Genomic DNA, 71373 nt, shown 5'->3' on the forward strand with positions numbered 1-71373 from the left:
ATATCTTCCTGGAATTTAGATCTGGTTGGTGACATGATATTCTAGACTCAGCATGTCTGAAGGAGAAAGGTTGCAACACAAGTCGTTGAGATAATGTTGCGAGATTCTCAGGAAATGAGCTACAGAAGCAAGCTCCAAAACATGAGCCGGTTTGCAAGATACATGTGAACAGAATGTCCAAGACAATTGTGGCCACATAGAAATCTTATAACAAAATTATTACCGAGTTTAGGTGGAGAACCATCATCGCGAATAACAAAGTCCTTGCATAAGTTATATGATTAGCTCTTATGAAGGAACTTCTTCTTCTTGAGTAAGTCAATCAGTGGCTTGGTGTGCTAGGGATACATATAGAATGGAGGTTGCAAGTCTCCAGACTACATAATACTTCACACATATGCATGACTGACTTGGGATGATTCCAGAGGGAGAAAAAACAAGCTTTCTCGAGTTCACGGCGGCAACTTGCATCAAGTGCACATGAACCTAGAGAAAGTCACTTCTTTCATCAAACATATACTTCATGAGACAACACGAAGAAGATGCTTTCAAAAGTTTCCAACACTAACTTAGGTGGACAAGATAAAAATGTTGTTAATGGGCTCAACAACAATTTATCGAGATTTCCATTATGGAAAGAATTCCATAACTATGTGAACAAAGTGATAGCATCGGTCAGACCCAAAGATATAATGATGCATGCTTGAGGGAATAACCATGAGTAAGACAACATTACGGACATCGTTGGTTCTGATTTGATTTGACGATAGCCCATACTCAAACCAAAGATTTGATAAGGCAACAACTCCAATAATTGATCACGAGGATCAATCGATGAAGATATCATCTTTCTTCAGCACACACACACACAAAGACATTTCTTAGTAATGAACTAAGTTAGGCAAAGGTTTTATCTTCCAACTCTCCAAGTTGTTATTTAGCTTAACCAACTAGTTCAGGGTATCCAACACAGATTCTTGGAGAAGGGGTGGTTTATGCAAATCAAACTTGATCACGGGCCCAACGTAATGATCAGGGAACAACCTGGTAATACTTCTAAGAAGACATTCGGAAAATCACGAACCACCGATATGATATTAAGCTCGAGAACAATCTTGCTTTTCAGGGCAAGATGATATGATCAAATAAGCAAGGGATTGACACAATCCTAACTCATTGATCAAGAGTGCGCCAGGAAATATGGACTAGGTAGCACAATCAATCCTAGAATGATGATTCAGTAACCAACACTCTAAGAATGAAATTTATCGTCCATTAACTATCAGGCAATGGGGTTGCTAGGAGTATTGATTTCACACATCACAGTTTACTTGTCGACATTCCAGTTACAATAACACGAAAACTGAGGAATGAACAATGATGGTAAGAGGTAAAACTATATCAAGAATTCATAAGAGGTGGTGCAATTCTCATGACATTCCTGACATGAAGGGGTGACACTCCAAGGTAGAACAGACAAAAGTTGGATTGGCATTTTGATCTGCGGAATACAACTGCTTTGACCCAATCCTAGAAATGGATGAGGTGCTAGAGTCTGTTTCTCCTAGTCATTCTAGGATAGAATGGCTTGACGAACCACAAGAATAGTAGGCACCGATGAGCATGAATGTACAACTATTCTCGACTAGCAATTGATAGACGATGGTCGGAATACAACTGAAGAGGGACAACTCAAAGGAAAATATAACTTTCTAAGTTGTGGATGCATAGATTAGTATGTCGAGAAAAGCTCAACATTTCTTCCAGATAACCCATGTAGAAAAGTAGGATTGGCAGAGTCAAAATATCAAATGGAGAACTCATCAAGAGCACTATTATTGTGATCTTTTGGTTCAGATAAATTTTTGCCAAGGATGGTTCATGGTATTTGGAAGAATGATATACCATGGACCTCGAGGACTATCACAAAGGTCACTAATATCCTAAAGGAACGAGCAAACACTATCAGCACGAGGTAAGTAGAGTGAATATTGGGTTCAAGAACCCATAAATAGAATGCCTACTAACTAAATGGCATCACAGGATGCTTTTGAGAATGATGGCCAGAATCATCACACTGGGAACACAAAACATGGCTAGATTACTAGCTGGTTCTCTAAGATACCCTAGTGTCATAATAATAGCTTCAACATATATGTCGAGGCAATGGAGTACCTTAGCACACCGATTAGTGTGCTTAATCTGGTCCAAAAGGGCATAGGGAACAGGGAGGAAAGATTTGCAAATGCATTAGATTGTTTAGAAACCTGGGTCAACTCGAACAACATAATAGCTGTAGATGCTCAAAAAGATTTTGAGACATCCTGCAAAATGGCGACATAACCACTCAATATCACAATATCAAGGTTTCGAGACCAACTGTTAACACACGGAAGTACTAGAAACTGAACTGAGACTTGAATCCATCAATCCTATAAGTCTACGGATTATTAGTAATACGTGATCCTGGAAGAAAAATGAGAAGCCTAGTTCTTAATCCCCGTAGGACAGAAGAGGGTGACTCAGATCAGAAGGACATAAGGTAAAGGAGTAAAAAGAGCCTTACGTTCCCTTCCACAATCAATTCCCTTATATAACTAAAGCATTTCTAGACTCGACTTCGACCAGTTTGGCTTGGTAATCCTATAGGCGGTCAAGCTCTGATACCAAAGCTGTCAGGACCCCGATCCTAATTCACACTGATCTAGCATGTAACACATTGTATCACTTTGCGGCCTTACGCATAGTATTCCCATGGCTGCAGCCTTACCTTGGCCGGGACCGTTTGCGCCTTTTGGCTCATGTATACGATTGTGTCGCTAGCGTCCATATGACAGAGAACCTGGGATGACATGACTAGTCATAAACCCAAGGTGGCACAAACTTACAGGGACAGACATACGTAACCCAGCAATGAACATGTCGGTCATCAACGTATGAACCCAAGTCGTAGCAAGCTACAAGGACTTAAAGGAACAACACCTGACATTTCCTCGAAGGGACAGACACAGGATCAAAGAAAGATACATGCCGACCAACCTAAGTGTTTCGGAGTAGTAGCGAACTACCATGGCTCAGTGTAAGCACTAGGAGACATTTCCCCATACGGAAGGCTACCAAGAATAAACAACTAGGTGTCGGATCCCACACATACCAAGCATTTCAATAACATACACACAATATGCTCGATATGTGTAAATACAACATTACATCACAACAAAACTCTACGACTCAAAGTATTTATTCAATAGGCTCCAAGGAGCCAGATATTATTGTTGGGGATCATAGCAGAAATTTAAAATTTTCTACGCATCACCAAGATCAATCTATGGAGTAATATAGCAACGAGGGGAAGGAGAGTGCATCTACATACCCTTGTAGATCGCTAAGCGGAAGCGTTCAAGTGAACGGGGTTGATGGAGTCGTACTCGTCGTGATCCAAATCACCGATGATCCTAGTGCTGAACGGACGGCACCTCCGTGTTCAACACACGTACAGCCCGGTGACGTCTCCTACGCCTTGATCCAGCAAGGGGAGAAGGAGAGGTTGGGAAGACTCCATCCAGCAGCAGCACGACGGCATGGTGGTGGTGGAGGAGCGTGGGACTCCAGCAGGGCTTCGCCAAGCACTACGAGAGATGAGGAAGGAGAGGGGTAGGGCTGCGCCAACAGGGGAGGAACTTCATGTGTTGGGCTGCCCCTTTGCCTCCACTATATATAGGGAGAGAGGGAGGGCTGCGCCCCCACCTAGGGTTTCCACCCTAGGGGTGGCGGCCGCCCCAATCCCCATCTGGGGTGGCGGCCAAGTGGAGGGGGAGAGGGAGGCGCACCAGGCATGGGCCTTAGGGCCCATCTGCCCTTAGGGTTTGCCCCCTCTTCCCCTTAGGCGCATGGGCCTTGGTGGGGAGGCGCCCCAGCCCACTTAGGGGCTGGTCCCTTCTCACACTTGGCCATTGTATGCCTCCGGGGCTGGTGGCCCCTCCCGGTGGACCCCCGGACCCCTCCGGTGGTCCCGGTACACTACCGGTGATGCCCGGAACACTTCCGGTGGCCAAAACCATACTTCCTATATATCAATCTTTACCTCCGGACCATTCCGGAACTCCTCATGACGTCCGGGATCTCATACGGGACTCCGAACAACATTCGGTAACCGCGTACATACTTTCCCTATAACCCTAGCGTCATCGAACCTTAAGTGTGTAGACCCTACGGGCTCGGGAGTCATGCAGACATGGCCGAGACAACTCTCCGGTCAATAACCAACAGCGGGATCTGGATACCCATGTTGGCTCCCACATGCTCCATGATGATCTCATCGGATGAACCACGATGACAAGGATTCAATCAATCATGTATACAATTCTCTTTGTCTATCGGTATGATACTTGCCCGAGATTCGATCATCGGTATCCCGATACCTTGTTCAATCTCGTTACCGGCAAGTCTCTTTACTCGTTCTGTAACACATCATCCCGTGATCAACTCCTCGATCACATTGTGCACATTATGATGATGTCCTACCGAGTGGGCCCAGAGATACCTCTCCGTTTACACGGAGTGACAAATCCCAGTCTCGATTCGTGCCAACCCAACAGACACTTTCGGAGATACCTGTAGTGTACCTTTATAGCCACCCAGTTACGTTGTGACGTTTGGCACACCCAAAGCACTCCTACGGTATCCGGGAGTTGCACAATCTCATGGTCTAAGGAAATGATACTTGACATTAGAAAAGCTTTAGCAAACGAACTACGCGATCTTGTGCTAGGCTTAGTATTGGGTCTTGTCCATCACATCATTCTCCTAATGATGTGATTCCGTTATCAACGACATCCAATGTCCATGGTCAGGAAACTGTAACCATCTATTGATCAACGAGCTAGTCAACTAGAGGCTTACTAGGGACATGGTGTTGTCTATGTATCCACACATGTATCTGAGTTTCCTATCAATACAATTCTAGCATGGATAATAAACGATTATCATGAACAATGAAATATAATAATAATAACTAATTTATTATTGCCTCTAGGGCATACTTCCAACAGTCTCCCACTTGCACTAGAGTCAATAATCTAGTTCACATCGCCATGTGATTAACACTCACAGGTCACATCACCATGTGACCAACATCCAAGAGTCTACTAGACTCAATGATCTAGTTCACATCACTATGTGATAAACACTCAAAGAGTTCTGAGTTTGATCATGTTATGTTTGCGAGAGAGGTTGTAGTCAACGGGTCTTGCCATATTCAGATCCCTATGTATTTCGCAAAACTTTATGTCATATCGTAGATGCTGCTACCATGTTCCACTTGGAGCTATTCCAAATTATTGCTCCATTATACATATCCGGTATCGCCACTCAGAGCTATCCGGATAGGTGTTAAGCTTGCATCGACGTAACTCTTTATGTCGAACTCTTTATCACCTCCATAACCGAGAAACATTTCCTTATTCCTCTAAGGATAATTTTGACCGCTATCTGGTGATCCACTCCTAGATCACCTTTGTACCCTCTTGCCAGACATGTGGCAAGGCACACATCTAGTGCGGTACTCAGCATGGCATACCGTTTAGAGCCTATGACAAAAGCATAGGGGACGACCTTCGTCCTTTCTCTTTCTTCTGCCGTGGTCAAGCTTTGAGTCTTACTCAACTTCACACCTTACAACTCAGGTAAGAACCCCTTCTTTGACTGATCTATTTTCAACTCCTTCAAAAACATGTTAAGGTGTGCGTTCTTTGAAAGTACCATCAGGCGTCTTGATCTATCTCTATAGATCTTGATGCCCAATATGTAAGCAGCTTTATCCAGGTCTTCCTTTGAAAAACACTCTTCAAACAACCGTTTATGCTTTCCAGAAATTTTACATTATTTTGGATCAACAATATGTCATCCACATATACTTATCAGAAATGTTGTAGTGCTCCCACTCACTTTCTTGTAAATACAAGTTTCTAGCAAACATTGTATAAACCTAAAAGCTTTGATCACTCCATCAAAACATATATTCCGATTTTGAGATGCTTGCTCTAGTCCATAGAAGGATTGTTGGAGCCAGCATACATTTTAGCATCCTTAGGATCGACAAAACCTTTTATTGTATCACATACAACTTTTCTTACGAAAACTGGTAAGAAAACTTGTTTTGACATCCATCTGTAAGATTTCATAATCGAAAAATACAGCTAATGCTATCATGATTCCGACGGACTTAAGCATCGCTACGGGTGAGAAATTCTCATCGTAGTCAACTCCTTGAACTTGTGAAAAGATTCTTTCCCACAAGTCAAGCTTCATAGACGGTAACATTACCGCCCACGTCCGTCTTCTTCTTAAAGATCCATTTATCTCTATGGCTTGCCGATCATCGGGCAAGTCCACCAAAGTCCATACTTTGTTCTGATATATGGATCCTATCTCAGATTTCATGGCTTCTAACCATTTGTTGGAATACGGGCCCACCATCGCTTCTCCATAGATCGTAGGTTCATTGTTGTCTAACAACATGATATCTAAGACAGGATTACCGTACCACTTAGGAGTAGTACATATCCTTGTCGACCTACGAGGTTCGATAGCAACTTGATCCGAAGCTTCATGATCACTATCATTAACTTCCTATTCAACAGACGTAGGCGCCACAGAAAACATCTTTCTGTGTTGCGTCACTCTCTGGTTGAAGTAAAGGTTTGACAACCTCATCAAGTTCTATCTTCCTCCCACTCAATTCTTTCGAGAGAAACTCCTTCTCGAGAAAGGACCCGTTCTTAGCGACAAACAATTTGCCCTCGGATCTGAGATAGAAGGTATACCCAACTGTCACCCTTGGGTATCCTATGAAGATGTGTTTGTCCGCTTTGGGTTCGAGCTTCTCCGGCTGAAGCATTAAGCATCGCAGCCCCAAACATTAAGAAATGACAACTTTGGTTTCTTGCCAAACCATATTCTTATGACGTCGTCTCAACAGACTTAGATGGTGTCCTATCTAAAGTGAATGCAACTGTCTCTAACGCATAACCTCAAAATGAAAATGGTAGATTGGTAAGAGACATCATAGATCACACCATATCTCATAGGGTTCGATTACGACGTCCGGACACACCATTACCTTGTGGTGTTCCAGGTGGCTTCAACTGTGAAACAATTCCACAATGTCTTAAGTGATTGCCAAACTCATAACTCAGAAAATCCCCTTTTGATCAGATCGTAGGAACATGATCTTCTTTGTTATGATGATTCTTAACTTCACTCTGAAATCGCTTGAACTTTTCAAACGTTTCAGACTTGTGCTTCATTAAGTAAATATACCTATATCTACTCAAATCGTCAGTGAAGATGAGAAAATAGCGATATCCACCGCACGCTTCAGTTCTCATTGGATCACACGCATCGGCATGTATGATTTCCAACAAGTCACTTGCCCGTTTCATTGTACCTGAAAACGGGGTCTTAGTCATCCTTCCCATGAGGCATGGCTCGCATGTGTCAAGCGATTCAAAATCAAGTGACTCCAAACATCCATCAATATGGAGTTTCTTCATGCATCTTACGCCAATATGACCTAAGCGGCAGTGCCACAAGAAAATGGTACTATCATTATTAACTCTACATCTTTTGGCGTGAACATGTGTATCACCACGACCGAGATTCAATGAACCATTCACATAGGGTGCATGACCATGAAAGGTATCATTCATGTAAACAGAATAACCATTATTCTCTAACTTAAATGAATGACCGTATTGCAATGAACATGATCAAATCATATTCATGCTCAACGTAGACACCTGATAACATTTATCTAGGTTCAATACTAATCCCGAAGGCAGATGGAGCGTGCGATGGTGATCTCATCAACTTTGGAAACACTTCCAACACACATCGTCACCTCACCCTCAGCCAGTCTCCGTTTAGTCGTAGCTTTTGCTTCAAGTCACCAATAATAGTAACTGAACCGGTATCCAATACCCAGGTGCTACCGTACTAGTGAGGTACACATTAATAACACGTATATACTTTGTTGAAGTTTCCAGCCTTCTTATCTACCATGCATTTGGGGTAATTCCGCTACCAGTGACCGTTCCCCTTACAATAGAAGCACTTAGTCTCGGGTTTGGGTTCAACCTCGGGTTCCTTCACTTGAGCGGCAACTGGTTTGCCATCCATATGAAGTTTCCCTTCTAGCCCTTGCCCTTCTTGAAACCAGTGGTCTTGTTAAACCATCAACACTTGATGCTCCTGCTTGATTTCTACCTTTTTCGGTCTCAAGCACCGCGAACAGCTCTGGGATCAACTCCATCCCTTGCATGTCATAGTTCATCACGAAGACCTAGTAGCTTAGTGATAGTGTCTAGAGAACTCTATCAATCACTATCTTATCTGGAAGTTTAACTCCCACTTGATTTAAGTGATTGTAGCACCCAGACATTCTGAGCACATGCTCACTAGCTGAGCTATTCTCCTCCATCTTGTTGGCAAAAGAACTTGTCAGAGGTCTCACACCTCTCAACACGGGCATGAGCCTGAAATCCCAATTTCAGCTCTTGGAACATCTCATATGTTCTATGGCGTTCAAAACGTCATTGGAATCCCGATTCTAAGCCGTAAAGTATGGTGCACTAAACTATCAAGTAGTCATCAGGATGTGTCTGTCAGGTGTTCACAACATCCACAGACAATGTTGTAGGGGTTTGCACATCGAGCGGTGCATCAAAGACGTAAGCCTTCTGTGTAGCAGTGAGGACACTCCTCGGACTACAGACCTAGTCCGCATCATTGCTTACAATATCTTTCAACTTAATCTTTCTCTAGGAACGTATTGAAACAGGGAGCTACAACGTGAGCTATTTATCTACAACATATTTGCAAAGACAATTCAGACTATGTTCATGATAATTGAGTTCATCTAATGAACTCCCACTCAGATAGACATCCCTCTAGTCATCTAAGTGAAACATGATCCGAGTCAACTAGGCCGTGTCCGATCATCACGTGAGACGGACTAGTCAACATTGGTGAACATCTTCATGTTGATCGTATCTTCTATATGACTCATGCTCGACCTTTCGGTCTTCCGTGTTCCGAGGCCATGTCTGTACATGCTAGGCTCGTCAAGTTAACCTAAGTGTATTGCGTGTGTAAATCTGGCTTACACCCGTTGTATTCGAACGTTAGAATCTATCACACCCGATCATCACGTGGTGCTTCGAAACAACGAACCTTCGCAACGGTGCACAGTTAGGGGGAACACTTTCTTGAAATTATTACGAGGGATCATCTTATCTAAGCTACCGTCGTTCTAAGCAAATAAGATGTAAAACATGATAAACATCACATGCAATCAAATAGTGACATGATATGGCCAATATCATTTGCTCCTTTTGATCTCCATCTTTGGGGCTCCATGATCATCGTTGTCACCGGCATGACACCATGATCTCCATCATCATGATCTCCATCATCGTGTCTTCTTGAAGTTGTCTCGTCATCTATTACTTCTACTACTATGGCTAACGCTTTAGCAATAAAGTAAAGTAATTACATGACGTTTAAGTTGACACGCAGGTCATAAATAAATTAAGACAACTCCTATGGCTCCTACCGGTTGTCATACTCATCGACATGCAAGTCGTGATTCCTATTACAAGAACATGATCAATCTCATACATCACATATATCATTCATCACATCCTTTTGGCCATATCACATCACAAGGCATATGCTGCAAAACAAGTTAGACGTCCTCTAATTGTTGTTGCAAATTTTTACGTGGCTGCTATAGGTTTCTAGCAAGAACGTTTCTTACCTATGCCAAAACCACAACGTGAATTGCCAATTTCTATTTACCCTTCATAAGGACCCTGTTCATCGAATCCGATCCGACTAAAGTGGGAGAGACAGACACCCGCTAGCCACCTTATGCAACTAGTGCATGTCAGTCGGTGGAACCAGTCCCACGTAAGAGTACGTGTAAGGTTGGTCCGGGCCGCTTCATCCCACGATGCCGCCGAATCAAGATAAGACTAGTAACGGCAAGTAAATTGACAAAATCGACACCCACAACTGCTTTGTGTTCTACTCGTGCATAGAAACTACGCATAGACCTAGCTCATGATGCCACTGTTGGGGAACGTAGCAGAATTTAAAATTTTCTACGCATCACCAAGATCAATCTATGGAGTAATCTAGCAATGAGGGGAAGGATAGTGCATCTACATACCCTTGTAGATCGCTAAGCAAAAGCGTTCAAGTGAACGGGGTTGATGGAGTCGTACTCGTCGTGATCCAAATCACCGATGATCCTAGTGCCGAACGGACGACACCTCCGCGTTCAACACACGTACGGCCCGGTGACATCTCCTACGCCTTGATCCAGCAAGGGGAGAAGGAGAGGTTGGGGAAGACTCCATCCAGTAGCAGCACGACGGCGTGGTGGTGGTGGAGGAGCGCGGGACTCCAGCAGGGCTTCACCAAGAACTACGAGAGACGAGGAGGAAGAGGGGTAAGGGCTGCGCCAACAGGGGAAGGAACTTTATCTGTTGGGCTGCCCCTTTGCCTCCACTATATATAGGGGGAGAGGGAGGGTTGCGCCCCCACCTAGGGTTTCCACCCTAGTGGTGGCGGCAACCCCAATCCCCATCTGGGGTGGCGGCCAAGTGGGGGGGAGAGGGAGGCGCACCAGGCATGGGCCTTAGGGCCCATCTGCCCTTAGGGTTTGCCCCCTCTCCTCTCTAGGCGCATGGGCCTTGGTGGGGAGGCGCCCCAGCCCACTTAGGGGCTGGTCCCTTCTCACACTTGGCCCATGTATGCCTCCGGGGCTGGTGGCCCCTCCCGGTGGACCCCCGGACCCCTCCGGTGGTCCCGGTACACTACCAGTGATGCCCGGAACACTTCCGGTGCCCAAAATGATACTTCCTATATATCAATCTTTACCTCCGGACCATTCCGGAACTCCTCGTGACGTCCGGGATCTCATCTGGGACTCCGAACAACATTCGGTAACCACGTACATACTTTCCCTATAACCCTAGCGTCATCGAACCTTAAGTGTGTAGACCCTACGGGCTCGGGAGTCATGCAGACATGACCGAGACAACTCTCCGGTCAATAACCAACAGTGGGTTCTGGATACCCATGTTGGCTCCCACATGCTCCACGATGATCTCATCGGATGAACCACGATGTCAAGGATTCAATCAATCCCGTATACAATTCCCTTTGTCTATCGGTACGATACTTGCCTGAGATTCGATCGTCGGTATCCCAATACCTTGTTCAATCTCGTTACCGACAAGTCTCTTTACTTGTTCCGTAACACATCATCCCGTGATCAACTCCTTGATCACATTGTGCACATTATGATGATGTCCTATCGAGTGGGCCCAGAGATACCTCTCCGTTTACACGGAGTGACAAATCCCAGTCTCGATTCGTGCCAACCCAACAGACACTTTCGGAGATACCTGTAGTGTACCTTTATAGCCACCCATTTACGTTGTGACATTTGGCATACCCAAAGCACTCCTACGGTATCCGGGAGTTGCACAATCTCATGGTCTAAGGAAATGATACTTGACATTAGAAAAGCTTTAGCAAATGAACTACACAATCTTGTGCTAGGATTAGGATTGGGTCTTGTCCATCACATCATTCTCCTAATGATGTGATCCCGTTATCAACGACATCCAATGTCCATGGTCAAGAAACTGTAACCATCTATTGATCAACGAGCTAGTCAACTAGAGGCTTACTAGGGACATGGTGTTGTCTATGTATCCACACATGTATCTGAGTTTCCTATCAATACAATTCTAGCATGGATAATAAACGATTATCATGAACAATGAAATATAATAATAATAACTAATTTATTATTGCCTCTAGGGCATATTTCCAACAATTATAAACATGGGTCTCATGACCCAGCATTCAAGTCATACAAGCAACAAGCACAGGCGGAAGCATAAACATTTCTGAGTACAGACATCTGAAAAGAAAGAAGGCTAGGAAGCCTGTCTATCTATAAGACCCTCCAAAGGAGCAAGACCTCTGTCTGGGATTCCCAAGCTAATTGTCGAAGCTCACTTTTCATCGGGTTTGGCAATTCTAGCAGCTTCATCACAGAAGTAAATAATATGCCCATCAATATGTTGTACCAAGAGATCTTTAACCATAGCAACACTAGGTTCTACTTTAATTAGTTCAGCAGGTTTAGGTGCTCTAATATTACTTTTGCGAACCACAGTTGAAACCTTAGCATGTTCCTTTATCTTAACAGAGAAAGGTGGGTTTTCAATATAAGTAGTAGGCACAACTGGATCAACATTGTAAATATTAGTTTCATCCTTAGCTATGTCGGGTTCTTTAATTTGTTCTTTGATAGGTGGGTGATATTTAAACCACTTATCCTTAGGGAGATCAACATGAGTAGCAAATGATTCACAAAAGGAGGCTACTATCTCAGAGTCAAGTCCATATTTAGCGCTAAACTTGTGACAAGCATCGGTATTCATAAAAGATTTAACACAATCAAATTCAAGCTTAATACCTGACTCTTTACCTTCGTTGAGTTCCCAATCTTTAGAGTTGCATTTAATTCTTTCTAAAAAAATCCCACCTGAATTCAATAGTATTTTTCATAAAAGAACCGATACAAGAAGTATCGAGCATGGATCAATCATCATGAGAAAGCCGAGCATAAAAATTCTGAATAATAATTTTTCTTGAGAGCTCATGATTGAGGCATGAATATAACATTGACTTAAGCCTCCCCCAAGCTAGAGTGATACTTTCTCCTTCACGAGGCCAAAAATTATATATATAATTTCGGTCACGATGAACTAGATGCATAGGATAATTTTTTTGGTGAAATTCCAATTTCAATCGATTCCAATTCCAAGATCCAATATCATCGCATAGCCTATACCATGCCAATGCTTTTCCCTTAAAAGATAAAGGGAAAACCTTCTTCTTAGCTTCATCTCCGGGCAAACCTGCAAGCTTAAATAATCCACAAATTTCACCCACATATATTAAGTGCGTATCAGGATGTTCAGTTCCATCTCCTGCATAAGGATTAGCTAGCAGTTGTTCAATCATACCCGAAGTAATTTCATAACCAATATTTTTAGTAGGTGCAGTAGGTTGAGGGTAGCTAATTGTGGTTCCGGTCGAGGTGAAGATACCCCGAACAAACCCCTCAAAGGATGATTCTCCATAGTAACAAGTGGTAATAAATTTCAGCATGTAGTAATAATTTCCCCTTACCAATTTCCACTTACCAAGAGCACTTCACTCCCCGACAACGGCGACAGAAAAGAGCCTTGATGACCCACAAGTATAGGGGATCAATCACAGTCCTTTCGATAAGTAAGAGTGTCGAACCCAACGAGGAGCAGAAGGAAATGACAAGTGGTTTTCAGCAAGGTAATCTCTACAAGCACTAAAATTGTCGGTAATGAGTAGTTTGATAGCAAGATAATTTGTAACAAGCAAGTAACGATAAATAAAGTGCAGAAAGGTAGCCCAATCCTTTTGAGGCAAAGGACAGGCCAAAACGGTCTCTTATGATAAGCAAAGTGTTCTTGAGGGTACACGGGAATTTCATCATATCACTTTCATCATGTTGGTTTGATTTGTGTTCGCTACTTTGATAATTTGATATGTGAGTGGACTGGTGCTTAGGTGTTGTCCTTACTTGAATAAACCTCCTACTTATGATTAACCCCCTCGCAAGCATCCGTAACTACGAGAAAAGTATTAAGATAAAATCTAACCATAGCATTAAACTTTTGGATCCAAATCAGTCCCTTACGAAGTAGCGCATAAACTAGGGTTTAAGTTTCTATCACGCTAGCAACCCATCATCTAATAACTACTCCACAATGCATTCCCTTAGGCCCAAATATGGTGAAGTGTCATGTAGTCGACGTTCACATGACACCACTAAGGGAATCACAACATACATATCATCAAAATATCGAACACATATCAAGTTCACATGATTACTTGCAACATGACTTCTCCCGCGACCTCAAGAACAAAAGTAACTACTCACAAATAATAACCATGCTCAAGATTAGAGGGGTATTAAATAACACAATGGATCTAAACATATAATCTTCCACCAAATAAACCATATAGTAATCAACTACAAGATGTAATCAACACTACTAGTCACCCACAAGTACCAATCTAAGGTTCCAGTACAAATATTGAACACAAGAGATGAACTAGGGTTTGAGAGAAGATGGTGCTCTTGAGGATGTTGATGGAGATGGCCCTCCCAAATATGGGAGAGTTGTTGGTGATGACGATGACGATGATTTCCCCCTCCTGGAAGGAAGTTCTCCCGACGGAATCGCTCCGCCGGAGGGTAAAAGTGCTCCTGCCCAAGTTCCGCCTCGAGATGGTGGTGCTTCGTCCGAAAGTCCTCCTGTTATTTTTTTTCTGGGTCAAAATGACTTGTCTACCAGAAGAAGGGCACCGGAGGTGGGCCGAGGAGGCACAACCCACCAGGGCGCACCTAGGGGCCCTAGCGCGCCCAGGAGGGTTGTGTCCACCTGGTGGGCCCCCTTTGGTAGTTATTTGCTCCAATAATTCTTAAATATTCCATAAAAAATCTTCGTGAAGTTTCAGCTTATTTGGAGATGTGCAGAATAGGTAACTTTGACGTAGCTTTTTTAGGTCTAGAATCCAGCTGTCGGTATTCTCCCTCTTTGTGTAAAACTTGCATAACATGAGAGAAAAGGCATTATAAATACTCCAAAACATATTATTATGCATAAAAACATTATAAAATAACAGTAGGAAAATATGATGCAAAATGGACGTATCACACGCCATCCTTTTTTATTGGTAATGGCAGTTGGCGGGCGTTAGTTGTAAAACAAGATCAAATGACAACAGTTTTTAAACGAAAATTTCCTTCTCACAGAGAAGCTACCATGTCACCCTAAGAAACTACCACATTTTCCCTCTCCCTCTCAACTAAAACTATGAGGCGGACGTTCGCAAATGCCACCCTCCTTGGCAAACGCTTACCAGTTATGGACTGCTGGGGAACGTAGTATTTCAAAATTTTTGCCTACGATCACGCAAGATCTATCTAGGAGAAGCATAGAAACGAGCAGGGAGAGTGTGTCTACGTACCCTCATAGACCAAAAGCGGAAGCGTTTAGTAACGCAGTTGATGTAGTCGAACGTCTTCGCGATCCAACCGATCCAAGTACCGAACGTACGGCACATCCGCGATCAGCACACGTTCAGCTCGGTGACGTCCCTCGAACTCTTGATCCAATTGAGGCCGAGGAAGAGTTCCTTCAGCATGACGGCGTGGCGACGGTGATGATGAAGTTACTGGCGCAGAGCTTCGCCTAAGCACTACGACGATATGACCAGGGTGTGTAACTATGGAGGGGGGCACCGCACACGGCTAAAAGATCAACTTGTGTGTTCTAGGGTGCCCCCTTGCCCCCGTATATAAAGGAGGGAGGGGGAGGCCGGCCGGCCCTAGGGGCGCGCCCAAGGAGAGAGAGTCCTACTAGACTTACCAATCCTAGTAGGATTCCTCCACAAGGAAGAGGGGGGGAAGGAAGGAGAGGGAGAGGGAGTAGGGAAGGGGGGCCCCGCCCCCTTCCCTTGTCAAATTCGGACTACAAGGGGGGGGCTGCCCTGGCTGCCCTCCTCTCTCTCCAACAAGGCCCATGGTGGCCAATTAGTTCCCGGGGGGGGGGGATTTCCGGTAACCCCTCCGGCAATTCGGTTTTACCCGAAACTATCCGGAACACTTCTGGTGTCTGAATAACATGGTACAATATATCAATCTTTATGTCTCGACCATTTTGAGACTCCTCTTCATGTTCGTGATCTCATCGGGGACTCCGAACAACCTTCGGTTATCAAATCACATAAACTCATAATACAAATCATCATCGAACGTTAAGCGTGCGGACCCTACGGGTTCGACAACTATGTAGACATGGCCTAGACACATCTCCGGTCAATAACCAATAGTGGAACCTGGATGCTCATATTGGCTCGATTCTACAAAGATCTTTATCGGTCAAACCGCATAACAACATACGTTGTTCCCTTTGTCATCGGTATGTTACTTGCCCGAGATTCAATCGTCGGTATCATCATACCTAGTTCAATCTCGTTACCGGCAAGTCTCTTTACTCGTTCCATAATGCATCATCCTGTAACTAACTCATTAGTCACATTGCTTGCGAGGCTTATAGTGATGAGCATTACCGAGAGGGCCCAGAGATACCTCTCCGACATTCGGAGTGACAAATCGCAATCTCGATCTATGCCAACTCAACAAACATCATCGGAGACACCTGTAGAGCATCTTTATAATCACCCAGTTACGTTGTGACTTTTGATAGCACACTAAGTGTTCCTTCGGTATTCGGGAGTTGCATAATCTCATAGTCATAGGAATATGTATAAGTCATGAAGAAAGCAATAACAATAAACTAAACGATCATAGTGCTAAGCTAACAGATGGGTCTTATTCATCACATCTTTCTCTAATGATGTGATCCCGTTTATCAAATGACAACACATTTCTATGGCTAGGAAACTTAACCATCTTTGATTAACGAGCTAATCAAGTAGAGGCATACTAGGGACACTTTGTTTGTCTATGTATTCACACATGTACTAAGTTTCCGGTTAATACAATTCTAGCATGAATAATAAACATTTATCATGATATAAGGAAATATAAATAACAACTTTATTACTGCGTCTAGGGCATATTTCCTTCATGGACGTCTTTTTTAAGGAAACGCCATCACGGCTTACTTTATTGAAAGTCAAATAAGGCTTACATCGTTCATGAGAAGTTTGAGAATAAAGTCTGGAGGTTCATTGACCCAATTACAAGAAAAAATGTTCTCAAAACTATGCATAGCAATCTCGCGAGCGACAAAATTTGCCTCCCATAAGCAATGACAAAATTGGACGTTCCCAATAAAAGCGATCAAGTCCATGCAATCAACAAAGATTGGGGCACTTTCATTCCACTATGTAGTGTTTGTGCAAGCTTCAATAACCTCAGAAGAATCAGATTCCGCAATAAGGTTGATACCCAGAGAAGAAACGAAGGACAAACCATGCTTCATGACCAATGCTTCCAATGTAAAGGCTTCAGACGCATAAGGGATAAAAGAGCAAGCCACAACCACAAATTTACCACGAGAATCCATAATCACCGCTGCAGTAGCGCCCATACCTATGTCACTATGGTATGAAGCATCAACGTTTAGTTTGAGTGGATCCATACCTGGTTTCTTTCACTTCTCAACCTCTCTCATTGTACACCTTTGATTAGCTTTCACATAAGCATTGCACAACGCCAAGATAAACATCATCCAACTAGCAGCAGCTGGAACCTTTTCTGAATGTGTTGTTTCACGACGAATCCACCACAAGTATCAACATGTTGTAGCTATGACCTCAACCACCCCCACATTTCGGAGACCACAATACTGATCTGATGATGATTCAAGTAATTCTTCCATCATTTCTGAACCTGATCTATCTACAGCAAAAGATGCCATAATCCGCTCTTCAAGCTTCAGTTCTTTCCAAAGGTGTTGAGCCGACGAACACTCAAAGAGAAGATGTGAAATATCATCGAGATAATTATGGCACATGGGGCATAAAGGATTTGTCCCTATGTGGCGATTTATAATTATAGCTTTCACTTGGAGTGTCGCATGAAGAGCCCTCCAGCAAAATATTTTTATTTTACCACGAACCACAAGCTTCCAGATTTTACCATATAGGATTTGAACCTGCAGATGAAGATGCAAACTGTTGTGAAATATTTTCAAATTGGTGTCTGCACTCCACGTGATATGCCGACTTGACAAAAAAAGTTCCTGATTTATTAAAGTGCCACGCCACGAAGTCCTTGAACCCGTTTGGGCTGAGTGGTATCCTTAGAATTCGTGTTGCATCTACCACAAAAAAAATGTCCCGAATCAAGTTCTCATCCCATTTACCCGTCCCTGGATCGATTAGGTCTGACACCCTATCAATCAGGACAACCCCCCTCTGAGAGATAATCCTTCTATTTGGTCTGGTTGGAATCCATGGGTCTCTCCACATGTTGATGGACTTGTCGTTTTCCGCACGCAAGATGTAACCTCTTTTAGAAGTTTGAATACCCGCAACTATACTTTGCCATGTGAAAGACGAACCCTTCTTGGGGCCAGCTTTAAGGATATCTTGGTTTGGGTAATACTTTGCCTTAAAAATCCTAGCACATAGAGAATCAGAATTGACTATCAACCGCCGCACCTGTGATGGACGTCCTTTTTAATATTGTTACATCATGTAGGGACGCATAGTTATTTAGGGACTTCCTTTGTTTTAAATTAAATGTTGTTGACTTGGTAACTTTATACTACTACATTTTTATTAATATATATATGGAACAAAGGTGCTTTAAAAAAATGGAACAGAGGGAGTAAAATAGGGACTATCTATATTGAATGTGGGCGGGCCGGCACGCGGCAGTCTTCCCCAATAAAGTCCTCTCTCCTCCTCCGCCGGAATCCTTCGCCTCTTCTCTTCGTCAGCCTCCTTCTCCCATCTTCTGGTGACGTGGTTCCCTCTGCTGGAAAGCAAGGGTTGTTCGCTATAGTTTGCTTGTATTGTTTGTTCGTCTTTGCTCTCGTCTTTTTCTTTGTTTTCAAGAATCGAATCAAACTAAAATTTTCCCTCCTCTTGAAGACCAATCTCGGTTGACCCTATCCAAGCTGCCCTCAACTAATACTACCAGCACCAGTTTATTTTTCGAATAAACCGGGGATTCCGCCATGCCCCGCGGCAAGTCCTCCTCCGGCGGCAGCTTGTTCTACCGGAGGAAGCACTCATGGCGCCGCGATGAGTTAGTGAGCAGGAGCACCCTGCATCTGGTGAGGACCTTCTTCATCATCTCCCATCAATTGCTATCAGTTGCCACTTGCCAGTCAGAATCGGCCTGCAGACATTGTTTCTTTGTGCGTATTGGGGAGGTGGCAAAATTGTAATATTGCGCCATTCGACATTCTCCAAGTCAACAGCATTTTGCTGATATATTTTAGTCTGCTATGTTGCTGATTATTATGGCCGCTTTGAATATCCAGAGTCCTTCTATTTTTGTGTATTTTTTTATGGCATGTTTATTGCTGTCAATATTCAGAAGTTGTACCTGTACTAAAACAGTTTATCAGGCTTTATGCAGTCAAGAGATCAAATTTCATGACTAAGGCATCACAGACTCATGTCAGACTTCTTTTTATTCGGAAAGGAGTTATTGTTAGTTTTTGGTAAAACATGTGGCATCATTCCCAGAATATGCTAGGGATTTGTTAGATCATATAGTTGCAACAGGCTGTTGTTGTTACTGTCCTCATTATTCTGATGTTTCTTGTTGATTTTTATGGCAACACCTGCAGCTGGACTTCGATGACGGCACACCACCAGAACATGCTTGGAGAAGGAAATTAAGTAGTCACGCTAATAGACTGAAGGAGTTCAATGTTACGTTCAGAGAAGCATTTAAAATGGTATGAAAAATGCAATTGTCAAACAGATGTACTAACTGTCCGTGTTGTCATTCTTCTGAAGTCTTGAGGAAGATGTCCAAATTATGTTTTCCCCTTGACCATCAGATGAAGCTTGGTCTCCGGCTTTGGTCATATGTTCGAGAAGAAGCTTCTCATGGAAGGGTAATGCATTGGCATGCTGATTTTTTTTCTTAAGCATGCATCTAATTTCACGTAATTTTGTATTAGAATTTAGAAGAAAGGCACCGAGAAGCCTCAGAATACAAACCCAAACCAAAAACCAATTCCAAACAAATGAAAGAAAATTATACAAAAGAAGAACATTGAAACAAAAAACATAAATTTCTGATCACGGCAAAACTGTAGCAGTAGCTGCTGACACAGGTCCCTGGTCTTGGGGGCTGATGTATCAAGAGCCTGCTTATTGTGCATTTCATATTACTAAATGTTCTATGTAAGGAAAACCTTGTTACATTCAAGTGTACCTTTATTTATTGACTCCTTTTAACATGGATATTTATCAATTTTCAGAAAGCACCGATTGATCCATTCACGAGGGAGAGCAGCAAACCATCAGCCTCACAAGGAGTACCCCTTGGTGGGATGGGGTGTGTGTACCTCATGATGATAAACTTCACAAACATGCTTCCATTATTTCTGTTGCCAACAATTGCTCCCTATTTATAATTTATTCCCCTTTTCAGGACTGGTAGCATATCAAGAGGTTTTAGAGGGGAGTTCAAGCATTGGCAGATAACTCCTGGTTCATGTGATATGTCACCAGTGATGGAAAACCAATTTTCGGTGACTGACCTTTTACCCTGCTAAAACATGCTATATCCTCAAATATTTACCTTTTTTCTCAGTTTCATGTACATGTTGATACACTATTCTATAGAAGTGGTCAAACATAAAGAAAGATTGACTTAGGACAAAGCTAGAACTTCTAATAATTTGGAACAAAGGGAGTAGTTTATATTATTTTTCTTCCCCTCATATTATCCTTTGGAATAGTTGTTTGGAATATGATACTTCATGGTGTTCTCAGCCAACAAAGAGTAGATCATTATTGAGAACCCTCTGTTGTGTTAGCCACCAGGTAGATAGATCATTGATGCACTGCTAGTTAAGCAAAAATATACTAATGTCCTAATTGTTTGTTACATATTGAAAATGGCATCATGATTTTGGATTGTTGAGGTTTGATGAAAACTCACTTGTTCCATACTAAAAACAAATGCCCTTGAAGATTATTCTGCCTCATGTGTTAAGTAAGTTTTCTTTTTCGTGATCATGCGTGTTACATAAGCTTTGTGATGTATCTTTATCTACACTCTTAAGTTCTCTACAAGTGTAAACCAAGCAGTGCATGATTTTGCTAGAAGTACAATTTCTTACCTAAAAGGCTAAAACACACCTCTCATTTTTTTACTCATTCTGTTCTTAATTTACCACAGATCTTTATAACTAGAGAAGGAGGAAGCAAAAAGTACTCCTCAGTTTTAGCTCCTGGTCAGCATGACGGTTTAAAGTATGATTCGTTTTGCCCTGTCAGACAGTACATTCTTAATTTCCTGAAATTTTCTCTATGGATGTTCTGTCTAATGGATGCAAGTCTGGAATCTTCTCTTCGGTCTTCGTATGTAAGAATATATATAGCAGTCATGACACAGTACAACAACAACAACGCCTTTCAGTCCCAAACAAGTTGGGGTAGGCTAGAGTTGAAACCCATAAGATCTCGAAATCTAGTCATGATTCTGGCACATGGATAGCTAACTTCCATGCACCCCCTACCCTGATCTCTCTTGACATTATTGACACACTTTATCCCCCACTATGCACCGGCTCTTCTGGAGGCCTGTGTTGTATATCCCCAAACCATCTCAGACAATATTGGACAAGCTTCTATTCACTTGGTGCTATCCCAACTCTATCACGTATATCACCATTCCAGACCCGATCCTTTCTTGTGTGGCCACATATCCATCTCAGCATGCGCATCTCCGCTACACCTAACTATTGGACATGTCGCCTTTTAGTTGGCCAACATTCTGCGGGATACAACATCGCAGGTTGAACCGCTGTACTATAGATACTGCCTTTTAGCTTTTGTGGCATTCTCTTGTCACAGAGGACGCTAGAAGCTTGGCGCCACTTCATCCATCCGACTTTGATTCGATGACTGACATCTTCATCGTTATCACCATCCTTCTACAATATTGACCCCAAATATCGAAAGGTGTCCTGCTGAGTTACCATCTGCCCATCAAGGCTAACCTCCTCCTCCTTGTGCCTAGTAAGCAGTTTTAGTTCTACTAAGCCTAAAAGCGTTAGATTCCAACGTCTGTCTCCACAACTCTTAACTTTATATTAAGCCCCGTCCAACCATCGTCAACTAGCACCACATCATCTGGAAAGAGCATACACCATGGGATATTTCTTCATATATCTCTTGTGACCTCATCCACCACCGAAGCAAAAAAGATAAGGGCTCAAAGTTGACCCTTGGTGCGGTCCTATTTTAATTGGAAAGTCATCAATGTCGCCATCACTTGTTCGAACACTTGTCACAACATTGTTTTACATGTCCTTGATGAGAGTAATGTACCTTGTTGGGACTTGTGTTTCTCCAAGGCACACCATATGACATTCTGCGGTATCTTATCGTAGGTCTTCCAAGTCAATGAACACAATATGTAGGTCCTTCTTTTGCTCCCTGTATCTCCATAAATTGTCGTACGAAGAGAATAGCTTTCGTGGTCGACCTCCGAGGCATGAAACCTAACTATTTTTTTTGTCATGCTTGTCATTCTTCTAAAGCTGTGCTCAATGACTCTCCCATAGCTTCATTGTATGGCTCGTCAACTTAATTCCACAGTAATTAGTACAATTTTGAACACCCCCCTTATTCTTGAAGATTGGTACTAATATACTCCGCCTCCATTCTTCGGGCATCTTGTTTGATCGAAAAATGAGGTTGAAAAGCTTAATTAGGCATACTATCGCTATGTCTCCAAGGCATCTCCACACCTCAACAACAACAACAAAGCCTCTAGTCCAAAAACAAGTTGGGGTAGGCTAGAGGTGAAACCCATAAGATCTCGCGACCAACTCATGGCTCTGGCACATGGATAGCACGCTTCCACGCACCCCTGTCCATAGCTAGTTCATTTTGTTATACTCCAATCCTTCAGGTATCTCTTAACGGACTCCTCCCATGTCAAATTCGGTCTAGCCCGACCTCTCTTGACATTCTCCGCACGCTTTAGCCGTCCGCTATGCACTGGAGCTTCTGGAGGCCTGTGCTGAATATGCCCAAACCATCTCAGACGATGTTGGACAAGCTTCTCTTCAATTGGTGCTACCCCAACTCTATCTTGTATATCATCATTCCGGACTCTATCCTTCCTCGTGTGGCCACACATCCATCTCAACATACGCATCTCCGCCACACCTAACTGTTGAACATGTCGCCTTTTAGTCGGCCAACACTTAACGCCATACAACATTGCGGGGCGAACAATTGTCCTGTAGAACTTGCCTTTTAGCTTTTGTGGCACTCTCTTGTCACAGAGAATGCCAGAAGCTTGGCGCCACTTCATCCATCCGGCTTTGATTCGATGGTTCACATCTTAATCAATACCCCCATCCTCCTGCAGCATTGACCCCAAATATCGAAAGGTGTCCTAAGGTACCACCTGCCCATCAAGGCTAACCTCCTCCTCCTCACACCTAGTAGTACTGAAACCGCACATCATGTACTCGGTTTTAGTTCTACTAAGCCTAAACCCTTTCGATTCCAAGGTTTGTCTCCATAACTCTAACTTACTATTTACCCCCGTCCGACTATCGTCAACTAGCACCACATCATCCGCAAAGAGCATACACTATGGGATATCTCCTTGTATATCCCTTGTGACCTCATCCATCACCAAGGCAAAAAGATAAGGGCTCAAAGCTGACCCCTAATGCAATCCTATCTTAATCGGGAAGTCATCAGTGTCGACATCACTTGTTCGAACACTTGTCACAACATTATCGTACATGTCCTTGATGAGGGTAATGTACTTTGATGGGACTTTGTGTTTCTCCAAGGCCCACCACATGACATTCCGCGGTATCTTACCATATGCCTTCTCCAAGTCAATGAACACCATATGCAAGTCCTTCTTTTGCTCCCTGTATCTCTCCATAAGTTGTCGTACCAAGAAAATGGCTTCCATGGTCGACGTCCCAGGCATGAAACCAAACTGATTTTTGGTCATGCTTGTCATTCTTCTTAAGCGGTGCTTAATGACTCTCCCATAGCTTCATTGTATGGCTCATCAGCTTAATTCCACGGTAATTAGTACAACTCTGAACATACCCCTTGTTCTTGAAGATTGGTACTAATATACTTCGTCTCCATTCTTCTGGCATCTTGTTTCCCCAAAAAATGAGGTTGAAAAGCTTGGTTAGCCATACTATCGCTATCTCCCCGAGGCCTTTCCACACCTCAATGGGGATACAATCAGGGCCCATCGCCTTGCCTCCTTTCATCCTTTTTAAAGCCTCCTTGACCTCAGACTCCTGGATTCGCCGCACGAAACGCATGCTGGTCTCATCAAAGAAGTTGTCCAGTTCAATGGTAGAACTCTCATTCTCCCCATTGAACAACTTGTCGAAGTACCCCCGCCATGCTTAATCTCCTCGTCCTTCACCAAGAGTTGGTCTGCTCCGTCCTTGATGCATTTGACTTGGCCAATATCCCTCGTCTTCCTCTCTCGGATCTCGGCCATCTTATAGATGTCCCTTTCACCTTCCTTTGTGCCTAACCGTTGGTAGAGATCCTCATATGCCCGACCCCTCGCTTCACTGACAGCTCGCTTTGCGGCCTTCTTCGCCATCTTGTACTTCTCTATGTTGTCCTCATTCCTATCCAGGTATAGGCGTCTGAAGCAATCTTTCTTCTCTTTAATCGCCTTCTGGACAACATCATTCCACCACCAGGTATCCTTATCTTCGCTTCTCCTCCCCTTGGACACTCCAAACTCCTCCGAGGCCACCTTACGAATGCAAGTCGCCATCTTCATCCACACATTGTCCGCATCCCCTCCTTCCTCCCATGGGCCCTCCTTAATGACCCTCTCCTTGAACGCCTGAGCTACCTCCCCCTTGAGCTTCCACCACTTCGTTCTAGCGACTTTGGCACGCTTATCCTGCTGGACACGAATCCGAAAGCGGAAGTCAGCAACCACCAGCTTATGCTGAGGTACAACACTCTCTCCAGGTATCACCTTACAGTCTAGGCACGCACGCCTATCTTCTCTTCTCGAGAGGATGAAATCAATCTGGCTAGAGTGTTGGCCACTACTAGAAGTCACCAGATGTGATTCTCTCTTTCTAAAGAGGGTGTTAGCTACAATCATGTCGTAGGCTAGAGCAAAGCTTAAGACATCTTCTCCTTCTTGATTCCTGATGCCACAGCCAACGCCCCCATGCGCCCCTTCAAAACCTGTGTTAGATGTACCCATGTGGCCATTGAGGTCTCCTATGAAGAGCTTCTCGCCTATCGGTACACTCCTAACCATGTCTTCCAGGCCTTCCCAGAACTCCCTCTTGGTGTTCTCATTGTGGCCTACTTGCGGGGCATACACGCTAATAACATTGAGAACTAAGTCCCCAACTACCAGCTTGACCAGGATAATCCGGTCCCCACGTCTCTTGACGTCTACCACTCCATACTTGAGGCTCTTGTTGATCAGGATGCCTACGCCATTTCTGTTTGCAGCCGTCCCCGTGTACAATAGTTTGAAGCCGGTATCCTCCACCTCCTTCGCCTTTTGTCCCCTCCATTTGGTTTCTTGGACATAAAGGATATCAGCACCTCTCCTCACCGCTGCATCAACTAGCTCCCGAAGCTTCCCTGTCAGAGACCCTACGTTCCAGCTACCTAAGCGAATCCTCCTAGGCTCGGCTAGCTTCCTTACCCTTCGCACTCGTCGAGTCAAATGCGAAGACCCTTGCTCATTTTCCACTGCATTCAGGTGCCGATGTAGCGCGCCACTAAGGATGCAACGACCCGATCCTCGCTCACTAGCCACCGTATCCGGATCAAGATACGGCACGCCACCAGGGGGTGACGGCCCGGCCCTTGCCCATTTGACACCACGCCCGGGTTCCGATGTGGTGCGTCGCTGAGAGGGTTATGCCCCAACGAAAATCTTTTGGGTTTCATCTCCATAAGAGTAGCTGAGTTTTTACTTTGGCTCGCCAAGCCTATCACAACCCTCCTCCTTTACCCAGGCTTGGGACTGACTATGTTGAGACAACATAGGCGGAGTTGCATCCCCACACCTCAATGGGGATATAATCAGGGCCCATGGCCTTGCCTCCTTTCATCATTTTTGAAGCCTCCCTGATCTCAAGACTCTTGGATTGGTCACACAAAAAATCGACTAGTATCATCAAAGGAGTCATCCAGCTCGATGGTAGAGCTCTCATTCTCTCCATTCAACAGTCTGTCGAAGTACTCTCGCAATCTATTCTTGATCTACTTGTCCTTCACCAAAAGCCGATATGCTCCATCGTTGATGCATTTGAATTGGTTGACATCCCTCGTCTTCCTCTCTCGGATCTTGGCCATCTTATAGATGGCCCTTTCGCCTTACCTTGTGTTTAAACACTAGTAGAGGTCATCATACGTCCGACCCCTTTCTTCACTCACCGCTCGCTTTGCGGTCTTCTTTGTCACCTTGTACTTCTATGTTGTCTGCACTCCTATCCAGGTGTAGGTGTCTGAAACAAACTTTCTTTTCCTTAATAGCCTTCTGGACATCTTCGTTCCACCACCACGTATCTTTAGCTTCGCTTCTACTTTCCCTGGTCACCCCAAATTCCTCTGAAGCCACCTTCCGAGCGCAAGTCGTAATCTTCATCCACATATTGTTTGCATCACCTCCTTCCTCCCAAGAGCCCTCCTTAATAACCCTCTTCTTCAAAGCTTGAACTGCCTCCTCCACCCTTGAGCTTCCACCACTTGGTTGTGGCGACTTTGGCGCTTATCCCTCTAGACACGTATCCTAAAGCGGAAGTCATCCACACCAAGCTTATGTTGAGGGACAACACTCTTTCCAGGTACCACCTTACAATCTAGGCAAGCACACGTGTCTTCTCTTCTCTCGAGGATGAAATAAATCTGCTAGAGTGTTGGCCCCTATTAAAAGCCACCTAATGGGATTCTCTCTTCTTAAAAAGGGTGTTAGCTACTATCATGTTGTAGGCTAAATCAAAGCTTAAGACATCCTCTCCTTGATTCCTGTTGCCATAACCAAAGCCCCCATGCACCCCTTCAAAACCTGTGTTAGATGTACACACGTGGCCATTAAGGTCTCCCCCCGTGAGGAGCTTCTCACCAATAGGTTCACTCCTAACCATGCCCTCCAGGCCTTCCCAAAACTCCATCTCAATGCTCTCATTGCGGCCTACTTGCGGGGCATATGCGCTGATAACATTGAGAACTAAGTCCCAAACTACCACCTTGACCAGGATAATCCGGCCTCTTGACATCTACAACTCCATACTTGAGGCTCTTGTTGATCAAAATGCCTACCCCATTTTTGTTTGTAGTTGTCCCCGTGAACCACAGCTTGACGCCACTATCCTCCACCTTCGTCGCCTTTTGTCCCTTCCATTTGGTTTCTTGTACGCATAGGATCTCAACATCTCTGCTCGTTGTTGTATCAACTAACTCCTGCAACTTGCCCGTCAGGGACCCTACAATCTACATTCCAACTACCTAAGAGGATCCTACTTGGCTCGGCTAGCTTCCTTACCCTTCGCACTAGTCGAGTCAAATGCGAGGATCCTTGCTCACTTTTCGCTACACCCGGACGTCGATGTAGCGCGCCACTAAGGATGCGACGACCCGATCCTTGCTCACTTTTCACTACACTCGGGCGTCGATGCAGCGTGGATGCGACGATCCGATGCTTGCTCACTTGTCACCGTATCCAGATCAAGATACGGCGCACCACCAAGGGGGTGACGGCCCGGCCCTTACCCATTTAAAACCACACCCGCGTTCAGACATGTCGCGTCGCAAAGAGGGTTACGCCCCAACGAAGTCCTTTTGGGTTTCATCTCCATAAGAGTGGCTTTGTTTTGACGTTCGCTCACCAAGCCTATCACAACCCTCCTCCTTTGCACGGGCTTGGGACTGGCTATGTTGAGACAACATAGGCGGAGTTAGTCATGACACAGTCTATTATAAAAAATAATTATTTAATTATTTAACGGATTTGCGCCATTCTTTAGACTATTTTTGTTCAATTATGTGGACCATATAGACAAGCATGATCCGCCTTTCTTGTGGGTTCTTCTTTCTATAGCTTCTAATATCAGTTGTATCGTAAATACTTGACTGATCATTTTATGTTTCTTCATTCAGAAAATCTAGCGATGATGGCATATCATCCTGGGATTGGAAATTAAGGGGTGATCGTTCAACATACCATGCTTTGTTTCCTCGAGCATGGACTGTTTATGATGGTAATGCTACTCATTTATTTTAGTAAGAAATCACTCCAAGCAGTAAGATGGACATCATGATAAAAATATCGCTCCAGTTTCCTTATCTTATGACTCATAGGCCATAGTTTTTAGTTGGGCGTGCACAATACCTGTATATGATGTTTGAGCTTTCCACATCTGTCTATTATATATTATATATATACACTAAAAGAACAATATGGTAGAAAATAGAGAAGTATGCTAGAAATTTCTGCAAAAAAGCAAAACAACTAATCTTTGATCTGGTAGACCGTCTCTTTATTAGTAGATCACAACCGTTCGATCTATATAATGGTACCTAAACAGATCATACCCATTAGATCAACATAAATGTACCTAAATGATCGTACCCATTAGATCTAGTACATAAGCATGCCTAAACCGATCCCATCTGTTAGATCTGTATAAACGAACCTATGATTCTTCATAATTGTGCCTAAACATATCACACCTATTAGATCTTCATAATTGTACCTACGCAAGATCATTAATGCTAGATTGCGTAACTATAGCTACATTGTACCTACCTATGTTTTAAAGGCGTCCCTAAGGCGACGCCTAGGCGACGCCTAGGCGTCAAAGCGCTCCCCCTCCGCTTTGGAAAATCGACCGCTTTGGGCGCCTAGGCGTCCAAAGCGCCCGCCTAGGCGTCGCCTAGGCGCCAAAGCGCCCCCCCTCCCTAAGGCGGTAAGGCGTCGCCTTAAAAACATAGGTACCTACAGTCCTACACAGATCATAGCAAGTATATTTTGTAACTATAGCTACATAAATCACAAATGATAGATCATCATAGTTGCATTTAGAAAAATCTCACATGCAAAAGTATTTTTAAGCGCACATGTTAATTATTATTATTTGAACTATAAACGATAGTACATGCATGCTACATGTTATTTAAATAACTTAGACCCACCACATACATTAATGATGTGCAATGGATACATGACTCCTATAAAAATATAGTAAAAAATTTCCTTTTACCATCTTATGCTCTGTAAATATTAGACTACCGACAACATATTCTTTAGGACGATACGCTAAAAAAGTGGTTGGAAAGTTATTAGGCTCAAGCATGAGCATTGGCGAAGGAGTGCATAAGCATTGATTATTACCCCCTTCGTTCCTTTATATAAGGTGCGTTTGTTTTTCCAAAAGTTAAACGAGTGCATGTTTGACCAAGTTTTTAGAAAAATATATCAATATCCACAATACAAAATTCATATCATTTGATCCATCATGAAGAGTAGTTTCATATTTTATCTACTAGGCATTGCAGATGTTGTTATTTTATTCTATAATCTTGGTCAAACATTCAAATGGTTGACTTGCACAGAAATCAATACACCTTATATTCTGGAACAGGGGGAGTAGAACCTAAGGATTGAAGGCTGAGGGTGCTGGCCATTGATTTTTTAAATTTTTTGTTTTAATTATAAGGGAAGGATCCAACTGTATAAGCAAAATCTCAGTGCAAGCATAATTCGAGGAGGATATGAACAGAAGCAGATAAAATGACATATGGCAAATAACACGTCGTTTTAGACATGGATACCGGCCTGCGCTAGCAACCATATGAGAATTGATCTAGCCGGTCTGCATATTGCGGGTTAGTTTGATTGGAGTCATCCACACCTACGGTATAAACAGGTTATTGAGAAACAAAAACTGTATCATTAGATTTTTCTAAATATTTTATAATTCTTTTGTTATTTCTTAGCAACATAATCATATATTCATATACAAGATGAAGGTTGAAGTTACTGCTTAGGACTGTATCCGTGTCTAAAACGACGTGTTATTTGCAGTGAAGGGGGTAAATGCAGGGATTTTTTGTATAAGATAAAAAATAAATACTAAACACTTCCGCCACTAAAATATAAACCACTAAGTTCTTTTAGTATGAATTATGAGGCACATCATTAAAGGTAGGTGCTAATGAGACTCACAAGTTCTTATCCATTTGATTTAAAAGGTGAACCTGATCCTGAATTGAAATTATCTTGCCGTCAAATATCTCCATTTATTCCCCACAACTACGAAGAGAGTAGTCTCCCAGTCTCCATTTTTGTCTACACTGTAAGTTCTTCATTACTTGTAGGAGCAATGTTTATTATGGCACAATATCGACTTAATGTTTCACATGTCTGAAATTTGAACTCCTCGTTTTATAAGCTTGTATGCAGAGCTCGTGTATGTTTATGGAGAGTGTATATGCTGTTAACACACTGAGAGTATTACTGTACATTTGACTACTGTGGCATGACCACCAATTTTACTAGAGAATTTTGATTTCGCATCATGCCTTTTCTTATTAATAACTGCTGCCTTATGTAGTATCTGTAATCTTATGTTTGTATGGGTATGAAAATTGTGCAGCTAGTGAATACCGGAAAGGAAAGGGCAAAAGTCAGCCTAGTAATGACCTGGGCGGTAGTAACTGCTACTCTTTTACTCCAATGTTCTTATGTAATATTGTCTTCTGTTTCTTTGATTTAATCATGTTCTGTTCTTGATGCAAACCCAGAATTCTATTGGTGGACTTTCACATCAGTCTGGCGGTCATGTAAATGAACCATTCATGTCAGTTGGGGCTTTGCTTAACGTTTACAGTTTATGATATAACTAAAAATATAGTGAAATGATTTGCAATCTGTTTCGTATGTAGTGGAGAAAATGGAATTTCTGGTGTTCTCCTACATCACAAGTAAGTCATCAACTGTCCATAATTGTCTTTTCTATGGTCATTTGGCAGATTTCCTTAAGCATTTCTGTGAAGTGTCAACTGCAAAGTAAGAGCTTCTAGCTGATCATTGTTTGCAACAGTATCTCCACACTGGCTTGTTCTGATCGATTTGGGGACTGATTTTTTTCAGTGACATAACGTATTCTCATCCATATATTTGTATTAGAAGCACCCACAATCTCTGTCTAAAGAAGCAATAAGTTTTTGCCAGATACATGATGTTCTCTGCATGTTTCTTCTAATCTACTGTTTTGCTTGTCTAGCAATAATTATCAATTAAAAACGTTGCAGGACTGCCAACAATAATCCTCCAGTAACATTTGCTGTTGCTGCACGTGAAAACCAAAATGTTGATGTCACAGTGTTGCCAATTTTTGGGCTTTCTGGAGAAAGTTCAGTCACTGCTAAGGAGATGTGGGGCACAATGGTCCAGGTGATTTTTCCTTTTGTCCTACAGTCATTTAGTAGACTGCACCTATTTTTTGTAGCCTTGGTATTTGGATACTCATGCAAAGAAGTGAAATCATACATTGAAGATTGAACTGATTTGTCTATTTGAAATAAACAAATACTGGCAAAAATATTTGATTGTACTATGTCTTATCATATGATTTTTGAAAGGGTGGTTGCTTTGACCAAGATAATTTCAATGCTGGCCCCAGCATGCCTTCTTCAGTGGGTGATACAGTTTGTGCAGCAGTTTCTGCTTCAACCTGGGTTGAACCACATGGAAGATGTACGGTCGTATTTGCGTTGGCTTGGTCTTCTCCCGAGGTTAAATTTAAGAAGGGAAGTAGGTACCATAGGTAAATTCTATTTTCCAAACTTCTTATGTTTGGTGATAATAATGCTAAATCCAAATGAGTATGTTGATTCATCTCTTCTGAACTTCAAAGCTCTTGTGAACAATGTAGGTGATAACTTGTATCTTCTGCACATCTCATTAGTTTATCCTCCATCCTTACTGTAGCATTATACTTCACAGAACAGTGATTGTGATTGTAGAACTTAAATCCAATTCCATAGTGTCTACTGTGAATGCTTAATTTATAATTCTGCTACCTTTTCTCAAACTTTCTGTGTTTATTTATCTGATATATACTAAGATCAATAAGACCAGCTGTTCCATTTGTTTAATAAGGCTTGATTTCGTGCTCTGTTGGCAGGAGATATACGAAGTTCTACGGAACTTCTCCAAGATCTGCTATAAACCTGGCGCAAGATGCCTTGATGAGTATGTTTTTGTTTTTAAAATTTGTGGCATAAATTTGGTATATTGTTGACTATAGCAGTTAATTTTCTCCTCATACATGAAGATTATGGTTTGATTACTCTGTTCTAGCGGTGCTCTCTCTGTTGAGATATTTTTCTGGTTAATTTATTACTTCTGAATTCCCATCTGATTGACAGAGTACAAGCATTGGGAAGAGGAAATCGATAAGTGGCAGACCCCAATTCTCCGTGATGAGAGGCTTCCAGAATGGTACAGTATAATACTTGTGCACGACTTACACTCGTAACTGTTTCTAAGATTATTAAGGAAATAGTCTACTTTCTGCCCCCAAAGTATCACAAATGTCCTCTTAACCCCCTAAGGGCATCTCCATTGCTGGGCGCCTGCGTGGACGCTTATAAATAAAAAGATAATTCTCATAAAATAAGAAAGAAGCTTAGTGCTTTCTAACCCAACGGCAAGCGCTAACGAGGGACGCTAATTAATCGCAGAAGTAGCAGAAAAACTGATCGCTACATGCATGGCTGTGGGGAAAAAAAAGGCAAAGCGCCCGCCTCCAGCTTTTGCGTCGCTGCCAGGTTAGACGCTAGGATTTTGTAGTCCAACTGCCGACCGGGCAGGATATTTATCCTAGCGCCCAGGCTTAGCGCCCGGCGTTGTAGATGCCCTAATAATCTATATTTTGCATTGTTACATCTCGGAGTTTTAATACTGGATCACTTCTCTAGGAGGGGGTTTTAGGAGTCGTCCTCTGTTCTTGTCTACTGGGGCATTATAGGCTACTCTCTCATTTCTTCTCTTTGGCTGTAAATCAATCAATTATCTATGTATAAGCCTCTCCGCCTGCTTGTCTTGCTTGGCGACCAAGGTGCCATCTTCTCTCCCGGATCTTCCTCATCGTGCATGCTAGTTGTTGCAGTATTGTGGCCGTTCATCCCACTCGGATGGTTTGAGGTATCTGATTCCAAAAGCTCCACCGTAATCCTAAGACACGTGATAGTCACGTCAGCTATGCATGCCTCGTGGGCTGTCATGCAAAGCCGAGTCGGACCGGGTCATATGCCCATCATTGATGGCCCTCGAGATTGGGATGATAACCGCAGAGGGCCAGGCCGTCTGCCCGCCCTCCACGGCCCTAATATTCAAACTGCTTACCTTTACCACTGACTGAAAGCCCATCGATGACAAAGATGAAGAAGCCACCACTCCCCGCACCGTTGACGAGGACAGCTGTGACCCTGCCGATGATACAACATCTTTCCATCCTGCCGTGGAGATCACGTCGCCGAGGACGACAGGCTCCCGTGGTACCACCTGGAGAGGGCCCTTCCAACGCCTCAGCTCCGGTGACGGTCGCTGCTTCACCACGCACGCTGCAGTCGGCGATCCTGCGAACACGCCGTCAGACGCCAACAGCACAACGGTCGGATCAGTGCTGGGCACCATGGGGTCAACGACTAAGCCGCCTCTGAGACGGAGTAGGCAACGACGAGCACAGTAAAAATATTTACCGATGGGATCGTCCCTCCACCCCCCCCCCCCTGATCGTCCCTCCTCTTTTTGCGTTCATAATCGTTCAAAGTTCAGGGTGGTTAATTATTCAGAAAATTAGTTCATGGTCAACCTGAGGTGTGATACTCTTTGGCCTTTGGGGGAGTGAGGTGGACAGTTTCCAATTATTAATCACATGGAATTTGAGCCTTCACTTCATACGTCTTTTAGAGAATATATACTTTTTTGTCTATAGCTTTAGCCATGTACGATAAATATATATTTATGCGCTACATTGTACTTTATTCTTGCAGGTACAAAATTACTCTCTTCAATGAGTTATACTTCCTAGTAGCGGGAGGAACTGTTTGGATTGGTAATCATCTCTCCAGATCCTTGTTCCTGATTTTCCTTTTCTCTCTGTTGAAGTGTTGATAGGATTTGACTTGGTAGTCTCATCTTGGAATGTCCTTGTCCAGACCTCACCTTCAAGTTAACAACCCCTTTGTAGCACAGTATTTATTTTACATGAACGGAGACATTGCAATACAAATTTGTATTTTCTCCATTCATGAATATTCATGTGGAGTATTCCACATGAACTATCACTTGGTTATTTCTATGTAGAAATAGTTCACTGCAATACGAAGCTGTTTAGAACAAGAAAAAACCAATTCCTCAGGAAATAGTTTTTTTTGGAACGAACAAGTTCTTACTGATCTATATAGCACATTTATTTCAAGGCTAAGTTCTTTTGTAACAAAGAAAACTTACTCGATGTGATTGGTTCCCCAGAGTATATTAACACAGAACTAAATTAATCTTGTCATTTTAATTGCATCTACTCTCATGAATGGTGACAATGCCAAAAGTATAATTTATGTGTATGCTTCTATAATGTAGTTTTGTAATTACTGATCTAGTGTATGTACTCCCAGACAGTGATTTGAGTTCAAGTCTACCTGAGGACAGTGATTTGCCACTTCATAACAGCACTTGCAACTCTACCGTTCCACTTATTGGTTCTAGCCCACCTGATTTTGATGACAAAGAAAATGTTGGGAAGTTTTTGTACCTTGAAGGAGTGGAGTACTTCATGTGGTGCACTTACGATGTACACTTCTATGCTTCATTTGCTCTGTTGGATCTCTTTCCTAAGATTGAGCTGAGTATTCAACGGGACTTTGCTAGAGCTGTTTTGCGTGAAGATAGAACTAGAGTCAGATTTCTTGCTGATGGTACATGGGGCACACGCAAAGTAATTGGTGCTGTTCCCCATGATCTCGGAGCACATGATCCTTGGCATGAATTGAATGCATACAATATACATGATACAAGTAGATGGAAAGATCTGAATCCCAAGTTTGTGCTCCAGGTTTACAGGGATTTTGCTGCAACAGACGACATGTCATTTGGCAAGGATGTCTGGCCTGCAGTTTGTACTGCTATGGAATACATTGAACAGTTTGATCGTGATGGTGATTGTATGATTGAGAATGATGGTTTTCCTGATCAAACTTATGATGCTTGGACTGTTCTTGGAGTAAGTGCCTACTGTGGTTGTCTTTGGCTTGCTGCCCTTCAAGCTGCAGCCGCAATGGCCCGCAGCCTTGGACATGATGACTATGCTGACAGGTGCATGGTAAAATTTGCGAAGGCTAAACACGTGTTTGAAGCCAAGTTGTGGAATGGTTCATATTTCAATTATGACAGTGGAACAAGTTACAGTAGCCGCTCCATCCAGGCAGATCAGTTGGCCGGACAATGGTACACTGCATCATCTGGCTTGCCACCTCTGTTTGATGAGGACAGGATAAAATGCACGCTTCAGAAAATATTTGACTATAATGTGATGAGGGTGAAAGGAGGACGCATTGGAGCAGTCAATGGTATGCACCCAAATGGGAAGGTAGACGAGACATGTATGCAGTCAAGAGAAATCTGGACTGGAGTAACATACAGTTTAGCTGCAACGATGCTGCTCCACGGAATGGAGGATCAGGCTTTCACTACAGCGCAAGGCATTTTTCTTGCAGGATGGTCTGAAGAGGGCTATGGGTATATACCTTGTTTCATCACTAGCTTTTAAAGTTTTAGTGTTTCACATATATTTGCTTTTGATCAGGATCATGCTTTTTAGTGCTGATGGTTGCCCTATCTTAAATTCTTAATTCATCTAATAATGGCTATGATTTCATTAAATACCACTTGTTCACTGGTTGTTGGATATAATAATATAGGGACTCAATTTATTTGAGATAACTGGTTGGATATAAGCTATAAATAGTTAACATATCACTTCAATCAGGTATTGGTTTCAAACTCCAGAAGCATGGACTATTGATGGCCACTATAGATCTCTGATATATATGCGCCCGCTTGCGATATGGGCAATGCAGCATGTGCTGTCTCCTCCAAGGGCGATCCTCGAGGCCCCAAAGGTAAATACAATGGAGAGGGCCTACGTTTCTCCTGGTGCGCTCCAGTTTCTCCAGGATAGCGTCAGGAAGATCACTCCCAAGAGTGGCTGTTTTTGAGCCAATGTGTGTGTAGTCTGTGGCTGCTAGTGTGATTAGAGATTTAGCTCAATTATTCCTGTACATGCATGTGTAAAGAAATGCAGAGTTGCAATTTCCTTTCCGCGGAGGGAACTTCATGTGCAACCAAGCTTGTCTTGTATATTGTGATCACTGTCAGTGAACCCAACTCTGTGCAGTACTGTACATAATATGTATAGACCTCATGCGTTGTTGTGGTTGATGAAAACTTGGGTTGATAACATGACAACCAAAACTAGAAATACATATGACTTATTATATCGGATTATGTATAACTGTAAAATATGTATTGAATACAAGTAGAATAATTGAATGGAGAACATTTTCCCATGCATGGTTGAATGTTGTGGTGGATTTTTTTTTCTCATGCATGATTGCATGTTAAGGTTGGCCTTTCCTATTTGTATTTATATGATGAGGTGGCATGTTTGCATGTTGAGATAAATAAGTTAGTGGAGATAACTCTCTTAGGTAGAAAGTGAAAAATCTCATCTCTATGGTTTCGTCCTTTAAAAAAAACTTCGTTTTTGTCTTGTCGATAATGTTGTGTGGTACCTTGCCATATCTTACAGATTCACATAAGAAGGGATCTGGGTCTCATGGCATCACTAGAAATCCAAGTTTGGCCGGGGTGTGTGTTTTAGTGACGAATTTGATTATATTTGGATCCTAGGTCTAATTTAATAGGTTTTTTCAGCGTTGCTAACAAACGAATGTTGGGTTTTTAAGCAATCGCAGTGAACACCCTTAGGACAGCCAAAACCCGATCAACGCATGGCAATTACTCTGTGTAGTGTGGCAATTTTTTCTGCCATTTTCTTTTACTATGTGGCATTTTTTGTTTTAGAGCATGACAAATCCATTACAACGTGTCAATTTTATCTTTTTTGCATGACAATTCTGGATGTTCACTGAAAAATCTTTAAATCTGCCCCCATCATTTTAGCATATCCTTTTCTTCATTGTCATGGAAGTTCGTCAAAGAATGTTCTTGTTTTTCATTGGAAAAACCAACGCCGACATCAAGATCAATCTCCTTTCTCTTTTGGGAGCAGATCAATCTCCTTTCTCCTTTTGGGAGCAAAGCTGAAAATGGGAAATTCCAATGATACTTCGTTCATCAGAATGTTGATTCCTCACAATTGTACTTTGTGATGTTACGGAACCATGGCAATTAGGATCTCAAGAAGCCGCAAACACCTATGATACAAGGATCATTGACTTACATCATTGGTTTTTGTATCATGGATGTTGGTTCGTGCTTTATGGCATTTCAACAGAGCAAACTAATCCAATGCCACAAAGGTCTAATCAAATAATTGCACGATTTGTTTTTTGGGGTGAAATGTGTGGGGCATGTATGTTGACATGGATAGGCTGCGTGTTAGTGGTGTCGATATACTAAAAAACTTGGTTCCCTCCGAGCACACCAAAATGGGTCTCACATGAAAATATATCCATAGTTAAGTTGTTGCCGATGTTGAAGAAGTTTGGCCTCGTCCAGTTATGCTATGAGTCAATCAAGCCAATCATGGATCACTCACAAGAATCAAAGAAATGCTCCAAGCACGACACTTGATATTTCGATGAATTCCCGAGCACGACCAAGCTCCCGAGCAACGGCCAAGGCCACCAACATGGCCACCCGGGCTTAAGTGGTTGGATCAGCCAAAGTAAATTTGCCTATGTTAAACGTAGGATTTGTGGGAACTGGCTCAACTCTCTAGGGTTGGCCTATCACATATATTTATAAGGTTACACAATATACAGATTACACAGTTGGGCTACGCTACAAAGTCTAACACCCTCCCTCAATCTCAACTCACTCCTGATGAATCTAGAAGATTGAGATTGCGCCTACAGACCTCGAACATGGGAGAAGGTAGAGGCTTGGTGAAGATGTCTGCAAGTTGATCCTTCGAGGAGATAAACTTGATTTGTAGTAGTTTCTGTGCAACACGTTCCCTCACAAAATGATAGTCAATCTCAATATGTTTGGTTCGTGCATGAAACACCAGGTTTGTCGAAAGGAATGTAGCACCGATGTTGTCACACCAAAGAACCGGAGGATGTGACTAGGAGATTCCCAGCTCTCGAAGCAAAGACTCAATCCAGATAAGCTCAGCAGTCGCATTGGCAACAACTTTGTACTCGGCTTCCGTGCTGCTGCGAGAAACAGTGGCTTGCTTGTGTGCACTCCAGGCGATCAAATTAGGACCAAAAAATATAGCATATCCCCCCGTGGATCGCCTGTCATCCGGACACCCAGCCCAATCAGCATCTGAGAATGCAGATAGAACAGCAGAGGAACTAGGTCACAGATGAAGACCATAGGAGACAGTGAGACGCACATAACGAAGAATGCGCTTCACAGTAGACCAGTGCACATCAGTAGGGGCATGAAGATACTGACGCACCCTGTTAACCGCAAAGGAAAGATCAGGACGTGTGATAATCAGATACTGCAAGCCACCAACAATACTCCGATACTCTGTAGCATCCGTAGGAGACAAAATAGTACCAGCAGTAGCCGAGAGCTTATCAGTAGAGGACATGGGCGTGGGAGATGGCTTACACTTGAGCATACCAGCATGGCGCAAGAGGTCAAGGGAGTACTTCTTCTGAGTGAGAGCTAAGCTGCCACGAGACTGATGTGCAACTTCAATACCCAGGAAGAAGTGTAGCTGTCCCAAATATTTTACCGCAAAATCTCTACCAAGTGCAGTCACAAGAGCATCAGCAGCCGTTGCAGAGGAGTTGACCAGAATAATGTCATCGACGTACACAAGCAAATACACAGTCACACTAGGGCGCTGAAACAAGAACAGCGAGCTGTCAGCTGTCGACGGAACAAAGCCATGAGTTCGAAGAGCCGAAGCTAGGCGAGCATGCCAGGCACGAGGCGCCTGTTTCAGTCCATATAGAGCCTTCGTCAGACGACAGAGATCATGAGGCTGAGCGTGATCAACAAACCCTGGTGGCTGCCGCATGTAAACCTCCTCTTCAAGCAGTCCATGGAGAAAAGCATTCTGAACATCAAGTTGTCGAAGAGACCAACCACGAGATACTGCAAGAGACAGGAGAAGCCGAATAGTAGTAGGCTTAACAACTGGGCTGAATGTATCCTCATAGTCCAAACCCTGACGCTGTTTAAACCCTCTAGCCACAAGACGCGCCTTGTAGCGCTCAATAGATCCGTCCGCATGTCTCTTGACTTTAAAAACCCACTTCGAATCAATGATGTTGACACAAGGTGGAGGAGGAACCGGTGTCCATGTCTCATTATGCATAAGAGCGTGGTATTCTTGCTCCATAGCAGCCCGCCAGTGAGGAATACTCATAGCGGCCTCCTAGTTGCGTGGTTCATCATTGGGATTTGCAACAGAATGAGCAAGACAGGCAGCCAAATATGTGACAGTACCATCATGACGCTGCTTGGGTTGAACAATACTGCTGCGGCTGTGAGTATGCGGACGTTGCGGGGCAACGGGAACAGGAGCCGGCGGCGCCAATACTGGAGATGACGATGGTAGGTCGGGCGACGGGGGACCAGACACAGACCCAGGCAAGGCGATGGTAGGCCCAGCCGACCCAGGTGAGAGGGGCGGCAGGGACATACGACCAGGCGACGGCGGCAATGACGGAGGCGAGGCCGAGCGTGGAGACGGTGGCAAGGACCGCTCGAGCCGCCCAGGTGAGACCGGCAGAGACAGGGGCCGCGCCTCGGCTGGTGTGGTGGGCCGCGCCTCGGCTGGTGTGGGCGGCACCTCGGCCGACACCGACCCAGGTACGGAGGCCAGCGCCGGTCCAATGGCATGAGCGGGCGTGGCTCCAGAGACGGGGTCGACGACGGGAGTTTGTGCAGGCACGTGCACCGACCGATCAACATGCGTCACGGGAGTTGCATCCGGAAGTAGTTCCAGGCGAGCACCACGTCCAATACCTGCACCATGATTAGGTAACAACACAGGCGAATATGCAACATCTTCAAATTGGCCAAGCATAATAGGAGATGGATGCATAGATGGAGGTGTGGCGGGTTGCTGCGGCATGGCGGAAAAAGGAAAAACGTTCTCATCAAAGACAACATCACGGGATATGTAGACACGATTTGTTGGCACATGAAGGCACTTGTAGCCTTTGTGAAGAGTATAACTCAGAAACACACATTTCTTAGACCGAAACTCAAGCTTTCTATGATTATATGGACGAAGATGGGGCCAGCAGGCACACCCGAACACCTTAAAGAAGGTATAGTCAGGAGTTTCATGGAGAAGGAGCTCAATAGGAGTTTTCATATTAAGGACACGCGTAGGTAGTCGGTTAATAAGAAAACATGTTGTAGCAAAAGCGTCGCTCCAAAAACGAAAGGGTACAGAAGCATGAGCCAGGAGTGTGAGTCCGGTCTCAACGGCATGTCGATGCTTGCGCTCAACAGCGCCGTTCTGCTGATGTGTATGAGGACATGATAAACGATGAGAGATCCCAATCTTATTAAAGAAAGTGTTGAGGTTGCGATATTTGCCCCCCCCAATCGGACTGAACATGGATAATTTTATGCTTGAGAAGACGTTCTACATGCACTTGAAACTGAATGAAGACATCAAACACATCAGCTTTGCGCTTAAGAAGATAAAGCCAGGTAAAGCGACTATAGGCATCAATAAAGCTAACATAATAGTTGTGACCACTCACAGACGTTTGGGCAGGACCCCATACATCAGAAAACACAAGTTCAAGAGGACTCGTTACTTGACGAGTAGAAGAAACAAATTGTAACTGATGACTCCTGCCTTGTTGACAGGCATCACACACAGATATCTCCTTATTGCTAGACTCGATAGGCAGCTCATGGCGGTGAAGTATATGGCGAACTATGGGAGTGGCTAGGTGACCAAGGCGAGAGTGCCACTGGGACGGCAACACACGAACACCACTGAAGACGCGCAGGGCGGATGGATCCTCCAAGCGGTATAGGCCATGGCTGAGGCGACCACTAAGAAGAATTTCCCGAGTGGCTTGGTCCTTAACAAAAAGATCAAACGGATGAAATTCACATAAGACATTGTTATCAAGAGTGAGCTTGGGAACAGATAACAGATTAAGAGTCACCGAGGGGACCCGTAAAATATTACGAAGATGAAGCTACCTAGATGGATGACTAGTTAAGAAAGATGCTTGACCAACGTGAGAGATGGGCATACCTACACCGTTGGCGGTGTGAACCTTGTCGTGACCGTAGTATGGTTGGTGGGTGGACAACTTGGCGAGCTCGTTCGTCATATGATTCGTGGCACCAGTGTCCATATACCACGCAGGATCAATTGGGTATGATGGTGTAACGCCGTGTTCAGCGCGTGTATCCTTGCCCTTGGCGGCAACATGAGCAGCAGGAGGGCCAAGATCCGCCATAGCAAGTTGACGCTCATTACCTTTTCCATCATTGCCGATACCCAGGAAGCTCCGCTGAAAACGCTTGTGGCACTTGGAGGCGAGATGCCTCTCACGCCTGATGAAGCTATGTACCTAGGGTAGGGTCACGGACCTGTCCTAACTGCCCTACCCAAGGACACCTCTAGAATAAATCACCTTTCAATCGACTTGGAGGTGTTCCACTCGACAGACTCGAAGACATTCGACCAAGAAGCAATTACTCGACCAAGATCCAACCACTCGAGGACCAGAAGACCTAAAGTCACTCCGCACGCTAACGGTCGGTCATTAAGTAGCTTTTATGGTCATCATAGCACTTTATTACTAGCGTTATCAGTAATGCCCTACCTTAATGTACATTGAACCCTTCGTAACGTGGGCTGGCCGGGGTCCTGGCGCACTCTATATAAGCCACCCCCTCCTCCGAGACAAGGGTTCGCATCTCTGTAACTCATACACACATAATCCAGTCGACCGCCTTCGGGCTCCGAGACGTAGGGCTTTTACTTCTTCCGAGAAGGGCCTGAACTCGTAAACCTTGCGTCCTTACAACCTCTCCATAGCTAAGACCTCGCCTCTCCATACTTACCCCCCTACATCACTGTCAGAGTTAGAACCACGACAGTTGGCGCCCACGGTGGGGCTAGGAGTCTTAGCGCCTAGTTTGAGAAGTTGCGATTTTTTCCGATCTCCTTGATCATGGTTTCGGGCGGAGCTTTGGTGGAGGGCCGCGAGATCCGTCTCGGCACGCTCACGTTCATCGCCGACGACTCCGCTTGGCTTCAGGAGGCTCCACTCGACGTCGACGCGCTCCTCGTCCGCGGGGCGACGCACTTTCGCGCATGCGTCCATGGTGTCCTCCTGCGGCAGCGACCCAGTATCGGTCGGATCCCGTGGCATCTCCTCGCCCTGTTTCTCGCCGGCGCAAGCGCTCCGGTCGGTCGAGGCTTCAGAGGTGGGTGAGGCATGCGGTGGCCCGCCAGTCGGCCACCCCACAAGTCGCGGCAATCGAGCCCGATGAATCCCTCTACGGCCTGTTCGACCTGTCGACTGGCTCCGCAGAGACCGCATCCGAATGCGATAGCAGTGACCCAGCTACAGAGGTTCTGGTGATCGATGGGCCACACAGTCCTCCCGGTTTCCCCCGCGCTGACGGAGGCACGGATGGGGGCGACCCGTCGCGTCCTCACGAGGAGTATCTCCCCGAGCCTCTCACGTCGTTGCAGCGGGAGGAACTTCGCCGTTGGAACATGGATGCACTCCACACTCCTATCGTTGGAGAAACCCCCGAGGCCCGAGCCTTGGAGGACGCGCGCTTGGCTAACTTGGTTGAGCACACTCGACTGGAGAATCTCCAGCGAATACTCGACGGGCGAGCGTGTCAACGGGCTCCAGAATCCAGTCAACGTCAACTCTTTCCACCCCCGCAGGTATATCATACTCCGATTCAGAATTTGGCGGCTGCGGCCCGTATAGCAGAGTCGATTCAGCCCTCCCAGTCAGAGGCTGGCAGAGGCTTGTTTCAAATCAGAGCGCTGCTCCGGGCAGCGGGAGACCAGAATTCCACTGTTTCTCAGTCGCGGAACAGGATCCACAGTCGATCCGTTGCAGCGGATACAGTCCAGTCGGCTCACAGCCCAAGATCGCCTCCGAGGCGTGAGGGACGTGGAGACCGGCGTGATCAGTACAGAAGAAATGAGCAGTATGATCACCAATTCGATCGTGATGATCGACATCGAGTACCAACCCCTCCCCCGAGGAGTGGATCATATGTGCCTCGACAGCAGGTGGACAGACGCCCTCATAGTGTTGGGCAGAGAATTCCAGTCGACCCCAGGGAACCAGGCTTTGATGCGAGATCCATTCTCGTTCAAGGTTTGGTCGACAGGAATAGAGCTCACCGAGAAGGCCACGACAGAGATGCGCCTACCAGTAGCAGAGTACATGTTTCAGGGCCGGAGTGTTTCAGTCGAGCCATCAGAGCCGCTGTAATTCCTCCCAACTTCAGGTTGGCGACTGGAGTTAGTAAGTTCACCGGTGAGTCCAAGCCCGATACTTGGCTCGAAGATTACCGAGTGGCTGTCCAGATTGGCGGTGGGAACGATGAGGTAGCCATGAAGCACCTGCCTCTCATGTTAGAAGGCTCGGCCAGAGCGTGGCTGAATCAGTTAGCACCCAGCAGCATTTACACTTGGGAGGATCTCTCCCGAGTGTTTGTCACCACATTTGAAGGAACATGCAAGCGACCTGCAGGCCTTACGGAATTGCGGTCTTGCGTGCAGAAACCGAATGAAACTCTGAGGGATTACATCCAGAGGTGGATCACATTGCATCACACAGTTGAAAATGTACCAGATCATCAAGCAGTTTGTGCCTTTAAAGAAGGCGTTAAGTACAGAGAATTGAATCTGAAGTTCGGTCGAACCGGAGAGATGTCTCTGAATCGGATGATGGAGATTGCCACCAAATACGCTAATGGTGAAGATGAGGATCGACTCCGGAGTGGCAAGCATAAAGCAGTCGCCCAGGAAACCGGAGGAAATTCCAGTCGGAAACAGAAGCGGAAAGCCGAGCCAGCCGCTCCTGGGGAGGCCCTGGCCGTAACCCAGGGAAAATTTAAGGGAAAACCCAAAGGACCTTGGAACCCCAAGAAAGTTAAAGACCAAGATGGAAATGATGTTTTGGATCTACCGTGTCACATCCACACCAAGAAAGATGAAGAGGGTAAACTCATTTACCCAAAGCATACCACTCGACAGTGTCGGCTTCTGATCCAGCAGTTTCAGGGCAAGCAGTCCAAAGATAAGGAAAAGGAGTCGGACAAAGTTGAGGACAAGGAAGATAGTGACGATGGGTACCCCCAGGTCAATTCCACCCTGATGATTTTTGCTGATGTTGAGAGCAAAAGTCGACTGAAGGTTATTAACCGTGAGGTAAATATGGTTGCTCCGGCAACACCCAATTATCTGAAGTGGTCCCAGACTGCCATCACATTCGACCAGTCTGATCACCCTACGCACATTGCCACCCCTGGGAGGCAAGCTCTGGTGGTCGACCCAGTTGTCGAAGGCACTCGACTGACCAAAGTCCTGATGGATGGAGGCAGCGGTTTGAACATACTGTATGCAGAAACATTGAAAGGGATGGGCATTCCGATGTCCAGGCTCAGCACCAGTAACATGAGTTTCCATGGAGTCATTCCTGGGAAGAAAGCCGAGTCACTCGGCCAAATTGCTCTTGATGTGGTTTTCGGTGATTCCAAGAATTACCGCAAGGAAAAGTTGACATTCGAAGTTGTGGATTTCCAAAGTGCTTATCACGCTATTTTGGGCAGGCCAGCTTATGCACGCTTCATGGCTCGACCATGTTATGTGTATCTCAAATTGAAGATGCCTGGTCCCAAAGGTGTGATCACTGTTACAGGCAATCGGAAGAAAGCAGAAGAGTGTTTTCAGAAAGGCTCAAAGATTGCTGACGCTCAGATGGCGGTGGTCGAGCTGCAAGAGTATCAGAAGACTGCAGATCCGAGTGAGTTGCTACGAGCTAAGAAGCCTGCTTCAGAATCAGCTTTTCAGTCGTCCGGTGAAACGAAGGCAGTTCACATTCACCCGACCGATCCAAACGCTGCTCCGACTCACATCTCAACGACGGTCGACTCCAAATAGGAAGAAGCGCTCATCCAGTTCCTCCGTGAGAACTGGGACATCTTCGCATGGAAGCCTGCTGACATGCCTGGAGTTCCCAGGGGGCTGGCTGAGCACCGTCTACGAGTCGACCCAAAATTTAAACCTGTGAAAGAACATCTTCGACGGTCCGCCGTCCAGAAGAGGAAGGCCATTGGCGAGGAGGTGGCTCGGCTCTTAGCAGCGGAGTTCATCCGAGAAATTTACCACTCCGAGTGGCTCGCCAATGTTGTCATGGTCCCCAAGAAGGACAAGTCACTTCGCATGTGCATTGATTTCAAGCATATCAATCGGGCCTGCCCGAAAGATCATTTTCCTCTCCCCCGCATCGACCAGATAGTCGACTCGACTGCGGGATGTGAGCGTTTGTCTTTCCTAGACGCCTATTCCGGGTACCATCAGATCCGTCTGTACGGGCCCGACGAGATCAAAACAGCTTTCATCACTCCATTCGGGTGCTTCTGTTATGTCACCATGCCGTTCGGCCTCAAGAATGCCGGAGCCACGTTCATGAGGATGATTCAGAAGTGTTTGCTCACTCAAATCAGTCGGAATGTGGAGGCATACATGGATGATATTGTGGTCAAGTCACGGAAGGGTTCCGACCTGCTGACTGACCTTGCTGAAACCTTTGCCAACCTCAGGAGGTATGATATCAAGCTCAATCCGTCAAAGTGCATGTTCGGAGTTCCAGGTGGGAAGTTACTCGGTTTTCTCGTTTCCGAACGGGGAATCGACGCCAATCCTGAAAAAATTGGTACTATACTCCGGATGAAACGTCCTGTGCGTGTGCATGACGTCCAGAAGCTTACAGGATGCTTGGCCGCTTTAAGTCGATTCATCTCTCGCCTCGGTGAAAAGGCATTGCCTCTTTACCGACTGATGAAGAAGTCCGACAAGTTCGAGTGGACTCCAGAAGCTGATGCAGCGTTTACAGAGCTCAAAGCTCTGCTCTCCACCCAGCCGGTGCTTGCTGCCCCAATCAGCAAGGAGCCTTTGCTGATTTACATTGCAGCCACAGGACAAGTTGTCAGTACAGTACTTACGGTCGAGCGGGAAGAAGAAGGAAAGGCCTTCAAAGTTCAGCGCCCAGTATATTATGTTTCTGAAGTTTTGACTCCTTCAAAGCAAAGATATCCTCATTACCAGAAGCTTGTATATGGGATTTATATGACCACGAAGAAGGTTGCACATTACTTCTCTGATCATTCCATTACAGTCGTCAGCGACGCTCCACTATCAGAGATTTTGCACAACAGAGATGCAACTGGTCGAGTGGCCAAATGGGCGATTGAACTTCTTCCCCTAGATATCAAGTTTGAGGCAAAGAAAGCTATCAAGTCCCAAGCAATTGCAGATTTCGTCGCCGAGTGGATCGAACAGCAACTTCCGACTCAAGTTCACTCGGAGCACTGGACCATGTTCTTCGATGGATCTAAGATGCTGAATGGTTCCGGTGCTGGGGTAGTATTGGTTTCCCCCCGAGGAGATAAGCTCAGATATGTTCTCCAGATTCACTTTGATTCCTCCAATAACGAAGCAGAATATGAAGCACTTTTGTATGGGTTGCGCATGGCCATTTCACTCGGCGTCCGTCGCCTCATGGTCTATGGCGACTCAGATTTGGTGGTTAATCAGGTGATGAAAGAATGGGACGTCAGAAGTCCAGCTATGACTGGTTATTGCAATGCAGTGAGAAAGTTAGAGAAGAAATTCGAGGGGTTAGAGCTTCATCACATCCCCCGACTGAAAAATCAAGCGGCTGATGATTTGGCAAAGATAGGCTCCAAGAGAGAAGCCATCCCCAGCAATGTGTTTTTGGAACACATCCACTCGCCATCAGTCCAAGAAGATCCTTTTACAGATGAAGCCCCGCAGCCAAAGAGTGCCACAGATCCGACTGAAGTTGAAATTCCGGCAGTGGTCGACCTAATCATGGAAGTTTTGGCAATCACCCCTGACTGGACGATACCGTACATCGCGTATATCCTGAGAAAGGAACTCCCGGAGGACGAAGAAGAGGCTCGACAGATCGTCCGTCGATCCAAGGCCTTTACAGTCATAAAGGGACAGTTGTATAGAGAAAGCGCGACTGGAGTCGGTCAGAAGTGTATAACACCAGAAGAAGGTCAGATAATCCTTGATGATATCCACTCGGGGACCTGTGGTCATCATGCGTCCTCTCGGACCATTGTGGCTAAAGCATACCGAGCGGGATTTTACTGGCCAAGAGCGAATGAAATGGCAAAAGAGATAGTCGACAAGTGTGAAGGGTGCCAGTTCTACTCCAACATGTCGCACAAGCCTGCATCAGCCCTGAAGACCATTCCACTCGTCTGGCCCTTCGCTGTTTGGGGACTGGACATGGTTGGCCCATTGAGAACAGGCAGGAGCGGTTTCACACATGTGCTTGTGGCAGTCGACAAGTTTACCAAATGGATTGAAGCTAAGCCTATCAAGAATCTTGATGCTTGCACTGCTATCAGTTTCGTCAGAGAGTTAACATTCAGATATGGAGTCCCGCATAGCATCATCACCGACAATGGGTCAAACTTTGATTCAGACAAGTTCAGAGCTTTTTGCGCCTCTCAAGGCACACGAGTCGACTACGCATCGGTCGCCCACCCCCAGTCGAATGGACAAGCAGAAAGGGCAAATGGTCTGATTCTCAAAGGACTAAAGCCTCGGCTGATGCGTGATCTCAAGCACGCAGCAGGCGCTTGGGTCGACGAGCTTCCGTCGGTTCTGTGGGGATTGAGGACTACCCCGAATCGGTCGACTGGAAGAACTCCGTTCTTTCTGGTTTACGGAGCGGAAGCAGTCCTGCCGAGTGATCTACTTCACAATGCACCCCGAGTCGAGCTTTATACCGAAGATGAAGCAGAACAAGCCCGGCAAGACGCAGTCGACCTCCTGGAAGAAGAAAGAGAAATGGCTATGATCCGATCGACCATTTATCAGCAAGACTTGCGTCGATTCCATGCCAGAAATGTGAAGAGTCGAGCCTTCCAAGAAGGAGATTTGGTCCTCCGAGTGGATCAACAGAAACCACACAAGCTCGCTCCTACTTGGGAAGGTCCCTTCATCGTCACCAGAGTCCTCCACAATGGAGCGTATCACCTTTACAATGTCGATCGCCAGATCGATGAGCCACGAGCTTGGAATGCAGAACTGCTCCGCCCCTTTTACACTTGAATTCTCACTCAGATGAGATGTAATAAGAAAAACTTCTGTAGTCTATTTATCAAAGACAAGAGCGTTACAAATTTTCCTATAATTGTTGTTGCTTTTGTTTGCGTGTGAAATCCCCCAGTGGGTGGCTTAGCTGCGAATCCGTTTCGCCTAAGTTTGTAAAAAATAATCCTACCGAGTGGCGAGCCAGACTCCCACTCGGAGGCTTAGCTGCAGCTCAGTGCTCGCCTAAGTGTTTAAAAATCCTACCGAGTGGTGAGCCAGACTCCCACTCGGAGGCTTAGCTGCAGCCCAGTGCTCGCCTAAGTGTTTAAAAATCCTACGAGTGGAGAGCCAGACCTCCCACTCGGAGGCTTAGCTGCAGCCCAGTGCTCGCCTAAGTGTTTAAAAATCCTACCGAGTGGTGAGCAAACCTCCCACTCGGAGGCTTAGCTGCAGCCCAGTGCTCGCCTAAGTGTTCAAAAATCCTACCGAGTGGTGAGCCAGACTCCCACTCGGAGGCTTAGCTGCAGCCCAGTGCTCGCCTAAGTGTTTAAAAATCCTACCGAGTGGAGAGCAAACCTCCCACTCGGGGGCTTAGCTGCAGTCCAGTACTCGCCTAAGTTTGAAAAAATCCTACCGAGTGAGAGCAGACCTCCCACTCGGGGGCTTAGCTGCAGTCCAGTACTCGCCTAAGTTTGAAAAAATCCTACCGAGTGGAGAGCAGACCTCCCACTCGGGGGCTTAGCTGCAGCCCAGTGCTCGCCTAAGTGTTTAAAAATCCTACCGAGTGGTGAGCTAGACTCCCACTCGGAGGCTTAGCTGCAGCCCAGTGCTCGCCTAAGTGTTTAAAAATCCTACCAAGTGGCGAGCCAGAATCCCACTCAAAGGCTTAGCTGCAGCCCAGTGCTCGCCTAAGTATTTAAAAATCCTACCAAGTGGTGAGCCAGACTCCCACTCGGAGGCTTAGCTGCAGCCCAGTGCTCGCCTAAGTGTTTAAAAATCCTACCGAGTGGATAGCAGACCTCCCATTCGGAGGCTTAGCTGCAGTCTAGTACTCGCCTAAGTTCTCTCATTAGAAGACTTAGCTGCAGTCAGGCACTCGCCTAAGTTTGAAAAAATCCTACCGAGTGGAGAGCAATCCTCCCACTCGGGGGCTTAGCTGCAGTCCAGTACTCGCCTAAGTTCTCTCACTAGAAGACTTAGCTGCAGTCAGGCACTCGCCTAAGTTTGAAAAAATCCTACCGAGTGGAGAGCAATCCTCCCACTCGGGGGCTTAGCTGCAGTCCAGTACTCGCCTAAGTTCTCCCACTTAGAGACTTAGCTGCAGTCAGGCACTCGCCTAAGTTTGAAAAAATCCTACCGAGTGGAGAGCAATCCTCCCACTCGGGGGCTTAGCTGCAGTCCAGTACTCGCCTAAGTCCTCCCACTTAGAGACTTAGCTGCAGTCAGGCACTCGCCTAAGTTTGAAAAAAATCCTACCGAGTGGAGAGCAATCCTCCCACTCGGGGGCTTAGCTGCAGTCCAGTACTCGCCTAGGTTCTCTCACTAGGAGACTTAGCTGCAGTCCGGCACTCGCCTAAGTTTGAAAAAAAATCCTACCGAGTGGAGAGCGATCCTCCCACTCGGGGGCTTAGCTGCAGTCCAGTACTCGCCTAAGTACGAAACACATCTCAATCCTCAAGGACGACGAGGGGCGGGTCGACTGCCACCTTCTCCTGGAGAGCTTCGCCACAAATACAAGACATGGGTCGACTGCTTCCCTCTCCTTCGGAACTGCGCTGCGAGTGCAAAAGTTGTCTCGAATGAAGAATGGGTTCACTCAGCAGGAGATTCATAAAGATATTCAACGGTAAACCAAGTTCAGATAAATTCTAAAGGTTCCAGACCACAGATCGAAGTACTCGGGCATGCAGCCCGAAAAAGTTTAACGGTTACAAAAACCACTCGGCATTCCGAGGCAAATTTAAGGTGGGACATAAGAGTTTGTTCACTCCGCGGGAGGAGGGCTGGCAGGCTCGACGAACTCATCCAGGTCGACGCCGTCGGCTATCCGAGTGGCTGCAGCGATGAAAGTCTCCATAAAGGTTCGGAAGTCATGCTTCTGGGTGTTGGCGACCTTGATTGCTGCCAGCTTGTCTTGTCGCACCTCCTTGCAGTGGACACGAACCAAGGACAGAGCCACATCAGCGCCACACCGAGCAGAAGACTTCTTCCACTCCTGCACTCGGTCAGGGATTCCGTTAAGTCGAGTCATCAGAGACTCGAGATCGTTTTGGAGCGTAGCCTCTGGCCAAAGTGCCGGGTCGATCCGTGACATGGCGACCTTCAGTCGAGCCAAGTAGTCCACGGCACCGTCGATGCGAGATTCCAGTCGGAGCAGATTCATGGCAGTTTCATCTTTCACGGGAGAGTTGATTGGATCCAAACTTGGTTCGATCCGCCCAGTCTCCTCTTCAAAGTTCTGGCAAAACTCTGCATTCACGATCCAAGGATAAGTCAATTTTCATACACTGAGTCGACACAAAAAAAAACACCAGTCGGAACTGAATGTACACCTTCAAGCTTGATGTACAACTTCTTGGCGAGGCTCCTCAAGTAGCTCTCCAGATCGTCCCTCTTGCGAGCGATGCCTTCCATCTTTTCGTTCAGGTTGAGGTTATCCTTCTTCCAACGTGTACACTCCCTGTTGGCTTCATTCAGAGCGGTCTTCAGCCTGGTATTCTCTTCTTCTAACTGGCCGACCGAAGCCAGCTTCTGTTCGGCCAGAGCGGTCTTGTCGTCAGCCTCCTTACGGGCAGCAGCCAAGTCCTGATCCTTCTTCGCCAGAGCTTCTCTCAGTTTTTCTGCAAAGAAATGATGATTGATTCGGAAATAGCAGAAGGGTACTCAAGCCTAAAAACTAACCAGTCGACAAAATCGTCTTACCTGCGGCGCCGTCTCTGACCTTTTGCAGCTCTGTCCTGGCCAGCTCCAAATCAAGGTTCAGTTGAATCTGCTGCTTCTCCAAGTCAGCAAAGCGAGCTCCAAGATCGCAAGATTTCTGAAATCAAAGGGGAGAAGTTATCGTTACAGCAAAACAACAACAACAACAAAGGCAATAAATACTAAGACTACGGTCAACTGCCAGCAGTCCACCATAGTCTCGGGGACTACACCCAGTGGGTGCACTTAGCGTGCCCCCACCGGTTCTGATCCCACTCGACCGGCCCGCCGAAGTCGAGTTCAAAAAAAAGAAGAGAGAAAGAAAGTAGAACTCAGACTACAGTCGACTGCCAGCAGTCCACCATAGTCTCGGGGACTACACCCAGTGGGTGCACTTAGCGTGCCCCCACCGGTTCTGATCCCACTCGACCGGCCCGTCGAAGTCGAGTGGAAGAGACAACCAGTTTGGTTTATACACTCGGCAAAATACAAAGACTAGAGTCGACTGCCAGCAGTCCACCATAGTCTCCACTAGTCCAAAACTTCAATCGACGCACCCAGTGGGTGTACAGACGCAAAGATTTTCGGAAAGAATCTTCAGATAGCCGACTAACCTGAACGTTGCTCTGGAGAGCCGAGCTGGCATCATAGGCGGCTTGGCTGGCGTCCTGCACCATCTTCATCTTCTCCATCATAATGCCCGCCTGGCGTATGGCTTCCCTAGTAGCATTCTCCTCGTCCTCTGGGACATGATGGGTCGCAAAAACTGAAGGCGGGTCGACAGGGGCCTGAGCAGTCGAAGAAGAAGGCAAGGCACTCGACAGGGGCTCCGCGAAGGTAACAGAACCCCGATTGACGTCACCAGTGTCCTGAACGACTGGTTCCGCCCTCGGCGTCGACTGTAGCGCCTCACTTGCAGGAGCTCGCCTACTCTTCCTCGTCAAAGACCTCTCGGGCTCTTCATCATCATCAGGGAGGTCAATAATGTTGGGAGCTGTGCAAAGTTCAAATTGCCAAAATCACGTCACCCAATGATGCACGATGTAGTTGAATCGACCAAAGAAAGATAGTATGGCGGAAATCATACCTGGATTAGAAGTGACCGCATCCTCCATCACCTCATCATCATCCCTGTAAGCTGAGGTCCCGGAAGTGGCAGCGCTAACAATTCCAAAGTTCGTCCAGTTAAAACAAGAAAAACAAACAGCGCGGAGCGTCGAGTGAATACAAGGAGAGACACTCACGCGGAGGCGACAGGGATATCGATCTTGATCTTTGGCAGCACCTTCCGAGTCTTCGGCTCTGCAACTTTGGGGTGCTTTGGCGCCTTCTCAGTCAGGGTTGGTGAAGAGACCCGAGGACGCTTCGAAGACTGGCCAGCCTGAGCAGTTGCCTTGTCGCGGGCACTCGGCCGTTCTTGGTCAAGCTTGGATCGTCTCTCTATGCGAGGAGGCGACTCGACTTCTTCCCCATCACTTGAGTCGTCACTTCCACCATCCCCTTCACCATCAGAAGTCCACTCGCCACTTTCTCCACCACTTGCCTCGCCTTCCAGAGCTTGCTCTTGCTCCCCGTTGGGCATCGAATACATTTCAGTAATGGCCTGAAAGAAAGCAGGGAGAACAAAGTCAGTCGACGCAATACAGACAGCTGCGCGAGTGAATTCGGATTACAAGCAAAACTCAGAATCAGACCCGCTCTGGTGCACGCGACTGGTTGAATGGGGGAACTCTCCTGGCTCCTTTGGGATTGTCCTTGTTCCCGGTAATGCTCGACAGCCACTTCTCCAGCGTGTCGTCATCGACCTCCTCCGGGTAGATCCGAGTGGAGTCTTCTAGACCTGAATACATCCACATCGGGTGGTCTCGGGCTTGGAGAGGCTGGATGCGCCGCTGAAGGAAGACCTCCAAGAGATCCATACCAGTGACCCCGTCACGAATGAGCTGGACCACTCGGTTGACCAACACCTTCACGTGCGCCTTCTCCTCCGGGAGAACCTTCAAAGGGGAGGGTTTTTCCACTCGGTCCATGGTAAAGGGAGGGAGGCCAGTCGATTGCCCTGGCGTCGACTGGTCTTTGCAGTAGAACCAGGTCGACTGCCATCCGCGAACTGAATCGGGAAGAATCATGGCCGGAAAGGAGCTTTTTCCCCTCGTCTGGATGCCAAACCCCCACACATCTAGATCACTTGGGTCCTCTCGTCACTCGGATTAGCCTTTTTCACTGTCTGGGAGCGACAAGTGAAAATATGCTTGAAAAGACCCCAGTGAGGTCGACAACCCAAGAAGTTCTCACACAAGGAAATGAACGCGGCAAGATAAACGATTGAGTTGGGGGTAAAATGGTGGAGTTGAGCCCCAAAGAAGTTCAGAAACCCTCGGAAGAAAGGATGAGGAGGTAAGGAAAACCCACGGTCGACGTGGGTGGCAAGAAGAACGCGCTCACCCTCCCGGGGTTGCGGCTCAGATTCCTTCCCTGGAAGCCACGCCGAGTCGTAGGGGATCAGCCCTCCCTCGGCCAGGTCATCGAGGTCTTCTTGGGAGATCCTCGAGTGGATCCAGTCGCCCTGGATCCAACCCTTCGGCAGGCTAGTCCGCGAGGAAGATCCGCCCCGGCTCGTTGCCTTCCCCTTTGACCTCGCCGTCGCCTTCTTTGCCCGCTCCAGAGCCGCTGTCTTCTCCTTCACCATTGTCGCCGACGAGACGCGTGTGGCGCGGTGGCGCTGGAGCGAGAGCGAGCGCAGAGAAGAGGCGTGAGGAGGAGAAGAGATAATGGGGCGCACTGTTCGGGAGACTCCAGTCCAACGCCTTATATGAGGCCGCTTCCGAGTGGCTGACAGGTAGGCCCAGATGGCTCTGTCAAAACCCGTAACGACCGCACGAGCGATACGTGGTGAAAAGGTGGCACGGGGATCGAGGCGGCTCCGCTCTATCTCGTCCGATTACTGTGGCCTCCCCCGTCCCGCGCGCTTCCCAAAATTTGGATCCCACTAAATCCGCGGGCAGCAAATAACTTGTCAGACCAAAGATCTCCTCCGCGCCGTCACTCGGAGCCTTACAAGTAAAGAAACTCACTCGGCGAAGAATTAAGAATGGATCAAGGCGACTGAAAAGGGAGTTGCTATCATCACTCAGGTCCGTTGATCCGAAACAAGATATGCTCACGGCATAGAAAACGAGTCGGAGAAGTCCTCAACTCCTTCCCCACTCAAACCTTGATCCATTCGGGGGCTAATGATGAAGCTATGTACCTAGGGTAGGGTCACGGACCTGTCCTAACTGCCCTACCCAAGGACACCTCTAGAATAAATCACCTTTCAATCGACTTGGAGGTGTTCCACTCGACAGACTCGAAGACATTCGACCAAGAAGCAATTACTCGACCAAGATCCAACCACTCGACGGCCAGGAGACCTAAAGTCACTCCACACGCTAACGTCGGTCATTAAGTAGCTTTTATGATCATCATAGCACTTTATTACTAGCGTTATCAGTAACGCCCTACCTTAATGTACATTGAACCCTTCGTAACGTGGGTTGGCCGGGGTCCTGGCACACTCTATATAAGCCACCCCCTCCTCCGAGACAAGGGTTCGCACCTCTGTAACTCATACACACATAATCTAGTCGACCGCCTCCGGGCTCCGAGACGTAGGGATTTTACTTCTTCCAAGAAGGGCCTGAACTCGTAAACCTTGCGTCCTTACAACCTCTCCATAGCTAAGACCTCGCCTCTCCATACTTACCCCCCTACATCACTGTCAGAGTTAGAACCACGACAACGCCCGCAGAGCTGGCACCGCACGGGCCGCCACCCGAGGATGGCGCAGGGGGGTTGGCGACCCGGGCATGCGACGAAGGCGCAGGGGGGCGCTGGCCACGCGACGCCCAAAAGGCCGTTGGCTGGTCGGCAATGGTGGTAACGGAGCGACGAGCTTCGATGCGTTGCTCGGTGAAGAGCAAACGAGAGAAGAGATCGTGCGGAGGAAGCGGCGGCTTGGCGTTGTGGACGGCCTCGGCAAGGTTGTCGTAGTCGGCATCGAGACCCTTAATAACGTAGCCGGTGAACTCGTCACTCAGCGGTCGACCGATAGAGGTCAATGTATCCGCCAAGACCTTGATTTTGTTAAAGTACGTTGTGACAGATGAGTCCAGTTTCTTGATATCATCAAGCTTGCTGCGAAGAGCCATGGAGTGGGCGGTGGAGGTCTGTGCAAATGCATGCTCCAAAGTCGTCCACGCATCCAAGGAGGAGGCAGCAAAGAGGCAAAGACCAGCAACCCCGTCGTCGAGGGAACCCTGGATGGCGGAGAGGATCGCTTGGTCTTGCTGCACCCACACACGGTGCGTCGGGTTGATGGCTGGGCCATGGACGGTGGGAATAACCTGCGGCGGACACGGCAGGGAGCCATCAACGTAGCCAAGGAGGGAGCGGCTGCGGAGCAGCGGTAGAACCTTGGCGCACCAAAACAAATAGTTGTCCGGCGTGAGGCGAGTCGTGATGAGGTTGTCGAAGTGGAACGTGCCGGAGATCATGGCGGCGTCGGTGGTAGCAACAACGGGAGCCGTAGGGGCTTCGGGTGCCACACCCGCGGGCTGATCATGGGAGGCCCCCGAGGTCGCCGACATAATGGCGAGTGTCGGGGACGAGCCAGCAGTGGCCGCAGGTGGCGCCAGCATCGCGGCGGTGGAGAACGCCATCGTCGACGGCGCGGGAGACGGCGGGATCGGAGCCGAGAACAACGAACCAACGGCGATGGTGCCGAAGACTTGGGGCCGCGGCGTCGCACCACCGTGGGCGGGAAGGTTGAGAAGGGCGGTCAGCGTCGCGGGGATGGCCCCGGAGCTGGCGGAACCGGAGGCGGAAGCGGTCATGGTAGCTGCGGCGGCAGCAGCCCTAGGGTTTGGGGCACGGCAGCAGCGGCGGTTGAGGTAGAGTTGTCGTAGGTCCTAGGTTTAGGCTGATACCATGTTAAACGTAGGATTTATGGGAATTGGCTCAACCCTTTAGGGGTGGCCTATCACATATATTTATAAGGTTACACAATATACAGATTACACAGTTGGGCTACGCTACAAAGTCTAACAGCCTATAACGCATTTCGTGTCAAGCAGGAGAAACTGTAGCCCGCGACAGGCTACGTATTCTAGGTTAATGATGGGGCTTTGCAGGACGATATTGCATTTCCCCACGCGATAAGAGGGGGTAACTCATCAGACTGACACAACTACATAGAGCCACCTTTTTTACTATGGTTCTGGCACCATGACAAAAGTTGCACTCTCCACTAGCTACCATACGCTGACGTTTTGAGCTCAGAACAACGTCCACGATCAGGTGTATCTCTTGACCGGAGATACTGAGGATTTAGGCAATGATTTACTTGCCACTCTGGGCAAGCTCTAAGGCGAACACAGGAGCAACGACATTTACTTTTTTTACTTAAAGGGCCACTGTAGCCCCCCCCCCCCCCCCCCCCCCCCCCCCTCCCCCAAAAAAAACTCAATATAAGGACAGGATCGTGGGCATTACAAGGAGACCGCTCCCAAACACTTCAAAAGCTAGGAAGAACTGCGTGCACTTAACTTAAGCTTGTAGTTTATTTGTTCATCATACATCAAACACACGTAAAGCAGGAGTAGCGTATTACATCTATGGGTGCCCTAAATCTGGGTAACTGCTAGGTGTAAGGAAGCTGTGAGAATGTATGAGCATTTTAGCCCTTGACCGAACAACTAAAGGGGGTCTCCACTGATCTCGACGATCACATGTCGACAAGTGGGATCACTCTCTTATATATGTGAAATTATGCAATTATTTTAAAAAGAAAACAAAATGAGAAAAAAAAACGCGAAAAAAAAGAGCCGAAGAAAAAACACTAAGGCCTACTTTGGTTTATAGGATAGGAATTTTATAGGAATAGGAAAAACATAGGAAGTGAGATGACATGCATCTCATTTCCTATAAAGAAGTCATTTGGTGCATAGGATAGGATTTTTTTTCATTGAGTCTAGGCTAATGTTTTTTTTCCTCCAAAATGTGAAGGATTGATTCCTATCCTACATAGGAATAGGAATCCATTCCTATAAACCAAAGGGCTTCAAAGGAATTTTTCCGTTGCAAATCCTATCCTATAGAGTTCCTACAAAATTCCTACAAACCAAAGGAGGCCTAAGAACCGAGTTTCTGGGGAAACCAAACAGAAAACCGCAGGAAAGCTGAGACCAGAAGGGAAAAAACGACGGAAAACCGGCTTAGCCCGCCCGCTGCGGGGCCGGCCCACGTCGGGGGCGAGCAGCGGCATTTGCGGGTTGGCCCAGCTACAGATGACCCAAACCCGATCACTCCCCGTTTGCTGTACAGTTGTTCTGCTCCGTTCTGGAAAAGAAAAAACTGTTCCGGTCCGCCGCCGCCGCCCCGCCCGCCCGCCCGCCCCGTGCTTCATCGGCTCATCGCTGCGCGAATTCTTCGCCGGAGCAACGCGGTCCCTGCACGCTCTCATCGCCCCCGCGCTGCCGGTAAGCTCTTCCGGCTTGCCCGCCCGGCCTCCCGCCTATCTCGGTCCCCAGTTCTCGCGCTCTCTGTCCAGATAGATCTAGACCTCACGCGGGCACTCTTCGCGCACGCTCTGATGTTGGTAGTTCGATGTTAGTAATCGCGACCAGCGAATCCTGTAGGCGATACCTATATCTGGGTGCATGTCTGATGTTTGCGGTACTGTAGAGAATCTGTTCTAAGAGTACATACCGCTCTGGTAAATTGACCGAATTCGCGCATCTGATTGGATGTCCTCTTTGCTCTCTGCAGCCGAAGATCCATTTTCTGAAATTGGCGCTGAATCGTGTACACAACGATTTCTTCTTCAAGTGGCAATGGTAAGTGAGTCTTGATTAGAAAGGGGCTACAGGTGATTGTGCAGCATGTCTACAGGTTGTGTTTAACCAACTTATTTTGCAGGATCCCAAGGGTCTTGACAGCGATAAGTCGGCGAGTAGGCTCTATGTGGGCAATCTGGATTTCAGGATATCAGAGTGAGTTTTTCTCTAGCGCATCTTCCTTCCAAGGTCGGCCTGGTGTTATGTGTAATCCAACATTATAGTGTGATTCTCCAGGTCTGACGTTATCAAGATGTTTTCCCCCTATGGAAAGATCATAGCTGAGGATTTCCTGTTGCATACGCGTGGCCCGAAGCGAGGCGAGCCTCGTGGTTATGCCTTTGTTCAGTACACTACCAAAGAGGTACGAGTAATATTCATTACTTGTTGCAAACATTGATGGGTCCTGGTAATTCTCACCTTTGCCACCTGAAGTGAGCATGCAGGAAGCTCAGTTGGCAAAGGAGAAGATGAATGGCAAGTTGGTCTGTGGACGTCCTGTGGTGGTTCACCTGGCGAGCGAGAAGTGCTTCCTAGATTCCGGTAATTCACAAAGAGCGCTGAAAGATAAGAAACTGGCAGGTGGTTCAGGAAGCAAATCAGCACAAACTGATCGTGCTGCAAAGATATCTGCGATAAAAAACAAGTTGAAGTCTCTGGAGAATGATGGCTGTAGCACAAAGAGACCAAGACTTAACCCAGATGACTTGAAAAGCACTGGAGAACAATCTGATAAGAAGCTTTGAAGTGAACTTAGTCAGCGCATGTGAACAGTGCCCTATTATGTTGGTTGCAGTTGTAATACTCTAGCTTTATTAAGTTAGACAGACTAAAGGTGTAACATTTCACAGTTCACTGGATTTGTACAACAGTTTGCACTAATCACCATTGCCAAGTAACAGTTAAGTCTTAATGGAGAAACCATTTTCCAATCTAGTTATCTAGCTAATGCTGGTCTATGCAGCTGATCTTCAGCCCACCCCATATACTTGCCCAACTGAATCGTGTCACAGTTGGTTTATTCAGCTCTTCTGAAATTGGAAGGTCACTTGCCTCTGAAATCATGTGGCGTAAAAGATCATTTTATGTTGTTACATCCTGGAGTTGAATAGGATGCATTTTGGATGTTTTTTTATGTTGTCACCAACCATACATGGCAATTTTGTTTTTCACTTTGTGCAAACTGATTCTGGTGGTAAGAAATGTGGTGCTGTCACTGCTTTGTAAGATTGGAACCCTCTTAGTCAAGGGGATTTTCTCCAAATGGGCATGTATCAGTACCAGTGCAGTGCTTACATTTATACACTAGAAAGTAGAACAGTATATACATTATACAGCAAGGATTGAATAACCATTTCGTTTTAATAAGCCATTTTGCTGTGATATCTCTGAATTTACTTAGATTTAAGAAACTCTAGAAAAATTTCATAATTGCTCAACGATCTGTTATATGTGATCTCTGTCAGCATTGTAAGCATCAGGCTTTTACTCATCTGTTGTCTCAACTAGAATATCTACATGGTTATTCCAGTATATTTGGGGAGTAGCATCTGATGAAATCTCATCTATGCCTATTTCGACTTCAGTGCTATTTATCCGTCTTACAATCTTGGAAGTGCACTTAGTTGGAAACATGCAAGTAACATTTACTTTTATTTATTTATGTTGCTATTTGAGTTAGTTTGCTGCCTGGACATCGTGCCAGCTCTAGCATCCATGTATATGATTTCTTGAGGGTCATTATTCTGAATAGTGAATACTAATGCAAGGTACTTGAGTAAATGTTCTGCAAATCTTTGCTCCTGGAAAAGCTAGGATTTGTGGGGACAGAATGTACTCGATTGCTCGACGAAGTATGACAACAAGCTCAGAATCTGTCATATATCACGAATTTACATGGCTGCCTGGTCGGCACAATTCATATGTAGTTGTTCTGTCCAATTTGTTGTCAAGTTTTGGAACACGGATCAGTGGCGAACCAGCATCAGTAGTCATTCATGTCTCCAAACCTTAGGTGTCATTTTTGCATTGCCTACCATAAAGTCATGTAGATAGCTGCCGGATGCTGCAAGTCTCACATCTCGTGGCATATTTGTTGTGCTAGAGCACATAATGGCGTCATCGTCGAATTATTCACTTTGTCGGTTTCTTGTTTTGTTCTTATTACAGAAGTACTTTTTGAAAGTTTGCTAAGATGCCATTGCACAGGCTTTAGTGTAGAAATCAAAGGCTGAGAATATGACGGTATCACCCTGTTTTCCTACTTGATCATTATCACCTATTTAATCATTACAATGGGGATGCATCATACATTGTACTCCCTCTGTAAAGAAATATAATAGTGATCTAAATGCTCTTATATTTCTTTTAGGGAGGGAGTATTACATATGCTAGAAGTTGTCGTCGACACCTTTTCTTCTTCATTTAGAGGCTACTTTTATACTGCTCAGGTTTCGTTACAGTTTTTGACTTGTCGTCAGTCATTAAATCCCATTTAGAGAATATGACGTGTCGTCACTCATTACATGTTATGTCACTATGTTAGTTTTCCTACTTGATCATTATTACACCTATTTAATCATTACAATGGGGATGCCTTATACATGTTGTATTAGATGTGTTGTTTTCTTCTTCATTTAGAGACTCCTTGTATTCTGCTCAGCTTTCATAACAGTTACCATGGGTACTCCGTCTTTAAAATTGTTTAGGATTGTATTTGCCAACTGGGATGCTTGTAGTAAGTAAACAACATCGGTCTCTACTCTACTGTTAAACCAACATAGTCCACAGCTGGGATGCTTAGGAAACAGTAAGCGTTCAACTTATGTTATCCATCCATAAAATTTCCCCTTACCTAAAAGAGTACAATCTGGTATTTCAAGAAAGTAAGGAGCTCTTCAACTTATGTTATCCATCCATATAATTTCCACAAAACGTGCAATGATTTCTGAGCAGGCGCAAAGTCCACACATGTTCCAGCCCGAAGCATAAACAAAGCGTCAAAGAACAACAAATCGTCAAAGACAATATATACAGTAGTAGATCTCCTGGACCAAGTATCTCCTTTAATCATGGGCAGAAATGCTTTTCAGCCTTCTTGTCCACACCTTTCTTTAACAGCTCAGTTTCCAACAAGGGTCTCTTTGTGGCGCGACGGCGCACACATCATGCAGACAGACACGCACCAAACTGTACATTCAGGCCGGTTTGGTTCCTTCTGGCTCCGGGGCAGCCTAGACCTGCACACCTTTAGTCCATCACATCACATCACAAAATACTCTACGCTTAATCATCACGCTGGGTTCGCCATGTGGTTTTTGTTTCACCGACTGAGCTCGCCGCTGAATAACAAAATGGCACACCGTACGCCATCGGACCGTTGTCCCCCGCCTCTTTTGAGGGCGTTGAGCTTTGTTCTTCTTCTGTCTCAGGACCAGGTTCGTGGGACGCCATCGAAAGCTCCCTTGAGAATCTGTGCTTGCTTCCCCCGTCAGCCTACACGTCTCATGCTCCGTGGTTTGAATATTGCAGGGCGGTACTCGGCCGAGGCGACATGAGGAGGATCACTGGGGCGAGCTCGCATGTGAAGGCCAATGGCTCCTGCCTCTTGGTTGGTTGGTGGGTTTCTGTCATGTTTGCTCGGAAAGAAAACCATAGAATATTTCCCCCAAAATTGTTAGTGGTAGATAGTGTTAACAGATTGTTCGCACTTGGTTAGATTTATGGTCTGAAAACATTGAGCATTGTTCCATGTAGATTCTGGAACTAGCTAGCTCGACCGCATATGGCAACATGTTAGGGAGATGCTCTCCTCTCTGCGGGAACACTCTTTTGTCCCGATTACCTCACCCACCCGACTAATCCCCTATTATTGCTGGCTGCATCCAAGAGCTTGTCTTTGACAGGTCTTTTGGGACTGAAATAGATATAACATTCATTTTGTTATTTGTCTTTCCCACTGCAAGGTCTGCAGCACGACAAGTGTCAACACAGAGTAGTACAGTACATGGCACACAAATGTAAGATGTTCTAACTTTTTTTCTAAATCGGATGTATATCGTCATGTTTTAGTGTATTTGTTCACTCATTTTGATCCGTATGCAGTTTATATTGAAATATTATTAAAAACATCTTATATTTGTGAGCGGAGGTAGGGTAACAGGATTTGCAAATGACGAAATTTAGAGCAACCTACGTGTGACACGTCCTTACAGTTTGGTCGGTGTGTAGTTTTAGATGATGCAAATGCGAATGATGATCATCACTTTGGCCCCGTTTGGATCATGGGGTTAGAGCTAGTTTGGGTTAGTTGGAGGCTCAAATAATCCAAAAGTATCCAAACAGGGAGGGTTAGAGTGGGTTAGTTCTATCTAACCCAACTATCCCGATGGAGAGGTGCTTATTTGGGTTAGAGTGGGTTAGAAAATAACTCTAACTCTAACTGTGTTAGAGTATCCAAACAGGGCCAAGGTCTATATCCACTGTAGTACGATGCAAAATGTACAGTATAATTCTCGAGCATATTTGGATGAAATTTTGCAAAGGCAACAGTCTGCTCCGTGCCCTGGAACAGTGAAAGGCACTCCTACATGGTGTGGAATTGCAGGCCTTTTTTAGCCTCTCCGTTGGAACAGAAAAAGAAGGGGACACGGCACCAAACGCCTCGTTTCAGAGACGTCAACCGGTCTGCTTGTTTCTTCTCTTTTCCCACACAGCCACCCCCCTCGCCCGCCCTTATATTATCTTCCTCGCCGGGCCACTCACTTCCCGCGCTCGCCTCGGTTCCCACGCACGCAGCTACCTCTGAGTCCTCACTCACGCGCACACTGATCCAAGCCTCTCCCTCGCGCACCGTCAACTAGGTGCGTCTATGGAGGCCTCGCCGTCTCGCAGCGACAGCTTCTCCCGCGCGTGGCTGGGCTGCAGGGCGTCCATCGAGCGTCTCGACGCCGACGCCGACGCTGGGCTCGGGTGCTCCTTCAACAGCTCCACGCCCTTCATCGACATGGACCCCGCGGAGCTCTTCTCCATGCGGTGGACGTCCTCCGCCGCAGCGCCGGCGGACGATGACGAGGAGGCTGCCGAGTTCGACTTTGGCCAGCTGACGTGCGCCGGCGCGCAGTGCTTCTCCCCGCTGCTCGTCGGCGCCGGACAGCCCCTCCTCCCGTACGAGCCGAGCATCGTGTCCTACTCCTACACCAACGCGTCGTCGCCTGCTTTCTACTCCGCGCAGAGCACGCCGGCCTCCGCGGCCAGCTCGCGCCGTCGTGGCCAGCACGCGCCAGCGCCGCTGGTGGCGACGCGGAGGATACTGCTCCGGTACCTGCGCCTCCTGGCGCCGCTGTGCCGGAAGGTGAGGGCGCTGCCGGTGCGTGCGCTCGCGCCGCGGTCGTCGTCCAGGGCTGCCGCCTCCGCCGCGGCGACGTCGTCCCCGGCGCGGCAGTCCACGTCCAGCTACGTGAGCGCCACGGAGTACTGGTGCCACGGCCACGCCGACACCGCCGTCAGCGACGCCATCCTCTACTGCAAGAAATCCATCCAGGGACGGCAGGATGCCGTGTAGGCCGGCAAAAAGATCGGCTTCTAGTGTACATCCTATATGCATATGGCACTTGAGTGTATAGCGTATACGTTATGAAGAAAGTATGATGAAGTGTGCTCCAAGGTGGTTTAACCTTGTGAAGCATTTTGAACAAGCACGTACGTTAACCTTGTGATGAAGCTACCCGTCACTGTCACTGTGCCCATTGCTAAGGACGAGATTCGGTTCAAAGGAAATTGTTAAGGAAGATACGCACTTCTGTCCTCCCCTTCTAATTGCCATGATTATGTGCGTATTATATATGTTAATATGTATGCATGCATCAGGGCAGACAGACCCCATGCGTTAGGTCAACAAACATCAACTTAATTACTTGATTATTGTGATTCGTTTGAGCAAACTCATGTGTTTGCCCCGGCAAGACGCATTACTAAACTCATTCAAACCAGCTGTAGGCTGCTGATATCGATCAGGTCAAGCCGAACGACCATGTCCAAGTCGCCGAGTCAAACATATAGCTGCACAGTTGATTCGTTATCTTCTAGGTCGTCCAGTCAGCCAGGGTAAGACGTACTCCAGTCAGCCAGGAGTAAGAGACATGTAGACCGTTCCATACGGACAATACGGTGCAATCTATCTCTGCAATCTTCCAAATGACAGTAGATACGCACAGGCATCGAACTTGCAGAGTAATATCATTGTGGCATGCAATTAGGCGGGAGAGAGAGAGAGAGAGAGGATACCCGACATGGACCGTTCACCGACCATACATGGGCTACCCCTCCCGACATGCGCCGGCCGGGGCCAATAATGTGATCGGATGGAAACCGGGTTGTCGTATCTCCCCGGCTCCCGACCGGCGAGTCGGCGACAGCTCTCCAAGGGCACGTAGAACAGTCCGCCCGAGCGCTACCCATCAGAGACCGAGAGAGACAATGCGCATGTAAACGTGAACATTCCAGCAGCAACGTCGCCTCTCACGGTGCAAAAATAGAATGGACCCGTCGCCCGTGGGATGGTCCCGTGCGCATATATGGCCCAGCCAGGCCACGGCAGCGCCATAGAAGATTTCGTTATCGCCAAAAATCCGGTCGATTGAGTTCGGTCTCCAGCTGTAGTACATAATCGGTGTTAGTGACGGCTTGAGTGAAGTGCACGTCCTCTTGTATACTTATGAAGACATCTACACCTGTGATCAGTGGTGGTAATCATTTGGCTACGCCGGCCGGTGGGCTGGACTCGATCGGTCCATGGATCGCTTTGAAGTGTGTCGACCTGTATGTGTGCTAGTGCGATGGATTTTCTTTCGGGGGGGCAGACAGGCAGTTCGCCGTGCTTGGTATCTAGTGCCAAGGAGATCGGGGTGGATCGTGTCGTCGCAAGAGGCCAAGCGAGAGTGACGGCGCGGCGGGGGCCTGCGTGTATGGGTGTTGGGGATGCGTCGGTTCGGCCGGGACCAGCGGCCGCGCGCCCACATGGGGCGACGACGGGGGAGGGAGCGAGCGGTCGAAGACGAACGCCCCCGCAAGCCCGGGAGCTCGGCGACAGGACAAGGCGATCGCTGCCGTTGGCCACAGCCCACGCAGCCGGTGGTAGCTCGAGAGCACCCTCACAGTCATACACGTCCGTCCCGCCGGGTCGACGTACCCCCGCGGTTTGCTGGTGCTGCTGGCATCATGATAGTGTTCTCCGGATGTTGGTCGGGAGTCGTGACGGCGTACCTAGCTGGCTGCTAGCCCGACCCATTGCGTGCCGGTTATTGTTGTAGTACTCCTACGTCTTGCGTTCGTTACGGCTACAGTTTGGAGATGAAACGTCCAGTCGACCGGCTGATCCGCATCAACACCACGTCACGTCGGAACTAGTCGAGGCATACGGAGGCCATGGCACTATCTGGTAATGAACAATCTCGGCACTTCAAAAATTACTCCACGGTCCTAAACCATCGAACAACCACTACCGCCGTCGAAACGAGCTGTCGACGCTTCGTTGTCGCATCTTCTCTATCAGAGCCAGCTATACCTTGTCGAAAAGTCTTTGTGTACGTGTCCCCTTAGAGCCAGCTTCCTGGAACCGCAATCACAACCGTTGAACCTTTGAATCGTCCAGAACCATCTAACACTAGATATCACCCGCGCATGTGCACGGCGAGGAAATCTAACCTCCTGCCACAGCAAGGCAAAACCAAGGAGGATCAAAGCCTGAAAGTCCAGCTCAAGGAAGAAGCATCATCGTCCATTTGAACATCATCCCTTGCAAGGACTAAAAAACCCACCTGAACAACTAGTTGTAGCCGGGGCATCGGGATTGTCCTCCCTGTCCCAGCTGTTGGAGTGGCAAGCAGAGGGGGGACGAATCCATGGGCTTGCAGATGGAGCCTGGCAGAGATAAGTTCACATCAGCCAGGGGAACGAAAGGAAATGAGTGATGGAATTTCTACTTCACAATAATAATGAAAAAAAACTTGGGTAGATGTGTCAATCTCGATGAGGTTGGGGTATACCCTAATTTTCAAAATAAAATAAAATGAAACGAAGGGAGAAATTTTCTACAAAGTCGTTACAATCGTTCCTAAGAAGTTCGTCGGGGCATGTAGAAGAAAATTGATCACCAACCGATACATTGAGCGTTCCTCGTAGCAAAATGAACCAATCATGAGTGGCTCATCAAATGTCTTATCACCTTCTTTCGTGCGCTTAACCTCAGACCATTTTGCATTCTCCGATCTTCGCTTTTTCCTTTAAATGCATTCGTTCATTCTTTTTTTCCGAGGGGCATTCAATACACCCTATTTGCTTTATAAGAAGTTTGCAAACCTTTTGTTTTGAGGATTTTCTTAGTGGCCTTTTGAGGTGATCGTCACCAAAAAAAGTTAATCAAAAGAATTCATGAGAGCCCTTGCAATCTAAGCTCCACCTCGCTGCGGTATAATAATAACAAGAGTACTCTAATAATAATAGCGAAAATCTTTTGGGTTTCATCTTCAACAGCCCTCCTCCTTTACCCGGGCTTTGAATCGGTCATGATGAGACAACATAGGCAGAGTTGCTGCGGTATAATAATAAATAACAATTAAAAAAACTTACAGTGTGCAGCACGCATTCCCCCTTCATTTTTTATTTTTGTAGAACAAGTTTTTTGGGGTGTGCAGCAGTCGCACACATGGCCCAGCCCGACGCGCTTCAGGCCGGCCCACGTCTCGGCGGCAGGCCGTGAGCCCGTGACACGCCCGTATCGGCCACTGTCGCTCTCCTTCTCTCCTCTCTCTCTCTTCCACCGCACCGTGTGGGCGGGCGTGTACACACACTGACACACGAGACAGCCGCATCCCCTCACTCCACCACCTCACCTGCTGCTACTGCTCGCCAACCCTAATCCCCCCAGCTCGGCGCACTAGCGCTCGCCCCGCCCCACCCCGCCCCACCCCACTGCACCGCGCTCGCGGCCGGCGGCAAGCGGGGCGGACTCGCGCGCGCCGTCTCTCAGCTCCCGCCCCCGGCGGCGCGGCAACCAGGCCGCGGGCCCGGCGTTGAGGGGAAAGCCGGATCGGCACGCTTCAGATCCAGCGACGCCGAAGGGAACCGAGGTGAGGCGCTCGCTAGTGTGTTTAGGACGAGGTGCTCTCGGCGTAGTTTAATGCCTGGCCACCCGCACAGCAAATCTGCGGTTGTGTGTATGGCATTTACTTAGCATTTTCTTTTATTTTCTGGAATAGGGAGTAGAGGTAGGGGGAGTAACTTTTCCTGCTCTAAATCTGTGAAGTGATTAAATTCTGTCGAATTAGTGATGTTCCCAAGAATGCTTGCGAAATAGATGCTCCACAGTCGAGTTTCTCACGGAACAGCTATCTAGTACTCCCTCCGTTCCATAATGTAGTGCCTATAGATTTTTTGAGAAGTCAAACTTTACAAACTTTGACCAAGTTTGTAGAGAAAAATATTTATATTTACAATACCAAAAATATATAATGTGAAACTACATCTTATGATGAATCTAGTGATATATGTTTCGCACTCTAGATGTAAATATTTTTCTCCACAAACTTGGTCAAAGTTTGTGAGGTTTGACTTTAAAAAAAATCTATAGGCACTACATTATGGAACGGAGGGAGTACTACTATAGCAAAGAGCTAGGCAGCTAGTATCGTATGTGTTCACGCAAGGGTGGAGCTACTTAGGTGTACTGCTGGTCGGTTCTTCTAATTCAACTGCAAACAAATTGTTCCATATTGTGTAGCTCAAGCAAATGTTGTGATTTCTGCTTATGATTCTGTGTGTCCCTTGTGCAATCGGCAGTCCTGCATGTAGATGTTCTCCGAATTTCATACCAACTAGCCCCCCCCCCCCCCCCCCCCCCCCCAACCCACACAAAAGGTCTCTAGTGGACCAGAATGTTATCTGTAGAAAACCAATTGCTAACCGCAGTTTAATTGCATGACAACTTCCTACTCAGTTTCCCTGCATAGTTTTAGTTTTGTCGATTGGAATCATACCTGAAAATTATATGGAAGTGTTTATTTATCTTAATAACTTATTAGAAATGGATAACTTCATGCGTCCTCGCGTGTGCAGTTAGGAAATATTTTTCAGTGAATTGATCCGCATGTGGATAGTTCTGAGCAGAAGTACTTAATTATATGCCGCATTTGACTAAAATTTTAATCTTTCATTTTGCTTTATTATCTTTTTGCAGGTTTTTTATCCTATTTGTTTTGTGCGGGTGCTACTGCCTCCAATGATCCTGCGAGTTCCCCTCTTAAACTTGTGCTGGGACTGAGGACCTTGTGTGCAGTCTCATGCGTGCATTGACATCTTCAGGTTAAAATGGAGAGGGGCTCTGGTTCTTGTTTTCATGGTGAGTCGTTTTCACCTACACAGAAATTTTTCATGCATATAATTAGACAGTATATTTGATTTGGTTAAAACTCAATGTTTCTCGTAAGCTGGCAGAAACTGAAGGGGGCGGGGGGATCTCACATATGATTTTAGAAGACTGTTTGAACCTCTACTTAATTAATGGAAGCTTCTTAAGGATACATTGTCTTCTGCTGCATATGAATGTCTAATCTAGACTGTCACCATGTTGTTATAAAGTCCCATCATCAATATGAGATGGTACAACCATTGATAATGTATTTTCAAAATACTTACATGGGAGCATTACTTTCCATGTGAAAATAAATAAATAACTATTGGTTTGACTTTCCTCGACAACACACACACACTGTATAGGTCTATAATGTTATGTTCTACTACCTCTGTAAATTTTATAAGACGTTTTAGGTCACTAAAGTAGTGACCTAAAATGTTTGGTAAAAGTTTACACAGGGAGTACATTCTAAAAGTCCAAAATACATGATAGTCACAAGGTGATGATTATTGCTAGTCATTAGTCCAATACAAGTGCAGCTATGATACTAGTGATTTTAGGAAACTAACTGAGGTTTAAAAAGTAGATGCACATTACTTTTTAGCTAGACGTCCATATGTAAAAGTGCTTTGTGTGTGATTTTTGTGACCACTGTCTTTGATGTGCTATGCTAAAAGTAAGATTTCATTGCAGGTATAGTGTGTCATTGGCTTGTATTGGTATTGATATGGCTTTGTGGCTGTCAACATGTTCTGTCTCAGCAAACGACACTTAAACCAAAAGATAAATTTCTTCTGTCTGACCCACCTATTGGTCTCTTTGATCCGATAGAGATTTCGCCATCTGTTCTCCCACACAATACCAACCCAGTCGAGCCACTGTCACCAATGTATCCAAACTACACATCCTATGATCCGGTTTTGACTGGAAAATGCCATGTGAACTTTTCTGATCTCTCTTTTATTATGGACAAGACGGCGTCTGATTGTTCTGTACCTTTAGCACCACTAGTTGCCGATGTTATATGTTGTCCCCAAGTTAGTAGCTTGATGGATATATTCCAAGCTGCATATGGTGGTGGAAACAATACGCTTGTTCTCAATCAAGCTTCAGCAAATGCTTGTTTCTCTGACATCATGAGCATACTTGCAAGTAAAGGGGCAAACACCAACATCCCTGAGTTGTGTACTCTGAGGCCATCAAATCTTACTGATGCTTCTTGTCCCGTGAAGGATATTAGCTCGTTTGAGAGAATGGTTAATGTAAGCAAACTCCTGGATGCATGCAGCAGTGTTGATCCACTGAAAGAGTGTTGTAGGCCAGTTTGCCAACCTGCAATAGTGGAGGCAGCGGTTCATATATCCTCAGGAGGGGCAAGCATGTTCGGAAGTACTACCATACCTGGAAGTGCGGCTGGAATTAATACTGTCAGTGACTGTAAAGGGGTGGTTCACTCCTACTTATCTATGAAACTTTCATCAGAAGTGGCGAACACTGCTTTCAGAGTATTATCTGGCTGCAAGGTGAACAAAGGTATACAACTTTTGCTAGTTTTGGTTGGTACATTAATATTTTCTCTCTGATGTTAATCCCTTGCTTGGGTTGCTGTGATACCAAGATTTCACGAAGTTCATCATACTTCAATTACAAGTGCCTTTTTTTTTGTACAATCCGACCCTCCTGTCATCACTGCTGTCAGTGTCATCATACTAATGCATGGCATCAAGTGGAAATTCTGAGTCTTGTTCTGAATTATGCAGTCTGTCCACTGGAGTTCGATGATCCTTCTTCAGTCGTTAAGGCATGTGGCAAGGCATCTTCAAGGCCTTCATGCTGCACAGCGTTGCAATCTTATATCGCAACTAGACAGAAACAAATATTTGTCACAAACTTGCAAGCAATTAACTGTGCAACAATGTTCGGATCAATGCTACAGAAAGCTGGTGTGGGGAATGATATTTATGGGCTGTGTGATATTGACCTGAAAGATTTTAGCCTGCAAGGTATGCACAAAGATATTACTCCCTCCGTTCCAAAATAGATGACTCAACTTTGTACTAACTTTAGTACAAAGTTAGTATAAAGTTGGGTCATCTATTCTGGAACGCAGGGAGTAGTTCTCTTCAATATTTGCTTCATCTCGGAACACAAAATAACATTGTCTATTTTCCATGGCACCATTTGTCAAATTGGAGCAGCTTTTGGGCAGCAAGGTTAGTTCTGTTCGATCAACTTTATCTGGTTCATCATAGATATGTACTTGTGTGGTTCTGTGCTAAATTCAGTATTTCATTCTGTAGGTTGTCTACTTCGGAGCTTACCTACGGACATTGTATTCGACAACGTTACGGGCATTAGCTTTACGTGTGATTTGAGTGACAATATTGTAGCACCATGGCCATCGTCATCGTCTCTCCAGTCTTTGTCGCTGTGTGCTCCAGGTGAGAGGGAACTCACAAATATGCTTTGAAATGCATGCGGCACGAAGAAATAAGAGAACTTCCTTGCGACTGTGCATGTATTCACAATAAACTTTTGTCTGTTTCGGTTTCAGAAATGTCATTGCCTGCATTACCGGTCTCGCCATTATCAGGAAGCTCAGGTACTTCAACAGTCTCTCGCTCGCTAGTACAACCGCGGGTCCATTCGCTTGCTATTTGTTTCCAAAGAGACATTGCTAACAGATTGAAATAATATTTGTCACGACAGCAGGTAT

The 71373-nt window shown here is 46.1% G+C and overlaps 4 protein-coding genes and 1 long non-coding RNA gene across 14 annotated transcripts in view; all 5 read left to right on the forward strand.

Annotated features, from left to right (window-relative positions):
• Nucleotides 1-18508: 18508 nt before the first annotated feature.
• LOC123049086 (non-lysosomal glucosylceramidase) lies at nucleotides 18509-36493 on the forward strand. Of its 9 annotated transcripts, none has more exons than XM_044472092.1 (19): nucleotides 18509-18680; nucleotides 18763-18947; nucleotides 19470-19580; nucleotides 19686-19742; nucleotides 20112-20188; nucleotides 20285-20384; nucleotides 21038-21111; nucleotides 28012-28112; nucleotides 30106-30209; nucleotides 30510-30563; nucleotides 30658-30713; nucleotides 30799-30837; nucleotides 31168-31309; nucleotides 31498-31682; nucleotides 32043-32110; nucleotides 32287-32359; nucleotides 33916-33977; nucleotides 34540-35659; nucleotides 35910-36493. In XM_044472092.1, the coding sequence occupies exons 2-19, from the start codon at nucleotides 18849-18851 to the stop codon at nucleotides 36136-36138; spliced, it is 2751 nt and encodes a 916-aa protein (XP_044328027.1). In that variant the 5' UTR covers nucleotides 18509-18680; nucleotides 18763-18848; the 3' UTR covers nucleotides 36139-36493. The 9 variants fall into 9 exon arrangements, with proteins under 9 accessions (XP_044328027.1, XP_044328034.1, XP_044328020.1 ...); XM_044472099.1 differs by having other exon boundaries at nucleotides 18512-18628; XM_044472085.1 differs by having other exon boundaries at nucleotides 18521-18659.
• On the forward strand, nucleotides 28120-29999 carry LOC123049146 (uncharacterized). Its single transcript, XR_006423459.1, has 2 exons — nucleotides 28120-28652; nucleotides 28846-29999. It is a non-coding gene; the product is annotated as an uncharacterized lncRNA (long non-coding RNA).
• A 21305-nt stretch (nucleotides 36494-57798) lies between the features above and the next one.
• LOC123124649 (probable RNA-binding protein 18) lies at nucleotides 57799-59182 on the forward strand. Its single transcript, XM_044545259.1, has 5 exons — nucleotides 57799-57889; nucleotides 58179-58246; nucleotides 58329-58402; nucleotides 58484-58610; nucleotides 58693-59182. The coding sequence occupies exons 2-5, from the start codon at nucleotides 58244-58246 to the stop codon at nucleotides 58990-58992; spliced, it is 504 nt and encodes a 167-aa protein (XP_044401194.1). The 5' UTR covers nucleotides 57799-57889; nucleotides 58179-58243; the 3' UTR covers nucleotides 58993-59182.
• A 3832-nt stretch (nucleotides 59183-63014) lies between these two features.
• Nucleotides 63015-64035, forward strand: LOC123124750 (probable membrane-associated kinase regulator 6). Its single transcript, XM_044545340.1, has one exon. The coding sequence runs from the start codon at nucleotides 63117-63119 to the stop codon at nucleotides 63807-63809; it is 693 nt and encodes a 230-aa protein (XP_044401275.1). The 5' UTR covers nucleotides 63015-63116; the 3' UTR covers nucleotides 63810-64035.
• A 3049-nt stretch (nucleotides 64036-67084) lies between these two features.
• Nucleotides 67085-71373, forward strand: part of LOC123049153 (uncharacterized GPI-anchored protein At1g61900) — a 4579-nt gene continuing 290 nt past the window's right edge. The window contains exons 1-8 of one of the 2 annotated variants that reach the window (XM_044472142.1): nucleotides 67085-67374; nucleotides 68481-68642; nucleotides 69351-70190; nucleotides 70418-70660; nucleotides 70856-70870; nucleotides 70958-71098; nucleotides 71212-71259; nucleotides 71367-71373. The exon at nucleotides 71367-71373 is cut by the window's right edge and continues 290 nt beyond it. In XM_044472142.1, the coding sequence (XP_044328077.1) occupies nucleotides 68612-68642; nucleotides 69351-70190; nucleotides 70418-70660; nucleotides 70856-70870; nucleotides 70958-71098; nucleotides 71212-71259; nucleotides 71367-71373 (1325 nt within the window). In that variant the 5' untranslated portion in view covers nucleotides 67085-67374; nucleotides 68481-68611. The remainder of the gene's footprint in view (nucleotides 67375-68480; nucleotides 68643-69350; nucleotides 70191-70417; nucleotides 70661-70855; nucleotides 70871-70957; nucleotides 71099-71211; nucleotides 71260-71366) is intronic. The other variant, XM_044472146.1, reaches the window with a different exon arrangement.

Source organism: Triticum aestivum, chromosome 1A (genome assembly GCF_018294505.1).
Source record: "Triticum aestivum cultivar Chinese Spring chromosome 1A, IWGSC CS RefSeq v2.1, whole genome shotgun sequence".
NCBI classification, from domain to species: Eukaryota; Viridiplantae; Streptophyta; class Magnoliopsida; order Poales; family Poaceae; genus Triticum; species Triticum aestivum.

Excerpts from the sequence above, each read along its gene's own strand:
- LOC123049086 (XM_044472092.1), top strand. The coding sequence starts at position 18,849 with ATGCCCCGCGGCAAGTCCTCCTCCGGCGGCAGCTTGTTCTACCGGAGG. Across the intron at positions 20,189-20,284 it reads GTACCCCTTGGTGGGATGGG|GACTGGTAGCATATCAAGAG; the intron begins GTGTGTGTACCT and ends TCCCCTTTTCAG. Across the intron at positions 30,838-31,167 it reads GGTGTTCTCCTACATCACAA|GACTGCCAACAATAATCCTC; the intron begins GTAAGTCATCAA and ends AAAACGTTGCAG.
- LOC123124649 (XM_044545259.1), top strand. Across the intron at positions 58,403-58,483 it reads CTGGATTTCAGGATATCAGA|GTCTGACGTTATCAAGATGT; the intron begins GTGAGTTTTTCT and ends GTGATTCTCCAG. Across the intron at positions 58,611-58,692 it reads TTCAGTACACTACCAAAGAG|GAAGCTCAGTTGGCAAAGGA; the intron begins GTACGAGTAATA and ends GTGAGCATGCAG.
- LOC123124750 (XM_044545340.1), top strand. The coding sequence starts at position 63,117 with ATGGAGGCCTCGCCGTCTCGCAGCGACAGCTTCTCCCGCGCGTGGCTG.